Source organism: Passer montanus, unplaced genomic scaffold (genome assembly GCF_014805655.1).
Source record: "Passer montanus isolate IOZ18808 unplaced genomic scaffold, ASM1480565v1 scaffold17, whole genome shotgun sequence".
Taxonomy (NCBI): Eukaryota; Metazoa; Chordata; class Aves; order Passeriformes; family Passeridae; genus Passer; species Passer montanus.
This window is the reverse complement of record NW_024364270.1, coordinates 13,693,792-13,765,880: the sequence shown is the minus strand read 5'-3', so window position 1 is coordinate 13,765,880 and position 72,089 is coordinate 13,693,792. Positions and strand designations below refer to the sequence as shown.

General features: G+C 38.3%; 2 protein-coding genes across 4 annotated transcripts in view; both read right to left on the bottom strand.

Annotated features, from left to right (window-relative positions):
- The window catches only part of NR1H4 (nuclear receptor subfamily 1 group H member 4), a 36,371-nt gene extending 7,836 nt beyond the window's left edge, over positions 1 to 28,535 (bottom strand). The window contains exons 1-8 of one of the 3 annotated variants that reach the window (XM_039704201.1): positions 28,403 to 28,535; positions 23,322 to 23,461; positions 14,916 to 15,278; positions 9,382 to 9,534; positions 5,644 to 5,777; positions 5,025 to 5,123; positions 4,370 to 4,469; positions 2,954 to 3,100 (exon numbers count right to left, since the gene is read on the bottom strand). In XM_039704201.1, coding sequence (XP_039560135.1) covers positions 2,954 to 3,100; positions 4,370 to 4,469; positions 5,025 to 5,123; positions 5,644 to 5,777; positions 9,382 to 9,534; positions 14,916 to 15,278; positions 23,322 to 23,406 — 1,081 coding nt within the window. In that variant the 5' untranslated portion in view covers positions 23,407 to 23,461; positions 28,403 to 28,535. Of the gene's footprint in view, positions 1 to 2,953; positions 3,101 to 4,369; positions 4,470 to 5,024; positions 5,124 to 5,643; positions 5,778 to 9,381; positions 9,535 to 14,915; positions 15,279 to 23,321; positions 23,462 to 27,139; positions 27,175 to 28,402 lie in introns of those variants that run through there. The other 2 variants (XM_039704203.1, XM_039704202.1) reach the window with 2 other exon arrangements.
- Positions 28,536 to 46,354: 17,819 nt separating this feature from the next.
- On the bottom strand, positions 46,355 to 71,146 carry SLC17A8 (solute carrier family 17 member 8). The gene is made up of 12 exons (XM_039704065.1): positions 71,016 to 71,146; positions 64,077 to 64,329; positions 61,742 to 61,860; positions 58,290 to 58,404; positions 57,733 to 57,820; positions 55,819 to 55,905; positions 54,589 to 54,728; positions 52,945 to 53,094; positions 50,326 to 50,458; positions 48,957 to 49,067; positions 47,465 to 47,592; positions 46,355 to 46,820 (listed from the first exon to the last, which is right to left on the bottom strand). Exons 1-12 carry the CDS (start codon positions 71,114 to 71,116, stop codon positions 46,482 to 46,484), a joined length of 1,764 nt encoding a protein of 587 aa, XP_039559999.1. The 5' UTR covers positions 71,117 to 71,146; the 3' UTR covers positions 46,355 to 46,481.
- Between the last annotated feature and the right edge of the window lie 943 nt (positions 71,147 to 72,089).

Genomic DNA, 72,089 nt, shown 5'->3' with positions numbered 1-72,089 from the left:
ATACAGGCATCAAAGCTTGACAATAGAACTTCTGTGATATTTAGACATTAGTCTGTACCTAAAAATATACAGACAGAAATTCTGACTAACAGCAATAATTTATGGCTGCTGGCATGACAATGTTTAGGACCTCACTAGGAGCCATAAATAGTCCTGATGCTATTTTTTTCATTTGTTACCTATAAACTTGATTTTCAAACTTCCACTCAGCCAACACTGACTTTCTTTTGATGCTCTCTGTTGTCCTTGTATATTTCAGTTTGCTGCATTTAGCCTTTTTTGGTTTTGTGTTTATTTGTTTGTTTTCCAGCAAGGCACAGGGAAAAAGAGGGGTTTAATCTCTTCTGGCCTTGGACTCTTGTCTCTTGGACCAGTCTATAACATGATAATGGGCAGCTACAGCTTTTAGTAGCATTTGTCCTTACTGGTTAAGACTGGAATCGATTGTTTACATTTCTGCTCTGTCACATTTGGTACAGGCTACTACGAAACTTGGAGCCCTGGTGTTGAGTTCTATGACATTCAGAGGTGTGAACTGCATAGTATTTAATATCTGCAATATTGAATATTTGTATTATTGAATTTTTGTAATATTTTATTTTGCTATAATTTATATTACATATTATTGAAATAACACTGAAAGCTCTATGGGTAAACAATGATAACAGAAGAATTTGGATGCCTTTCTATCATTTTGTTTAAACTTTGACACATGAAAATAATGAGGATTTAAACCACAAAAATAAGCTTTTCTGTAGTAGATATTTTAAAACTATTTCAAAGTTTCATTTATTTAAAAGTTAAATCGGTCCAGTAGCAGTAATTAAACTAGAAATGCAAAGATTTACAAGCTGCTTTTTTTATTGTCACAGCCCCATTAAATGCAGCAAAGAAAAATCTTTTAAAGTAGGTTTTAATTTGCACTAAGCAGAGAAATAAAATATATTATTTATTTTATTCTGGCTATTAATAGAAGGAAAAAATGCAGTCAGCAGCAGTAAGCTGGATAATACATTATTCTTTTGTAATACATGGAGGGGGAAGTTCTAACATCAGAATTTCCTCTCATGTCTTTAACTTGATCCTGGCTTGAGGGAAGATGCTTTAGAAAGCTTCTTCCAAGAGCAAGATACATGTTTGTATTTATACACACACACAGAGGTTTAAGAAGTTATTGTGTTTCATTTCTTGGGAGCTATTCAACCCGGGTTTTTGGTCTAAGAATTTGCTTTTAATTTACCCTGGAGTTTTTCCCCACAGAAAAAAAAAAAAAGAATTGCAGGAAATATACCACATTTGTTACTTGTCTTGAAATTTCTACACAAATTTTTTTTTTAATTGTTCTACACAAAATGTGGTGGTTTTTTTAATCTGCAACATGACAGGTAAATAATACTAAGGCAGGATACAATGTAGTATTCCAGCCAGTTTTATTATCATAAAGTCAAGCACAAACTTGTAAAATATAATATTGTATCTCATCTGGATTCAATAGCTGCAGAAAATTAACAGAATATTTTAAAATTGTGACTGAGAAAAATTATTGGTATGACATAAGGGTTTATGCAATGTTCTGGATTAAAGTATTTCTTGCTTTTAGGTGTTTTTTTTAATGAACAATTGATACTCTGAACAAAGAAGCTTCATACTCATTGTACAGATTATAGAAGAGAAGCTTTCAGTAATCATGTTGCCATATGGATTCATTTATCCAAAACCTATTTTTATCAAAAATGTGGGTTATAATCCAGCAAAAAAATCTCTTAATGAAGACATTTGGATCTGTGACAACCCATTACAGTTTCCAGGAAATATATCTGGCCTTCTTGGCATACTTTGCCTGCAGAACCTGGACCAGAAGCTATTCATATCACTCTAGAAGTCACTGTTTCCAGTCCATGAAATAGTACCCTCTTATAATCAATGAAAATGAAAGAAATATGAAAAATTACTAATTATAAATGTGTGCTAAGCCAAAATAAATATATATGTTCAGGTAGTGAATTATTATCAAGTTTTCTGACTCCTTTCCAGTGAATTAAATATGTAGGTATTGGCTTAATTTTGCTTACATCAGTAGTACTTTCTGAACTGAGTTCAAGCCCATTCCCATGACTAATATTGAGTTACATGTTCTTCTGTCTCTTCTCCTTCTGATCCTTAAAAAGGAAAGTCAGAAGGCAGAATCTAAAGACTGACTCTCCTATTCAGGATTGTTGATCCCTTTGAATATTAATTGCTAGGTATCTGAAGGTTGGATAAAGCTTGCTGATCAATACGGAAAAAGGCAAAACATTCACTATTGCATTGGTAGAGCACAAAGAATGCATAATAATGTACAACACAACTTCTGCTCTAAGGAACAAACAACATCTACCCCCATTTGGCTTTTCATAATTATTACGATTTATATCTAGAACCAGTTGAACTTATCAGAGGCACTGAGCTTTCAATGGACCTTAAGAAGCAAAAACATACTGAGAACATTCTGTATTTATAATTCTTCTGTGCACTTTGTTCAGTGTGATTCAATTTTACCAGAACAACCCTAAGAATAGGTGCTTGCCTTCAGTCATCTTCAGTAACATCCTAAAATCTTTTTTTTTCTTCTTATACAGATTGTCTTTAAAAGCATAATTACCAATACTTTATGTGAACAATTTGAAATGGTAACAGTTCTTCATCATTCTTTCATGCTTATCCCGGGAGACATGCACTAGGTTTATTTGATGTAGCATTATTGATACTAGTTGCAATGTACTTGTAAAGAGTCCTTTACCTTATGAACTTTAGACTCAAGGCTCAGTTAGATTTATTCTAGTTAATTTAAAGACCATTCAGATAAATCTATCTCAATGCTACTAAAGAATCTTACCAGCTTCCCAAGGGCCAAACAGTGACACAGAAGTGGAATGGTGTGGTTTGGTTTTGCCTCATTGAACAAGACACCTACCACTGTTGCGAATTCTTTCTTCTAGAAGGACAGTGTGTCCTGTGGGAAGTTTCCTGCTGAAGATCTCAGCTGAGCGGAGGAACATGGCTTCTACTGCTGAGCCCTTCAGCAAAGCAATCTGGTCTTCATGATCAAGGGTTTGGAAGCCTGAGGACACATTAGAGACAAATCAGACAGCAAAAGAAACAGTTCCCACTTTTTCTGTCCTGAAATTCCTGCATGTAAGGTGCCACACATCTGCATAACCTCGATGTTGGTGTCCGTAGGCTTGCTAAGTACTGCAGACCTTCCAACCTGGATGATCAAGGGTTTGGAAGCCTGAGGACACATTAGAGACAAATCAGACAGCAAAAGAAACAGTTCCCACTTTTTCTGTCCTGAAATTCCTGCATGTAAGGTGCCACACATCTGCATAACCTCGATGTTGGTGTCCGTAGGCTTGCTAAGTACTGCAGACATTCCAACCTGGACTTCAGCACATGACACTGATTTGAACCTCCCCAAAGTTTATGAGGATTATACACGTATTTCAGTGTTCATGGTACTTTTTGAGGATAAGCAAAATGTGGTGTTGTGTAACCAATAGCGAGAATTTTGTCTAACCTGATGCTGCTCCATGGTATCTTCTGTCATGTTTCCACCTGAACTCTCTACACTCCTTTCCCACTGCCATGCTGCTTTCAGTTTTACCATGCTCCTTCCTTATTCAAAGATGCCTACCACATGCCCAGTGTTCAGTCTTGAGGTAACATGAACTTGAGAGTTTAAAAAATTCTAATAAACTCAGATTTTCAGCACTTGTCCGTAACACACCATGCAAGGACCATAGATATTGGTGCCAGCAATTAGAGAAAGTTCTTGTGTGGGACTCACAATTCAGTGGGTGTTGTAACCTAGAGGCATAGCTAGAAAGGCAGCAAAGAATAAACTCAGATTTTCAGCACTTGTCCGTAACACACCATGCAAGGACCATAGATATTGGTGCCACCAATTAGAGAAAAGTTCTTGTGTGGGACTCACACAAGTCAGTGGGTGTTATAACCTAGAGGCATTGCTAGAAAGGCAGCAAAAGGAATAAAGTAAAGTCTAGCAAGTGATAGTGGTAATTTAGAGGCAGACTATTTGGCACTGCAGCAATATATAAAAATAAAATCTCTACAGACACAATCCTTTCTCTGAGCATTTTCTGTGTCAATAGCTAAAGGGTGCCAAATCAGGGAGTAGCAGAGTTTGGATTGTTCAGTCTACTATTCTTCTGAGCACAAAGCACCTTTTTTTATACAATATCTAAACAGTGTGTAGAAAGATCAGGCATTTTTAAATAGTCTTTAAAATATACACAAAGCTTTCCAAAAGGCAACAGAAAGGCACCTAAGCTTTGCAATAACAAAATTTTCTCCAACACACTGGATATACCTGGTAGTTTTTTTGTGAATTCCACAAGAACCTGCACGTGACTGGTGGCCATTTCTGTTAAAATCAGAAAATTTCCTTCAGCACTGAATTCTTCGTTCAGCTGTTGAAAATCAAACCAAACAAAGTCTGTTAATTTTCCCTGGCAATTCCTATTTAGGAGCATAAAATACAAGAACTATTAAACTGGACCAGGCAAGAGTTCTGCCAAACACTGTAATTTGTCTCCAATTTGTCAAAACCAAGTATTCTGGAAGACAGCATAAGAAGTAGACAGTGTCTTTTACTCTAGAAAATATTTTCAAGATTCCAGGATGGTGTCTTTACAGGAAAGGAAGCTTGACAGCAAGTCAAACTCAAATCAGTGCCTACATTGACAAAGGAAAAAACAAAGCTCCAATCAGCAAAGGTTAGATTTGATCACAAGAGTCTTATTCTAGAGTTGAAAGATTTTTCTTAACATTTAAGTTTCATAAAGATTTGGTCTAATTTTTGACTGAATGGGAGAGATTCTGTCCCACTTTCAGCATGCCTAAAGTGTAAGCCCACAGTTTGCTCTACCAAGTACACCTACTTATGCTGACTATAAATATTTTTTGCCTTGTAATCCTCAGCTTCATTATCAGTGTTTCAAAAATTAATTTATCAGTATACTTACTAGTTTTTTTGACACCTCCTGGGGTATTTGTTGTTTGCTGTATGAATCCATAATATAATCAAGAAGTTTCTGCTGCTCTGGGGTAAGTTCTACCTTCTCCTATACTGGCAAAAAAAAAAAAAAAGCCCATCATGAAACGCAGTCATAGTAATGATGTAGCATCTCTTGCTTTAGGCAAAAGCTATACATCCATTTTTCACCATTTGGAGACCAGGGAGATAAGAGGTTTGCTTGTCACTGAGGCTTTTACAGAAGTGCACAGAAGACAGGTGTATAATGTTTTTAAACTGCGTAGGTTTGTGTGGTTAATTATCAGAAATAAGGAAATACTTAGCAAATAACTAGGTAAGTTCAAGTTTTAATATCACACGTCAATGTATGTGATATATGTACCATAGAAAAAAATACTGCATAGATCTTACAGATACATTACAGTGTTTTGACTAAAAATATAACTACAACCTGTACACTCAAGGTATTTCTATTTCCTTGACTTAGTGGAAGATAAAGTTTTAATCTGGTAGCTCCAGAGGGGTTTCAATACTCTTTATTCACTGTACTAGATGCATTTAACAAAAATCACATCACCAGCAATGAACTATTATAAGAATTCTCTTACCCTATATATTTTAGTTGTAGAAGTTACTTGTTTCACATCATGGCCTTCGTTGTCTTCACTGACTGTCTGATCTGGGGGCTGCTTCACATTTTTCCGTAGCCTTTTTGACTTGCACTGTATCTCTGTTAAGAGACCTGGGACACAAAATGCAACACAAAGCAATTGGATTTATATATGCCTGAGGCACTGAAGAGGTACATAGACATGCCCATGAATGCCCTTTACACCAAGAGCCCTCTTACCTGTGCAGATCATCTCCTGAACGTGTCATTATCTTTGGGTGTGAGTCTACTGAGACAAGCTAGGCACACACTGTGAGTAGTCCACCCCACATGGAGCTTATCTGCAGAGCAAAACAGCTCAACAGCTCGTTCTGCTAACCCAGAATCCACACACTGAGCATGTCAGGGGTCTTGCTTTGGACCAGGTCTAATCTGTTCTTACAGGCAAAAAGCCCATTAGTGATGGGAATGTACTGGATTGTGCCATTGGTTCAGTTTTATAGAAGAGAAAAGCCTTTCCTCTGCTCCAAGACCTGAACCAAAATGCAGTAAATAGTGGCAACTGGAAGACTGTCATTGAAATAATGCTGTTTTGCTCTGATCCAAAACAGTGATGGAGGTGCAGCTGTTCTTACATGAAGGGCATTGGATATTTTCAATAATCCATAAGCAATATTAGGTATGTTGTGCAGAATCTTTGGAAAGAAAGCCCACACAGAAGAGGGGATTCCCAGGCTTTAGCTTTTACTGCCTCACTACACAGGTAGACCAACAGCTGAAAACATAAACTCAGAAGTAACTCAGACTGGCAAAAGTACCTTTAAAATGTATTTAAGAAGTAACCCAGCGGGTCTTGATATTTTGTTTTTCATTGTATTAGAGGAGGGCATAAAGCCCTGATTTTCACTTGCAAAAAAAAGGATTTTTGAATTTGTGGTATGGGATTTTTTTTTTTTTTTTTTGTTCTAGACTACATTTCAGTACTTTGAACCAGGAAGTATCCTTGTTTGGATGTCCTAAAAACTACCAATTTTCTTGTTCTAACAAAAGAAAGGAACAATAGCTACCATACACAATCTGTGGAAGACAGTCAGAAATCACAAATGAAAAAGTAAACACCTAAGTATTCATCTAAAAATAAACCTATTTATTTTAAGCACAGGATCTTTCTTTCTTTCTTTCTTTCTTTCTTTCTTTCTTTCTTTCTTTCTTTCTTTCTTTCTTTCTTTCTTTCTTTTCTTTCTTTCACCTTTAAAAATGCAGAGCAGGAAAAGAGGCTCATTCAGTGAGTATATGATGTGGAGGAAGATACCATGAAACCAGTGTATCTCGTTGTGAACGTTTTTAATTTCCTGTTTAAGCCCTATATAAAATGACCTACCTGAACTGCTGAGAGAAGAGGAAATTTACATGATTAAAATAAGACCTGAAAAGAATACCTTGAAAGGAGGGGATAGGAATGATAGAGATAATAATTGGTATTGAGCCATGTAATTTGTGGTGCCACACAGCACCACAGATTTCTTTTTCTAAATTATTCAGTGCATCCTTTGGTGCTGTTAATGGGCTTGTGCTGTTTTCCACCAGTTTAAGATCTGGTCTATTGCTTTCTGAGGGAAAATTTGCTTTATATTTCCCTTAAGCATTAAGATTTTTCTCATGCTTCTTGCTACTAAGTATTACCTTGATATCTTGTTCTGGCTCCATTTAAGTAATCTGAAAAACTTGTGTGTGAGACAGGACATCACTTTTTAGCTCAGAGATAGCTAAATTTCAATGGGTATTAAATTCCAAGAAGAGTGGCAGAACCTGGGTCTTCCCTAGGTAGACATTTCACCCAAGAAACTTGTAGTTTAGATCCAAATGACAGCAAATGACTGAAATTGATGGGTAGTAATTTTGGTCTGTCTGTAGTTTGCACATAAAGGGCAGGAGAAAGATTGTTGAGTAGCTGTGCCATAAATATTTATAATACTTTAGCTCCTTGTTCAGAGGGAAAAAAGAATCCACAGAGCTTGCAATTACAATCCTACAAAATGAGTAAGTGAAACAAAGTTCAAGGTAACATTTTATTTCCTAGTCACATTTTTTTCAAATAAATGCCCTACACTACTAGAAGTTTCATGATTTACTGTCCTAGATTGCCTTGAACTAAAAGCAATTATACTACACACTCCTACTTTAAAGCCATTAAATTGTGCCTTGCCAAACATCCTCATTGCAGTGCATTAGAGCACACTTATGGTTAAATCATGAGCAACACAAGATACCCCGTGTTTCCATTGCAGAGAGAGAGTCAAATGGCAGCAGCACCCACTGGCTTTTATTTCCTGTATGCCAGCTTGTGAAAATGATAGCCCAGCATAAAAGTTTCATGTGGTCCCAGTCAGTATTATTTACACTGACCTGGTTTTTTTCAGTTGGGTTTTTGCTGCATTGAGTGACTCAAGCTATTTTGAATCCTCAAAATTTTGAAGCAATGGATCATGGGTGAGATCCACAGGGGAATTATTTTCCTCTGACAATGCAGGGTGCATTGAATTCTTCCATTAAAGTGGGGTCTGCTCATATATTTATGTATTGCACAAGAATATGTCCTATCTCAGGATCTTTGCAGCCTGTTCAATTTGCAGAATGAAAGATTAATTACATTATGCTGGCAACACCTTCGAAATATTGATGGAGCTTATTGTTTCTCATATAACCAACAGTTACTACAGCATCTTCTCATCAGATTGAAGGATAGAAATATATTAAAAATTCCAAGTAGATTAATTTCCTGTATGAACCTAAATTGATTTCACACATACGTGTATACTAAAGTGACTGGAGCCATCAAGAAGAATAAATTGTAGTCCTATTCATGGAAGGCAAAAGAGCAGATGTTTACAGAGTGTTTTCAGGAGCAGGCTTACAAAAATAGTGCAATAACTCAAAGAGGATCTTTAAACATGTTCAAAGTCATACTTCAGTATCCCCATTGTTCTGAGTTATTCAGTTTGAAGCTCAATAAAGTTTGTAAACTGTCAGTCTGAATAGAATATTTGTTTTACTATGCAACATTGTTAAAATCCCTTGGGTTCATTTCTGGAGACCTATGTGTATATGAGTCCTACCTATGTGCCCATATGCAAGGCAGGAAAATCTACAGCACCATGAGAAAAGCTAATGAGACTATAAAAAAGGGCCAGCCCTTACCCGGCTTTGCCTGATTACTGGGTGAGGTCTGGGAACATACATCTGGCAAATCCACAGAAACTTCCTGCTGGCGACACTCCTGCTCTTTTCCTGAAAATGGCATTGTGTATGTGCCAAAACTTGGACTTGGCCAGCAATAACTTGACTGGGGGAGCCCCAGAAAGAGCAGGAAAGAAAAGCTCCAGGACTTTCCTGCTCTGGCTTCCATAACACTGCAAACCCTGACTCCTGGGGAGTCTCCCACAGACCCACTTCCCCTGCTCCTCACTCAAGCAGACTAATAGCTGTCATCCAGTGCAGGACTGGCCTTCCTTCACCATTTGCTCAGCTCTTATGCCCTTGCAGCTGTGACCACCAGTTAAATCCCATTGCTTAAAAGTGCATTTGTCTTTCAGCAGGGTTTGCTGCACAGGCACAGCATCTTCTTTCATACACCTTCCACCTGGCAAATAACACCTTTTGTAACTTTATTGTCAAAACCAGACCACTCAAGCAAATCCAGTATTTAATGCACACTCTGACTGGATGATGCAAATACCTGTATACATACATTCAGCCAACATGCCCATCTGCTTGCATTTCCTTAGACGGCACTCCTGGCATTTTCTCCTCATGTACATGTCCATCTCGCAGTTGCCTCCATTTTTACACTTGTATACTGCATTTTTTGTGATGCTTCTTCTGAAGAATCCTGCAGAAAACAACAGTGACATAGGTGAAATAAAACACACGGAAACAAGTCATCAAGGTGAAGTTCACCTCCATCTCACTGGATTTTTCAAATTACATATGTTCTGCCTGATCATCATTTTTCTCAATGTCTGGATGACTAAAATCTTGATACTTGTACTGACAACAGTATCCAAGCCATATAATTTAAAAAATGAGCTCAAACACTGACAACGGTATCCAAGTCATATAATTTAAAAAGTGAGCCCAAACACTAGACATTAGTCCAAAGTAAAGTCCTGCAATTGTGAAGTTTGGGAAAATTCAGACCCAAATCTGAAACCTGCCAGTAGCAGGCTGAGCACCAGCACTAGAGCTGTAGGGTGATACCATACAAATAGCCAGTGAAAAAAAAAAAGTGAGTCTGTTAAGTCTCTTGAGGTGCAGAATGTGCAGAATGCACAGAATGTGCAGAAAGAGAGATGAGTAATTCTTCACCCTTCCCCCAGCTCCTGGGAGCAACAGAAGCTCCACACACTGGTCTGCTCACCCACCCCCAAGTTTAATAAGGAAGCTGCACTCTATCTGCCTATTGTACATGTGGCCTCCACCCCTGTTTACAAGATATTCCAGCCTTATTCACCAAGTATTGTCCACTTGATGAGTTAAGTAGTCACCTAATTTCACCTGCACAGGCAGTTCTACTGGTATTGTCACAGGATTCACTCAAAAATTGCACAGTAATAGCTGCAAACAGCAACTGATACAAAATATTGAGAGGACCCTTCCTAAGTCTGTCCAAATCTCCTATTTGGCTGCAGCCCATCTGTGAGAGCAGCACTGTGGGCAAAACAGGGGGTACTCAAGATAATAAATATGATTAAATAAGGGTCATCACAAAGCAACAGAATCTTTGCTGTCAATGTTTCCTAAATTTTTAGTATTAGTCACTGTGCCATTATAATCTTGTTACATTGTCCTTCACAAGGCAGAGACTATTTAGCATCAGCTACAGTGGGAATCAGTTTTCCTCCCCATGTGAGGGCAGGTTTCTGAAATAAACTCCTGGGAGCTTCTGCTGCCACATTACTGATTTATACTGTACTTCAAACTAGAGCTCTGTATACATTTATATTAACCAGAGCTATTCAAAAAGCTTTTGCTTTCTTATCACCACTGCCTGGCACAATAAAACTATTGTTTTCCAACCTGACACTCTAATGCATTAAAAGAGGGACCAGATAAGAGCCAGTCTCCCATAATCAAATCATAGAGCACATTCAGTTGTGAATCTGAAGAATTGTCTGTGTGTTTGAAGAATTGTGCATTGTCAGATGACAATTTCACGAATTTGCCCCATGGTTTTACAGTTGTCTAATCTCTTCCAAGCACCAGTGTGTAGCACCCAGTAAAACAATTCCACTACCTGGTCAAAAAAAATCTGGCATTTCTAAGAATAGTCAGTAATTCCTGCTTGAAATCTCTTCCATGCTGTCTGTTTTATTGGCTGCTCTTCAAACAAATACAGTTGACTGGCATCAGTCTCTTTTGAAATGCAGATTACTTAGAGCGTCCAGAAGCCCCAGGCATTATTTTTATTCATCACTCACTTGGTTTTAATACATTACCATTTACTGGTCAGGGAAGGAAAAAAAAGCCTGGATTTAAACTGTAAGTTCTCACTGCCACTTAAGGGCAAATGCATCTGCTTTATATATTATTTTATTTCTAAATTTAAAATTATATCATTTATTATACATTAATTTGTAGTAAACACTGAAAAGCTCTTCACAAATATTTATAACATTCTAAGCCTGATTGATGACTTTATCGCTCAACCTATTCACAAGGTGTGCAATTACTTTTTCATGATGGAAGAAAGAAAAAAATGGATAAATAATTTTTAAAAGATATACAAGAAAAAGAAAGGCAAAAAACATGGATGCAAAAGCTAGGAGCCAACAATATTCAAGCAGTCAAATACTTTCTCTTGAAAACAAAGTTTATGAAAAAGTAAAATTACCTGAAATGAAAAGCAAAATCATTTTTTCTTTTTGGCAAACACTAGTTTTAACCCTATTCTTGCTTCAGTTTTCTGTGAAGTGACTCTGGAATCATTGCATTTTTGAACAGACTTCTTCATAAATAATTTTGAAATTAGCTTTTGGTATAAATGAAATTTCTGTATATATTATTCACTATTAATTCAAAATGAACTTACACTGCTGGAAATTTGACTTTATATAGCAGGAGGTGTTTTACTGAAATTTAAAGGTAAGTCTGAAACAACATATGTTAAACTAACAAAGGGTTAGCAACCCCAAAAGTTGAAGGTTTTTCTGGCACAGTCTAATTTTCATTTGATCTCACCAAATTACAAAAAGCTCATGTTGGCTGGAAATGTTGAATTTGCTTTGTTCTCAGATAGTCATGAATATGATTAATTATGGTAGAGCTGCTCCAATGTTACTGATGCTGATTTTTTTTCTCATGGAAATTATGAAAGTTGAAGGAGGGCAGCTGTAAAAAGATTAGATGAAAGCTTTGGAAATATCTCTGTTTGGCATCCTGATGGGTTTTAAATTTAAGAGTTTTTGAAATTCACAGCTGCTAACAAAACACCTGCTCTGTTGTGTCGTACCATCAACACATCTTCTGGTGTTCCTTTGCCCCATGCCCCCATGGTGGGTGTTAGTGTGAGGAGAAGATTAAAGAGGGACCTTTTTTGCAAGAAGAATTCCAGTCTGGTGTGAGAAACCTCAAGCAGCACAGGAGTGGTTTGAATACTGCAAAAACTCCTACTGCAAGCCTGCATGGAGGGGATGTGTAGCTAGCTTTTCATAGAGGCATAGAACGGCTGGGGTTGAAAGGGATCTCGAAGATGGACACTTTTTGTTTCAACAGAACTGATTCTGTGGCTTAATTAAATAAGCACAACATTATGTCACATTCGATCTGTAAAACCTTGAAATGGCCCTTAAAACCCAGTGTAACTATCCAGGCTGAGGCTGTACCAGAATGTCTTTGATGTCAGTCTGCAAAGACCATTTCAGAAATGGTGTCCACAGTAGCAAGTTTAAACACATTGTATTGCTCCTTGTGCTGTAAATATTATGTGAAATACTAATGAAATAGTATTCATACATATTTGTTTATGAATTATAATGCATTAAGAAATATCTATATATCAATATATACTCCTGCCAATATCTTCAGATAAATATTCTCATGAGGACAATAGATAAGATCCTAATATTGTTCTGTCTGCCCAAGAAAGAAAACCAAAGAGAACAGAAAGTGTTGCTGAATGCATTACCATGAAAGAAATAATAATAAAAAAATTAACATATTCATCACAGAGGATTGAATCCCATAAAAATATGTGCAAAGCTTCTTCCTTTGAATAAGAACATCCACTGCATCAATGGAGCAGAGGTGCTGCAAGGTGAGCACTAGTCCTGCAGAAAGGGACCTGCATATTATTTTGGACACACATTGAGCATGAATTAGCAGTCTTGTTGCAAGAAGAAGGGATAATCTCATACTGAGTTTCAAGACAGAGACATGTGAGGGAGTTATTATACTGCACTGATAAGAGCACAACTGAAGAGCCGAGCCTAATTTTGGTCTCCCTGTTTTGAAGGTAATGTATACCCATGTGAAAAACTCCACAGATAACAAACATGATTAAGAGATCCAGAAAACATTGTATCTGCTTAGCTTTGTCAGACAGAATTACTGTCCTCAGCACATCTCTTTACTGAATCAGCTGGTACTTTAGTCACCTTTAAAATTTATTGTAGAAACAGAATCCATTATCTTTAAGTAATTCAACTTTTACTATGTTTGATAAAGGGTACTATTCTTTGTAATTGATGTTGCAGTCATGAAACAGAACAAAAACATAAACTAGATTATCCCAATAAAGCAGTAAAATTATGGTTACATAGAGTGATTCAAACTGAATCAGTAGGGAAGTGGATGCACTTTTCCTTTCATCATGGGCTTTAGTCTGAATATTTACCTGATGGCTTTAACCTCTCTTCTAGAAACATTCTATACGAATTTTAAAATTTGTAATTTCAAGTCTTTCAAAAGTTTCTCGCACATTAAATACTGCAGTTAATAAAGAGGAAGAACAGCTTACTAACAGAATTAAAATATCATTACTTGGAATCGCCACATCAAAATTGAGTTTAACCTGGTTTAAAATGACTGCATTAATATGAGTTAATTCACAGTTTTTGATTTGAAGGCTATTCACTCAGCAGAAAGAAATGAATCTCTTATTTATTGGAATTATTGAAATAAACTGTGTGAGCCTTGACTGTATTCATGTTTCAAGTGTTCGAGCCCTGTGGTCTGTTTTTTATTCACAAATTATTTTGTGATAAATAAATCAAAAGCCCCACATTAGGTCCAGGTCCACTCTCTATAACTGTGAATTCCACATTAAGATATTTTAGTAATTTGGTAGTAACCATGCTTTAGTCTTTATCCATAAAACAGAAGTGTTAATGAAATATTTATTCACAGAACAGGATGAAAAATGGGGCACTATTTTTCTGGCCATAATGCATCTCAGCCCTGTCACAGGTATATTATACCTCTTCAGGAATGATAGTGGACATAACCTCTTGTCCTTCTCTGCTAAAATATCTGACAATCATGTTTTCATGTAGAATATCAGCAATAAGTTTCTACATCACATTTATCCTGATAATAATATGTGAATAATGTTCTTCTAAAAAGCAAGATATTTGTCCTGCAGATACAACCTTCTTCCTGAAGAAGCTCCCTCCCTAGAGATAGGGGCCACCCTTAGAAGAAAATATAGAACTAGAAATCCTTTAATTTCACAAACCTGAAGACACCCATCATATCCTTAGGGAGCTGGGGGAAAGAGAGTCCCTGGGAACAGCCTGCAGGTGGGGGCTGGCAGCTTTTACTTCCCTTCAATGCACACTACATGTGGCACTTGGGCTGGTTTGAGCTATTTTCTAGGGCAGCCTAGCACTCATCTCCCAGGGGCCTCCATGGGCTTGTTCCTTCCACAGGAAGAGAATGGCATGAGCAGCTTCCACAGAGAGCAGAGCCAGGCTGCCAGTGTCCACAGAAAGCTGTCCTGCAGTTCACCAAAAGCTAATGGTGCCCAAGAGCTGTAGGTTGGCCTGTGGTGCTGCACAACCAACCATAGGGCAATGGGAGAAGACACTGCCAGTCTGCCTTGGGGGAAATACAGAATAGGGTACACAGGATCCAAATGCAAATCTCTAATATGATTAATGATTTGGATGAAATTAACAAGAAAGGGGAAAAAAAAAAAAACACAAAAAGCACACCACAACAACAACAACAAATCCTGAAAAGCTGCTGTTATTATCTGAACTGACTTCATCCTACCTTTGCATCCTTCACAGGTAAGGGCATTATAGTGATACCCAGAGGCTTTGTCACCGCAGACCACACAGAGCTCTTCTCCCTTCACTCTTCCTGTGGAGTGACCCAGTCTGGGCTTTTTGGCTGCAGGGATATCCATTATCTCTGTCTCCCTTGTGAAAAAGGTCTCTGAGGGTAACCTCCTGAGTTCATACATCCCAGGGGAGTACCATTCCTCATGCTGTGGAGGGTAGAAGCCTAGGTTGGAGTAATAAGGTGGCGATGAGATCTGAGGCTGAACTTGGGGAAATGGCACATTGTTGTACTGTGCATAAGGTGATACATCTGCCTCTTGCACTGGAGAACTCATTGGTTCTGAAAGGACACCTGGAAAATAATAATGCAAAACCAATTTCTATTACTGCCATGAAATCGTATTTATCAGAGAAGTTTCCACTTCCAGACATCTATCTCAAAAACCATCCACAAACACAAAGATTGCATTATCTAAACTCAGATTTGCTACACAAATACACTGCAAGAAGTTTTAAATATAATTTATTCATTCTCAGACACTCCTTTATAATTGGTGGAAATGTCCAGCACTGGCAGCTACATAAAAATATCTTGAAAAATATTGTGCAGGTAATTCTATAATTGTTCAGTTTATAAGAAAGAGCAATTACACCCCAGAGAAGTTAGCGACTCAAATTAGGTCTAAAAGCAGAATGGAGGAAATCCAAACAAATGGCGAAAACCCCATTGTATTGGTGAAAGATAAATCAAGATTCAAATATCTTGTTAATTTGTATTAATTCTAAATGAATACATCATGACAGACAAAAACTGCACTAGGGAAAAACTACAAGAATGAGGCTTAATTAGAAGACTGAAAACATGAAATAAGCCTTCAAGAAGAACCTGAAATAGGAAGGTGAGGTTACCAGGAAAGAGCAAGAAAGATATTCCTAATGTCAGTGATGAAATGCAACCTTCTCACCATCCAGCCTCCAGTGGCCAGCCAGCCTCTGCAGCCTGGTCCCCTGCCCCTGTGCCATTCAGTGCAGCTGGGAGGCTCTCACAGAAAACACCTCTGTAAGGCAGCATTAGTCACCTCCGAGCCAGCCACAGACATGGCAGTGGCACAAGGAGTGGCAACCTTTCCTGTCAGGATCAACGCGGTATCTGGAGGTTACCTTAACCTTGCTCATTAAATAGCATACTTTAAATTGCAGACAACTGAACCCTCATTTCTTTTCTGTACTCCAAGCACAAAAAAATCCAGCAGTCCCTGGATGGTGTAGGTAAAATCAAGTCCACATCAAACAACTGAAAAGCTGAATTTAAAAGTTATTTGCAAACTATTTCTTATTTTCTGTTGGAGAGAGCCACATCTTGTGGTTTTGCGAAAACTCTGTCTCAATTCCTTCAATAGTTCCAAGAAGAGAGTCTGAGAAAAAGAGTACATATTTCCAGGAAGATGATCAGTCCAGTTTTATTTGAATCAACAGCAGTATTTACAAGGAAATCATAGATTAATGCTCATTGGTGACCATCACTTAACAGTACTTCAGAAGAACTCCAAAAAAATTTTTGCTGACATAAAATTGGTCATGGACAAGTGTCCTTCTTTTGTGAGGAATCAAAAACAACGAAGAAATGCTAACAGTTTAAGAACAGAGAACATCTGCAATCACAAAAGGAATTAAAATCTATAGTGGGGGATTCTTCCCTCTCCTTTGTCTCACTTCAGTTAGTGCCAGAAATTGACCTTTTAATTACACTGACTTTTTCACTTTCAAGGTCTCACGCTCTTGCTCTGCAGCTTTCTGCCCTTCCTATTTTATCATGCTGCAGAAGCCGTGCAAGAGTTTTGGGTTTGTGTGGTTGCTCTATTATTGCCCACAGCACATCCTTGCCAATTACAAGTGTTGAGGTCCCAGTTCCAGAATAAGCAGAGAGATGTATATCTGGAAAAACGTGACCAAAAAACCAAATTACAATAATGGTGTCCTTTATTACCATCAATTAGTTTAATTATGGCTGCATTTCATTGCTCTGGAAGAGGCCAGGGCACCAAGGGCTGCAGAAGCAGAGAGCAGAAGACACTCCCCAAATCCAAGGTTATGCCATTTAAACAAGTTTATAGCCACACAGAGGGCATCTGGGGATGCTGTGAAGAGCCTGGAAGTGACATTACAGCTTCATGCATCAGATGCAAGGTGTCACCAATACCTGCCAGCCACAGCAGCGACAAAACAAGTGAAGGGTGAAGACAGCGAAGAGTTCATATCCAGTAAATGAAATTATTTTAGCTGTATTTGCCACTTGTTGAGACTGCTGCTCATGAAGACTGGTCAAGGTACTTGAGGTAAAAATATGGGGTTAATTGTGGGGTACACAATCATTCAGTCTCTGTTTAGAAAGGAATCTGTTCACTGTGGAAACCTAAGTTTTCATTTGCTCGTTGGTAATTAGTTGAGTTTTCTAAAAGAAAGTGGCACAATCCCAAAATGAAAAGGAAGAAACTTGATTTTTAGCTTTCTGCCATATACAGGAAACTCCACAAAAGCTGTATACCAGCCTCTTGAACTGCTTGGGTCTCTGAAAGAGCAAGAAGAGCAGGCAACATTCCTTCCACAGAAAAAAAATATCAGCACTTGTTAAAAAATTCAGAGCTACTAACGGACTGCGGTACATCCTGAGACAACACTGGGGGGTTATTTAAACAACTGTAGAGCCATTTGGGCCACAAGTATGTTTAGAAAAATCTTCCCAATCATTAACTCTACTCTGCTTCCAAAGGAAACAAAAAACCAAAAAACACCACCAACAACAAAAAAAACCCCAAAAAAACCCCACAAAAAAACCAAACAAAAAAACAAAAAAACACAAACAACAACCAAAAAAACCCCAAAAAAACCCCACAAAAAACCCAAACAAACAAACAAACAAACAAGAGTCTTAAGTTGAGGAAAAAAAGCCAAACAGTCCATATCACTTCCTTTTTCCTTCCATCAGACACAGCGTTAAACAATTTAGCTGAACTGAGTCCATGCTCAGACCAATGGAAGGGAAAAGGAAAACCAGACAGATTTGAGAGAGACTGAGAGAACATGTTCCTGTTCTATGTAAAACAGACTCACAGCTTAAACTCTGGGAAGTGCTCAAAGACCAGTACGATTTTTGAAGATAATTAGCTTGCAACTATGTAGGTTTTCCCACTTTAGCTTGAAGTTTCGAGGGTTTTTTGTTTGGTTTTGGTTTGGTTTGTTTTAAGTAGACCTGAGCATGATGTACGTGTAGATGTGTACGTGAGAGTCTGGACTGAATAATTTCTTATCACAAAGAAAAGTAATCTTATCTTACCAAGCGGAACATACATAAGCTTTTCTCCAGATATATCTATTAATAGAGGTCTGGGATGGACTGGTCTCATGCAACTAAAGCATGAGCAGCCCAGTAAAATCATTGCAGTTGCAGTAGTATAAGCAGTGAAAGTGAAATTGGAAATGAGCTCATTGGACTACACCGACATTTTGTTTGTGTGATCTTAAATATTTTGAACCATTTATCTCTTTTTCCTTTTGGAAGGATACCTGTCTGATTTTTAAGCACATACATATGTTAAGTTAATGACATCTACATATTTTTTCTATTTGCAAATCTTAGATTTTGTAAATAAATGTTTTTCAATTAAAACCTTTTACAAAAATATTGAAAGCTTGCTAAAAACAAAGTGAAACATTCACATACATGTGATCATTGTTTTACAAATATTTTTTTCTACTTGCAAATGAAATTTATTAGAGAGTTTTACTTTTTTTGCTTTAAATTTTAGACAGAATACTTTATAAGAAACTTCAAAATATGTTTGACTTGTAGAAATATTCCTTGCAGGAATAAATAAACTGTTTTCAATTTACAGAAGGATACTGAGAATTTGTGCAAGCTAAATGCAATTTTATGCAGAATATTACAGAACTTACAATATCACATTTTAATGTAAAAGTTATTGTTCCACTAATATAAATTTTAACAAAGAGAACTAAATTCTAAGCAGGTTTAAAATATGAACCCCTGGCTCTCCTTCGTTATTCATGAAGGAACATAATAAAATAACAATGTCCAGAATTTGGTAATTTGGAAACCATGGCATAGGCATTATCAAAATCCTGGTTTAATTCCAAACAAATGATTCGCTTGTCTTTTAAAGATTTCTTGGTGTAAAAATCCTACTAGCATCCCACAATTTCAAGGAAGAGTGCAAGAATAGATAACAAAAATATCCAGGGCAGAATATGGCAATATCCTACCTCAGGCTGTGTTCAGTCTGACCATTTCTTGATGAAAAATATTCTCCTTAAGGTGCCACAGTCCTTGTTTCTCTCTCTTTTTCCTTTTTTTACCTCCTACAGTCTACATGTACATGAAACTTCTTAATTCTGCTTTGTGTCCTGTTCACTTCTTTACTGTGAGAACTTTCTTTAAGATTCGAAAGGAGTGACACAGACCAGAGGTTGTATAGTTTACTAATTAACTTCATTACGAGCAACTTGTTTGTAGATGCCGGAAACAATGTCTGTTCCAATGTGGATTTACCTGGATAAAATTTGGCTACCAGTTTGAGGGGATGCCTCCAAGTAGCCTAGCCATTGTTTTTTGTACCTATTGTGGTTTAGTTACAACCAAATTTTGTATCAATGAATATTTGGTAAGGTCAGGTGGTTCTGTGCAAGTGATTAACCACTCCAGTATCACAGGAAGCAGGTTTTATAAGTGGAAAAATATTGCATTCTCAAAAAAAGACCAAAGTGCTCAGACCATACTGGACACATCTATATGACAAGACACAATGGTTTGGGCTGGAAAGGACCTTAAAGATCATCTAATTCCAAACCCTGAAATAGGAAGGGACATCTTCCTCATAAGCAGGTTGCTGTAAGCCACATCCAATCTGTCCTTCTCATTAATTTTTTTACTCACATTGCCACTCTGTTTGGTTTGGCTCTCTTAATAATTATTATGCATCCAATGTTTTCTGTTTTAATTTGTGCTGGTTTGTTTCTTTTTGATTTGGGGGTCAGTTATGAGCCTAATTATATGCTCTGCAGGGATGAAGCCAGATGTTGCATCAACTGCCAGGTGGTGCCAAAGACAAGAAGTTATTTAACATATCTTATGATCTTGAAGCTGTTTAATCAGTTTGGACACTTGACCCTAACAACTTTTTTATCACTATTATTTATTATAAAAATACACACAGAGAAAAGACAAAACAAAACAAAACCAAACAAACAAACCACCAAACAAAAACAAAACCAAAAAAACCCCACAAAATAAACCAAAATTCCCCAACAAAACAACAGCTAAAAAACCCCAGATAACCACAAATCAAACCAAAAAAAAAAAAAAAAAACAAAAAAAAAAAAAAAAAAAAAAAAAAAAAAAAAAAAAAAAAAAAAACAGAAAAAGAAAGATTTACGTAAAAGGAGTCAGTCTTTTAAGCTACTCTTAGGCACTGTTCTGTATCTACAACAATTTTCAATGATATTTATTGTTCTTTCTTTAAGAAGTTTAGATATATATTGGTCTTTCCCCCCCCCGCCTTTGTTAGATGTAATTTTTTTTTCTTATTGTTCCTCATCTTTTTCCATACAGCTTTTAAGTGCTCATTCCCCCCAGAACCTTCTTTCCCAGCTAGGGACATGTAGTGACATTTCTTGTCTTGTTATATTTTAGTGTCACATTACAAGAAAACATTTTCAGGCCATCAAAAATACTTGAAATACTTGAAAATACTTGAAATAGGTCTTCATTTAAACTAAGAATTAGAAATAATTCAGTTTCACACAGTATCTTGCATACTAGCAACTTCTATATGAGGTGCTTTCACAGAAAATAGAGCGAGCTACTTATCATAGAAATGAGAGTTGGAGTCACATACTGTATATATTTCAGGTGCCACACAAATATATAACATTTCTGAATCACCTGAGTAGAGAGTTAGAAATAGAAAAGCAGTTTTGCAGGAAGACAGGGTGGAAGGGAAGGACCCTGACTTTAACTAGGTTAAAGTTCCTTCCTCATTTGCATTTTGAGGCCCTTTCCCCAGGGACTCATAACTGCAGAAGTGAAAAACTATGGCTAAAACACACTGACTCCAAAAACATACAGAGATACTTTACTTTACTTTAGTTACTCTAAAAAGGCAGCATACAATTTTCATCTACTGAAAGGTAGACAGTCTTTTTTCTGAAACCTGTTACATCTAGAAGTCTTGAGGCTAAGGATGTAGAAGTGCCCTTGAATTACCATGAGGTTCAAAGCACAGGCAACTCAGAATTGACATTTCTTTTTGAAAGCCATGAACCTGGAGCTAATGTTTGGAGAAGCAATTAGATTTACTTTTGAAGGTCTAAGAACACTCTCCCCATAGACTGAATAAAGCAGAGTGAAAACAAAATGTATTTCCAAGGTTTTTCTTACAGAATGCGAGTGTGCATCTTTGAATAAAGGAGACTGGTTTGTATAAAGGGTAATTTCTGTAAGCCAGCAATTTTTAACTTGTGAACCGAAATGTATGAAAAGACCTAAAAGAAACATGCATTATAAGGACCATCTAAAAGAAAAGCTTTCTTCCTGTTTTCTGGAGTTCACAAGTCACTTCCTGCCAAAATGGAATGTCAAACATTGCAAATAATTTACAAATATAAAGAATTGAGAGGCAAAGCCATTTCCTACAAGTGTTTTGCAGAGATGGAATCATATTTTCACAATGAGTAACTTTCTCTGTGTACTCAGTTGCATATTATTTCTGATAGGCTTTTTTCCAGCTATAAAAGCAAAAAAGATACCATATTAGAGTGATACCCCAAACAAAACTCAGCCTAAGTGAAACATAGCAGGACTGTTAAGTTTTCTTCCTAATAGGACCTCTGATTCAACTCCTTAATATATTATTTCTTTCTGTTGCAGAAATGTCAGTTTGAATTAAATCTCCATTGTGCTAAGCTCTGAACACCTTTAATGAGAGACACAATGCTTCTTCTGAAAGCTTCACAATTTGTAAGTAAGATTACCCAGTGGAGGGAAAGTATCTTACATTAACATTCTTCCTTGTATTTTCAAGCAACCTTATCATTAGTCCTTTAATTAGTGAAATAATTAATGAAAAAGTAGATATCGGGGGGAAATTTCTTGACAAAAATCTGAAGTAGTTCGGGTATGCAGGAGTTTTGAAAGATAACTGAACATAAAATCTGGCACCTTAGATTTGAACATCATTCTCCTCTCTGTATATCATGGCCTGACATTGGAATTAAGAGGTAGCAAAGGAGCTGTTTAGCTGTTAGCATATATTTTTTTCAACAACTCCAAAACATTTCTCCAACCAAACCCCAAAACAAAGCAATGCACAATAATAGAGTGGATTCTGCTTACCATGAGTGATAATGCTTTAGTTTAATTGCATGGAGCCAGGATACTGCAAGTGCTCTGACTTGTAGACATGTCCTGACTTCTAGGAGCTCTGCAGCTGGAGTGGCTCTGGGTGCCAGAGTCCTTCCTTCCAGGCCCCAGACATTACTCTTGTTTCAGACAGATGAAACTGGAATGGGTTCTGCTTTTCCAGCTCTCAAAAAGGCAGAATTCTGGTCCTATTTAGACTGTAAACTTCTCAAGTGTTGCAGCATTTTGTGGAGGCCTGCCTTGTGTGTGGGGCCCTCAATGTATCATAACTTACTCAATGAAGGACCCACTCTCTTGTCAAATGAAAGGCTAAAAAACTTTATTATCTTTTTTTTTTTTCTTAGCAGTACATATATCAGAAATTAGCTTACCCATGCTTATAAAATATTGACTAAGAATTTTTTACTCATTAACAAGCTCATGCTTAGCTTTGAAAATTTCAGTGAAACTGCATCAAGGAGAGTCTTCCAGCCTACTTTATAATTTTCTTGTGCACTGAAGTTAATAGGATAAGGTTTTAATGGTCTTAATAAGACAGAGGTTTTAATTTAGGTGAAATTACTTTCATAAATTTGCATAATATGCAATGCAAATACATTGCACTATAATTCTGTTACAGATTAACTGGAAATATATCTGCTTAGCTTGATTTAAGTGACTCACATGAAGGTATCATCCAGCCTCCATACAAAGGTCTGTTTTTGCCAAATGATCTCCAGTATTAGAAGAGTGTCACAAAAACAACCTACAGGTTATGCTGTGAGCAGTGATGAGAGCAATAATTTGCAGGATTGTATTAGCACACAGATCTATTGTTTGTTATTCCTCTCATAGGTATTGAAGATTCAAGAAGGTTGGCACATTTCAGCCTAATATCCTTGACTTTAAATTTCAGTCCATTTTCTCCTAGGTTTCTGAGTATAGGACAGCTTGCTATTTCAACCTAATTTGGTGACTTACCAAACAAATGAGAACCTTCAGCAAGAGGAAATCCATCAGCAGTAGCTAGCTGATGATGTCCTATTAAATTCATTTCAGATCCCATTTATTCTTCAGTTCAGGAGTAATATGCTGATTAAACAGGAGGTTGAAAAGAGGCCCTGAAATATATGAAGCAAAAAGAATATTTAAAACAAGATAACTAACTTTTGTGTAACTAGTGTAAAGCAGAATGCAGGAAGTTGTTTCAATATTTGCTGTAACAAACATTGTCTTGAAATTACAAAACCTAATTCTGCCTTTAAATAAAATGCTACATCCAGCCTGTTTGTTTTTTCCTAGCTGTGGCATATTTTATTTGCCCTCTTTCTGGTCATTTTAAATTAATAGCGGTTCATGCCCAAGTTTATTCAAATATTCAGACTGAAGCACTGGTCTGACCTCCTAAGGGCATGCTGCCCAGCCCTCCTGCCATGCAATACCAATTGTCTGCATTATTTTTCACAACCCTTCCATCATTTCATTGCTTTCACTTACTGAAAAAATGTAAGTTTATGGTTAGATGAGAAGAACACAGATGGGAAACTTGAATTTAATTTCTAGGGATCAGCTCTTTACCTTGTCTTCAGTAACTACTGAATAGAGAGATGATAGATGGTGACCAACACAGAAAGCCAAGCCTTGCTCTGATAAGCAGGCTTGCCCACCCACTCTTGCTGGTCTCAAGAAGCCACACAACACTCCCTGGGGAGGTGGGGACAGGTGTGCAAGGGGCTGCTCAGTCTGGGCCAACTCCAGCTTGCATCTGAGGCAGGACCAACAGGAGAATGTAGAACTCCAACAAGTAGATGTCTCAAGGGCTTATACAGACACCAAGAAGATTCTGCAGAAACTCATCAGCAATCTATTTTCCTTTGTTTTACAGTCTTAATTCTTTATTTGGCTTTATTACCGTGAGACTGTCCCTGGAACTGCATTTCCACTCACTGAAGGCATTTGAGAGTTCTAGCCCAGTCTGCTTCCCAGTGAAGGCCCAGCATGTTTCTTGAGGAGAAATGAAATCATCTGACAAAAACGTGAATGCTGCGGGACAGCCCAGTGCTGAGCAGGCTGGGAAGTAGCTTGTGAGAGTGACAAGCACACTCTGTAATTATATTCAGATTTGTCTGTAAGGATTCATTAAGTTCTTTTTTAACATAAACAGAGGCCCTCTAATTAGACAGATGCATTTTAAATGTCTGCCCACAGATAATTTAAACAGTTTACTTAGAAATGTCAAAAGCTACTTGTATCACAGACCAGATAGGGTTCTTGTGGCAAATCACATATAAACACAGAGTCTCAAATCTAGCACAGAAACATAGTTTTGCAACAGCAGAAACACTCCATGTATCTTGGATGGGGTTTGGCAACCAGCCCAGCCACCCCACTAGGTCCACGTTTACTTCCAACCATTTTATTACCTCTCTGCCTCATTTTCCAGAGAAGTTATCTGCTGAAATCAGGATGTGGGGCTACTCACATGGCTCTAAGGTCTTAAAATTCTTGACAGACAGATTTTTCATTAAATACCCATAAGAAACCCTTGGGATGGGATTCCTCTTACAGCCCATTAGAAGTGTTCTGTGATGGGAGAAGGCAGTGACACAGTCAGGACCATTATAATGGCCAGCAAGAAAAACATCAAAACAAGGTATTTTCAGAGGGCTAATGAATATTTTCTGGATTTTCTTGTTGAAGACCAGAGAAAAGAGACCATCAGTGCCCTCTCCTCATGTCCCAGCCCATGGAAGTGAAGCCCTTAGAGTTCCTTGCAGGATGAGCTCTCCTTACAGCCAGACATGACAACTGCTCCACCACTGCCACTACTACTTCTCATGTCTCCTCATCAGCCCCTTTTTGTGGGCCTAACACTACAACACCCAACATCAGCACTGGGATTGTGAATTTCTGTATGTTAATACAGAGCCTAGAATTTATCTTCTTAGGGAATGTTGGAAGCTGTATCAAAATACATTAAATACAGTCCCAAGAGGACATCTAAAAATGCATTTACTGCCAGTATATCCTCAGACATTCAATGCATAGATTCTTAGCTTGTAAGTTCTACATTCTACATCCTGCTAGTTTGTGCTGCAAATAAAGAAAAAAAAGCTGCCAAGCTATGTTTCTAAAGGCTTATAAATTGTCTTTTTTCTCTTTGATATGTCTATAAACTTATTTTTTTTTAGGATATTTCATTTTTTTTAACATACCATTGTATTATGCCCCTCTTTAACCTCAAGATGGACTCCTTAAAATCTGTTACTCTTTGCATACACACACAAAAAGACCCAATCTTCATGTTATTAATACTGCCTTGTTCATAGTAAGACTACTGAGGACACATTTGTAATAATCTGCACTATTGTAGGGCATTACAGGTTTTGTAACTCTATGCTTCCTGCCACACATGTCTTTGTCTGGATGGATTCAAGTCAAGCCAAATGTTCATGGTGATTTTTCAACTCCCACCATTTTAATATTTCATTTTCTTTAATATATCCAGCTGATGCTGACCATTTACATTAAATTTATCCATATAAGTAATTTCATATGTATTTAAAAGGAGTAGGTGCTGATTTCCAGCTCTAAGAGCTACACTAGGTGCACAGTACAGAGCATTGAAGCTACACTTACTCCTTATATTGTTCAGTTCTGGGAAATAATGTAGGTCACTATATTGGACTGCTACTCCATCCTGAGGTGTAACAACAAAAACAAAGAGTATCTGGCATGTAAAAGCTGAAATAAAGGCAATAGAAGCACAGGAAAACAATAGTGCTCTCTAAAATCAGAGCCGTTCAAGAGAAAAGAAAAGGCATGTGATAAATTAGAAAGCATCTTTTTTCCAAATAATTTTTAGTTAACTTTTTAAATAAAGCAATTTATTCCACCACCTTTGGAGATTATTTCATAGGCCAAAATATACAGCAAAAGAAAACACAGATCAGTACATATAAAGTAAAATATGTGCCCAGCTGCTTGAGATTATTGTCTTCAACTTCATGTTAAGAGCTCGGAATTGCATAAAACTTCATTACATGTAACCTTTAACATACTTCAGAACAATCAGTGTGTGTTTACATGTTCTATGTTTAACTAAGAAAATTTACATGTATATTATTTTATATGGGGCTTGTTTTTCCACTGCATGGTTGTATATACATATTTATTCAGATGTCTTATAGGATGCATGTTCATTGCAGTATACAAATATATATGTATAGACAACTTTAGATTTCAGATTTATTGTAGGCTCTTATCTGTGCACTACCCTGACCTTGCTATGGTCAATAGGAAAGCTTTCCCTGGCTTCTGTGTCAGCAAAGCCAAGTCTCTTACTGAAATAATTATTAAATCAACTGACTTCACTGAAAACGAAAGCATCATGGCCCCACACTTTCAAGTAAATATCAAAAATATATTTGATCATCAGAAAAGCTCCATGACAGCTCTAATTGTGGTTTACCTTCAGAAGAATGGTTGAATCTATTTCAATTACTCAGCAAAGGAAGATATATCAAAGCACATGGAAAATCTTTCACAAATATTAGTGAAGTACATATCCTTCCATCTGTCCCATAATATTTTCCTATTCTTCACACATCTGACTGCCTATTGCTCAAAGAGAAATTTCAGTAACATCATTAATCTATAGCCCAATCCAAACACTGTTAACATCAATGGGAAGATAGATTCCCATCTCATTCACGGGCTTTTGATGTGGCCTCATAGTCTTTCTGTAGAATATTTAATGCAGTGCCTCAGTTATTTGAGAAGCTATTTTATTTGCTTACCTGTTTGTTTTAAAGTGTATCAAAGGGACCTGAAAGCATTAGGAAGATTCATGCTCTCTATTTCCAGCCTGCTGCTCTCAGGTCATTTTGGCAAGCACAGCACTACAGGCAACTACACAGCAACTGATGTGAAATGTGAGCAACCATACAAGCAAGTTTGAGAAGCAGAGGCAGGACAAGTGTTACTGTGCTTATTTGAAATTTTCTGTTACATTTCTTAATATGGAGTTTAAAATCAGAGCAGGGAAGAGACACAGGACACAGAAAAAAAATTAGAATATTCCTACTTCTTAATTTTGAAGTAAAGGCAGTTATCTGAGTCCCAAGTAGAAATAAAAACTCTGTGAGAAGTATCAATGACATTTCTGTAAGCAGGTAAGTGACTTCAAAGAGTGGGGCCAACTTCTGACTCTGCCTGGGATTACCTCCTAGACACCATCTGTGTGTTTCTTGCTTTATCCAGCATCTTTTTCATGTCTGACCTGAAAAACCTGCAAGCCCTCCACTTTTAACTTGTTTTTGGACTGCCATTTAGACTAGTGACATTCCAATATAATTTCAAATCTCTAGGTTCTCTGTAACACAAGTAATAGCAATAAAAAAACCAGAAGCGAAACGTGTTCCGCCACAGTTATAGTTTTCTGAAGATAAGTGAGTAGCAGAAACACTCAGAGTAGAATTACATTTTCTTAAAAACTAGCAATGGATTCAAACAGTAATCACTTGAAATTTGAAACCTTTTACTTTTCCTAGTTATGTGAAATATGTTCTAAAATCTTCAACTTTGGAAGATGCACTTGAAATATGTACACAGAACTGTCAAAGCAAAAAAAATGTATGAAACAAATATAATTTCTCCTCTCTGGATTTTTCTCTATTCTCCCATTAATCACATTGAAAATATTTCCTGTTTCTAAAATAAGAAAAAAAAAAAATTCAAAGCTAATGCACACAATTAACTAGATACTGCTGTTGCAAGTCTCGATATCAAACTTCCACCTTCTGTTCCAGTGACACACAGGAGCCAGCTTCTAAAGACAAATTTCAACATGACTGTATTTTTCACCTTATCATTTTTCCCAAAGGGAATTCTTACTGTGGAGACAGTTTTGAGGATGAAGTTACTTCCTAAATTATTCTTCACTTTAAATCTTTTTTTCTGATCAAAAAATCCATTAACATCCACTAAAAAATTCAGGTGATAGAATTACTTTTATGCTACACAACAGCAACAAGCTATCAGTTTAAGGAATTATTACTTACTGTTCTTTTCTGGAAGACTGCAGATGGCAGGATGTAAGACAGTTCTGCACTCAGTTCAGTATCCTAATGATTCTCACATAGGAACATTTTTGTTTTGTTTTTCTTTCATGTTTAGCAGAAGCCTGTAGTGATAACACAATGAATCAAAGCTTGGGTTTATTGGCTCAGTGCCCTAATGGACAAGGATTACTCATTAACAATTCTTTCTTTGCGAAACTCTCCAAACATGGGCTGTATTAAAATGTTGTGAATTCCAGCTTGACCATCAGCAGAGAGATTTGAGATGTTCCTTAATACTCTGATCGAGTGCAGAGGGGAAGTTAACTCAGACAGTGGGGTGATAGCACCTTGTTGCTAATTATGACACTTTCCTTGCACACGTACATTTTTATGACATCTTCAGCCTCCTCGCCTTTCCCATCCAAAGAGCCCAGATATTATTCCAAGACTTGAGCTTGATTTTTATGTCTTTCTGTTATTTTTTCGTGCTTTTTAGGGAGACTGAGCATTACACTGAGTACTGAAGCAGAATAGGCTATAAATTACACCATCACAGGGATGTGAGGATATTAAAGTTTAATTCCTGTATCTGCAACAATCTCTAAAATATTGCATCATTTTGATTTGGACTCATCACATAAAGCTTTAGACAAGAAACTGAGGCTCCTAATTTTAAATCTGTCAGACTCATGCACTAGGTGTGCACAGGGGGAAGAAATTGGTACCTGTAGATGGAAAACCACATCCTTGAGTGGGTTGCACTATATCTGAAAATGCTGATGCGTTGTCATTGACAGAAAGGGGACCTTGAACCACCACAGCCCAATTTACCCTGCAGAGGGAATCAAAGTGAAGACAAATGGATTGAGGCTGTTTTATTTCAACATCCCACCTACACAGGAAGCATAATAATTCCCTGGTTTGCATTGCTAAACATACCCAGTGGGCATGAGTTGATCTGACAGTGGTACTGAGACAAATTTCAGTCAGAGGAGACTACTGACAGCATCACTCATGGTAAGTGAGTTCATGATTGCCACACAGTATATGATGTCCATCCTTCCCTGCATATTTCCACTGTCTGAGTAAGATTGAATACACAGAGACACAGGCTGCGCCTCCTACTTGAGCGAAGAGAGGCATTGGGCAGCAAACACGGTCCTTTCTCTGAGAAAGGTGAGAGCTGCTGGCCCCCAAAATTGCCAAGAATAAAATTCCTTCACTTTCCCTCCTTTTAAGAGAAAAAAAATAATACTTTAAAAAGGTATATTAATCTGTCTTATGTGTTCTGTCTCGCAAATTCACCTGGTAGCCACCCAAGCACTCCTGGTCTGACAGGTTTCTGAAGAGACCCAATGGGACAATGATGCTATAAGGCTGTCACTAGACACTAACTCCTAAGACACCACTGTTTCCAGGGATTTATGCCTACAGCTCATTTCAGCAGGCACTGGACACATGATAATGTGTAATGATAAATGCATTTAAGACTGAGGCTCTCTCAGTCCTCCTTTCTGACTCTCTGAACACCATCCCACTTCTGTAAACAATGAGATTTCTCTTTGAAAAATTCATATTTAGCAAAATCCACAAAGTACTTTCAAGTAAGAGAATTCTTCCAAAACAGCCCTACCTACAGGAGACAGGTGGTCTCTTCAACCAAGCATGTCAACAGCCCATCTGACACTTTCCACTCTATGTCCACTTCAGTGGTGCCTAGAAAGCACATGCCATTTTAATATGCCAAAAAAATCAATTTATTAGGTCATCCTGAGGCCAGTGATGGGTTTTGTCTCACTTCAGGAGAAAAAGCAGAAGTGGAGGCAAGAAATCCAACAAATGTCATATTAGGTGCCATGGAGCTTTCAGTCTCTTGGTAGGTTCCAAAGATCTGAAATTTCTTTCTCATCATTCAGCTTCCCCTGGCATTGGTCTGATATAGTTGGTGGCACAGAGCAATTGCTTTTTAGAAGTCCCTAGAGACTAATTTTCAATAAATGTTTTTTCCCAAAAAGCATTTTCCGCTGTGTGGATGTTGTTTGTCAGAGAACTGAGAGTTTAGCACAAAGGAAATGGAATTTAATGCCCCTATGCACCAACACATTTGTTGCATTAGAACATTTTTCCTCTCCTTACAATAATAAAGAGGCAAGTGCGAAAGTGGTGCTTTGTCCACTAATCAATATATTCAAGATATTATTGGAAAAAGCAAAGAAATCATCCTCATGATCAAAAGAAATGTTGCCTGTAGCAATGACATGTGGCATTACTGGTTAAAGCCAGGTGTTCCTATTTATTGTGGTTCATGTACAAATGAGAATTGAAGAGAAAGGAATTGGAGCAAATTAAATATATCTTCTGTGGTGTTTCAAGAGATTACATACACGGCATCAAGGGAGAGAATAGAAGGAGGAAATATTCAAACACAGATACTTATAAATGGAATATCTTCTATAAAATAGCATTGCATTCTAAAATTTTTTTAAATTTCAGAATATTATCTGACATCCTGAATCTTTTCCAGACAATAGAAACATTACTTCTGTAATTGACAAAGAGTATGTGTTCTACACTACATCCATGTCATTAGCAGTCCAAATACATGTTCAACAACAAAACCAGGGATATAGATAACACTCAGAACTAGAAATCTGTCTGCTTAGAAAATACCACTTCATAAACTTCCAGCTCCATGAAAGAAAGGGTGTGTTTGCCAAAGCTCATTTGCTTCTCCTCTTGCTACTCTGTCTTTTCTCCACTGAAACAAATGCCACTCCACACTTTTACTGATAAGGTACCTCATGGAAAGGTGAGAAAAATCCTGGCAACAAAGTAGTTTGCCATCAAAGTGTGGGTGGGAAAAATGTAGTACAGAAAGAGAGGGGGAAAGAAGAAAAATGTTGGCTGGGTGTTCACCTTCAACATTTCCTTCTCTCCACATCCAAATGAATGCATCATCACACATTAAAAAAATACAAAAATAATATACCTACAAATAACCAGTACCTGCTGCTTTTGCTCAGAATTTTCTTCCAGAAGCTGAAAAGGTTACTGACTACTCACAGCCAGTTTTCTGGAGCTCCAGCAACATTGTATACATGACAACTGTAGAGCTGTTCAGGTTGAAGAAGACCTCTAAGGTCATTGAGTCCGGCCATTAACCCAGCACCATCAGGTCCACCAGTAAACCATGTCCGTAAGTGCCACATCTGCACAACTTCTGAATACCTCCAGGGTTGGTGACTCAACCACTTCCCTGGGCAGACAGTAACAGTGCTTGACAACCCTGTTGATGAAGAAAGTTTTCTTAATATTCAATCTTAATCACCCCTGGCACAACTGGAGGCAGATTCTTTCCTGCATTAGACATTCATTACCACAGGGAAGGTAAGGATGAATAGCTAAAGCCAGATAGATCTCTGCAAATGGATTAATTTCTCTATTCCCCAAGTTGCAAAGGGAGAAACTTCTTGTCTTGCCAGTGGGAAAACATACCTTCTTGTCCTAGGGATTCCTGGAAACACCTTGGGGCAGGTGGGAATTGCAACAAGGAATAGGTCTGGTCTGGCTGAAAGATAAATCAGCTTTTCCAACTGGCACCTGGAGCTGTCAATACCCTGAAAACAGCTGGGCATTTCTGACAAAAGATCCGTTTTGCAGCAGTCACAATGAGTGACTTACCTTGGATCTGTGTTTTTTTCACAGGCCAAGGGACAGGTGTCTTGACCAAGATCTACTTGTGCTCAAGGACTTCTTTTTCCCTATTCTTACATCTCCCGGGACGAAGGGTACTGCAGACACCTGAGAGATCATGCAAACTAAATTGTGCCTCAACACAAACCGTGAGTTCCAGCTCAGAAAGTGTTCACAACATGACCATAAACAGTTGCCACTAAGCTGCAGTCTCTTCTACAGCTCTTCTTTCATCCCTGTAGCACGCCTTATTTATCATTGCTACCCAGAGGATAAGCATCCTCTACACCACTTTGGGCCGTGGTCTGTCTCCTCAAACCAGCCATTTTTTACTCTCAGGCACACTCACCTTTTCATTTCTGGAAAGATGTCCAAGATTATCACATGCTTACAATTAATTTTATCATCTGAAGATAATTAAGCAATCTTAATAGCTATGGTTGTTTCTGTACAGGTTTAAAAATTGGTAAGGAATGGCTGCAAAGTTTCAATAAGTTAACTCTCATGTCAATCTTTTTTTTACCTCCTGCATTTCAAAAGTGGAGGAATTACTGCTTTTAAGATTAGTTTAGTTTGTTGATTAAGTCTTTCATTAATCAGAGCCTCTTCATTATAAATTGCTCTCTGATTATTCAGTTTCTAAGCAGGGCAAAATTTATTCAATAATCTTATATTTGCCTTGATGAAATCTGTTTTTGCCACTCGCATATTTTAAGTGGAATGTCATGAAGGGTAAAATGACCACAGAACAATCTTTCCTAAGAGGGGGAATTCCTCCCTGGAATTCCTGACAGGCAGTTAATTGTTAGCCAACGTGCTCTAGTGAGACCATATATGTAAGATAGCATCTTGCAGCTGCCTGGGTGCAAGAGGAGGACTGACTATATGTGGAATCAGCTACAGCATCAAAAAGTTAAATTTCAGTAGAGAAAACGTGGTCTGCTTCCCTCCAGCTGACTTAACTGAAATTTTGGATGTGTTTTTTCTATTAATGAGTTCTGGTATTCCGCATTACATTATCTCTCATTATTTTAAATTTTAATTAAGACACTGATATTACATGTTCTTCCCCACTCTTACCCCCTTCTAAATGTTACAAGTTTACAAGTTTCTAAAGAAATCACAGCTTTAAATTAAATATGTTGGTACAGTAGCTGATAAGAAGTTCTCCTAGAGGCCTTGGACTAAATATATACTTTATTCTTACCATTTTTTTTCTCTTGACATTTTGATGTTTTACAGTGTATAGTGATTGAGTTCAATAAGGGTTAGCCTTCATTTATGTAAATATTTGGAGAGATAAAATTGTTGATCTATTCCAGTAAATGAAAGCACTGTCCTTTCATTAAGAAGTAGTTCTCTTAAACTAAATGTCAAAGGTGACAGCGAAGAATTATTAATAAATAAATATTAGAATATTTTTAGATGGGTTTTTGAATTGTTAAAATAATCACACTAAGTAAATTCATTCTGCAAACTTTTAAACCTCTACTTTTTTCTCATACTTTGTCTAGTGTCAAGGAAAAGACAGATGTTTAAAAGGACTAGTTCGGTAGCTAGCTAAAAACCATTTCTTTCAGGAGGGGAGAGGAAGTGTAGACTAGGCATCACATGAATAGACAGTGTAAAGCATTGGAGGTCTGCTGATGCTATCTGGCAAGGCAGAGTCACTGTTAACCTCTTAAACCCTCAGGTGTATAATTTATTGCTCTAGAGGAGGCTCTACCATGCCCTGAAGCATTGCAGGAAGATGACTGCTCTCACTCATTGCACAAGAGAGCTGCAGAGCCAGCATCAGATGCACAAGAGGTACCCAGGGCAAAGCCTGGGGGAATCTCCCTATCCTGTCTCAAGAAGTCCATGATCAACCAGGGAAAAATGGGAATATTGCACAATCTGCAGCTGATGGAGTTGCCATCACATCTGCCTTGACATCTAAGAGGAAACAGAACATCAGATTCCACTATAAGTAATGCTGCAGTGCTCAGTTTGGGAGAAGCTGCCTTCTTCCTTTGGCAAGGCAGGCACTTGTACATCAGGAAGGAGCAGGAGAAGAGCTGTTCCATGAGGGGATAAAACTAGATGTAAGACAGCTCCACACTACCTGAGTGTCCAGGTTGTTGATAGCAACAGGCCCAGGGGAGGCAACATGGTAAATCAGGATGAGGGATCATCCAGGGACCAGCCAAGAGCAGCAGGAAGAGGCAGGGCCAGGTGCAGGCCTGGGAACACGCTGCTTGCAGCCCCAGCCCAAGGTCCTTCCAGGAGGCAGAGCTGGACTGCAGGACTGCAGATATTGCAGGCTACAGCTTAGCACCTGCAGACCACCTGGGGAAAAATCCACTCATTAGCCACTCATGAGGAGACAATACCAAACACACTTCCAGAAACTTAACACAAACCAGGACTAGAAGGCCTGAACTTAAACAGCATCCTCACCCCACAGGCAAGGTATGTGGGAGGCTCCAGATGAGGCTGATTAGGTTTAGTTTTAAAGCCGAACAGTACCTCAGGACCCTAATGTAGATCATCTCTCAAAGCTCTTGTTGACTCTTCCTTGTTCCCTAAGAGAATTTAGACAAACAATGAACTTAGGATCACTTATGGAAGGCAAGAGGACTAGCAGCAGGACTAGACCTTTAACATCCAATTAGCACAGAAAATTCTGAGGTATGTCACAAGTTTAGCTGAAGAGTATTCATGACTCCACTCAGCTAAGAAGAGATGAAATGGACCGGAAATTAGATAATGTTGGGTCCTGGATATAGCTGAGATATTTCCAAATTAGAAAAGTAGCTTCACGTACCAGGGCCCAGGTCAATCTGATCATGCTCTTAGTTTCCACCTACCAAAGATCTGGTACTAAGGAAAGAAAGGGATTTGAAGATCAAGGAAAAGTGTGGTCATTGAAGGAAAAGTTAAAAGGATATTGAACAATAGATTTTGGAAGAATTAGTTTATTTTCCATTCTTTCCTAATCTTCAGTTGACATCATTGCATTCTGAAAACAAATTACTTCCCTTTTTAGAAGAAATAAACTAAATGTGGTATAAAGCTTATTAAATTTATATAAAGCATATCAGGAAATTGAGAGGTTACTTATCTCATAGCAGTATTCGCTTGGGCTCAATCTGAACAAATGCTTCATTTATGAATATCTAATCTGAATACCATTTTTGTCCAAAGTTGGGTCTCATCCCAAAATATGGGATCATTTACATTGGCAGATCCCTCATTTATGTCAAATCTCACTTGGCTGATTTATTCCATCTTGCCACCTCATCCCAAAACACAAAACATATAACAAAACCAGGTTATCTAGAGTAGATTTCATGCATGGAAAGTTTGTCTAGTTCTGTTTTTTGTCTTTTGTGACACCCTCCTGCAAAACCTTGATAAGGGAGGGAATCTTACAATGAATTTTAGGCATTAACTCTTTCTCTAAGTAGGTGTGTAATATACGAAAATTTATGAGGAAGAGGGAAAAAGAAAATCAATTCAAAGCATGGCAGCTCACCTACTCAGCAACTTAATCAGCAACTTAAGCCATTGTTCCTCCCTATGCACTGGCTGTTTACATGTATATGGAGCCAAATTACAGATTTCTATCCTTTCCCTTGAGGTTTCCCCAAAATTGCCTCAAGTTAGCGGGGGACTGTGCCTATAGCTCTCTGAATTTAGAAGCCTTCCACCAAAACTTGTATTTCCCTTGGTCAATGGAGTTGCCTACCCAGAGGATGTGCTGTGCTTATAAGGAGATGGCCCTTTCTCAGCTGATAATCCATGCTGGGATAAAACCTCGAGAGCCTGTGGGATTCATTCCTATATATCACAGCCAATTGCAGCCACATTTGTATTTCTTGGAAACAGAAACTGGTTACCAAAGTGGAAATTGGGAATGGAAGATGTTATCATTACAGAAATACCAGCTAGGAAGTTCTTCAGAGAAGTGACTGGATTGAGCATCCAGTCCTGGTGTTAACTCTTTGTCCAGCAGGAACTAGCAAAGAAATGGGCTCCAGGATTCAGGAGGATTTCTACCAACCCACTTGATGTACAGAACTGCTTAACAAAAACATCCCCAGTGCAAATGAACCAGCCACCACAGAGAATGGAGAGTACAGTTCCAGTTTCTGATCTATTAAGTTTGACTGAAAAATTAAAACAAAATAGCACCAATAATTGGAGCTGCTGTTCTGGTTACCATAAGGATGACAGATAAGTCTCAGCTGCAGCAAAATTACACATAAATTTTTTGGGAGGTGAAGCATGCATATGTCCATGTGTAAGTGTTGTTATTTCTACTCAAAGTAAAGAGAATCTCTACATATAATTAAACTGACATCACCAATAACTGAGGGGCAAAAGTCACACCCTATTCTTTTCCCAATTGTCTTTCCCCATAATAGCTACTGCTGATAAACTCGGCAGCAGAAGTTGATGGAAACATCATTGGTACCAAATACTGGAATAACAGTGTGATTATTAGATGCAACTAATCTTGTTCTAATATTAATAAACTGATTACTTCCAGAATGTAATGTATACCTCCAGAAAGTTCTCATGTAACACAACAACAAAAGGGATTCCTTCCTGTAAGCATGAAAATTACCCAGATACAGGCAGATGATTCTGTTTCAGATTGTGTCTCACTAATGTGCAGCTGCTAAACATGCATATATACACATGCCAAATAAAAGATTAATAGAGGAGGGAAAAAATACACGTAGCAACATTAGTCTTTCAAAACAGAAAACATTTTTCTCCTGGATATGTGATATCAATCTGGAAATGTTTATAAACCCTGAAATTGCATTCTTTTTTTCTCCACATCCAGTTCATTCCAGAGAGAGCAAAGGAAGAATATACCTAGCTCTTACCACTTTCAATTTAGTTCAAGGATGGTAAGTCAAAGTTAGAAATTGTGCGGGAACTGCTATTTTCCCAATGACAGAACTGCTGTTCAAATAGCAGCTCTGAATAGCAGATGAACTGTAACCTTAAACTGTGCAAGACCTTTATGTCACTGCTATTGCATGATACTGTCTATATTCCAAGATATTTGTTCCGAAGAAATATCAAGTCTTAAATTTTTTTGGAAAATTGACAAAGCATAACTTTTCTGTATTGTAAAGCTGATTGTAAATGGAATATGCCAAAAATATGCCTCTCCTCAAATATAAGAAATTATACAAAAACAAATTGCCTGAGAAAGAAGATAATAAATAACAGAGATTTTAAATAAGCAGAACAGAAAAAATTTAGTACTTCAAATTTCTTTCAACTCAGAGAACTGGGTTTTTTTCTTCATACTTTCTAAATATCTTTTTAAACTAGCAGAGTTGATGTCCATCTTATCCGTTTAATCATTGACTTGTTGCTTAACTCGTCTTGTTACCTAGGCCTTTTAAAGTCAACAGATAATAATATGAAATAAACAAAACCTTTGTCACTTATTCCTACACCAAGCTTTATGTAAATCCCCTAAATATGAGTTGCAATAGAAACCTTTGAACACCATGCCAGTAAAATGGACTGTATTGCAAAGAAGCTGATAAAATCTTGTTTGGAATACCATCAATTTATTCCAGGAATTAACTATAATTAACCAGATATTTTAGGCTTCTTGAATGTAATAAATCTCTGTTCTGTTAATATACTGTACCTTGCTTCTTCAGGTGGAAAATCTTGATCCATAATTACTTGGATACAGTTTTTTTGAGATTACCATTTAAAGTGGGCAGAGACACATGATTTGTCTAATCAGAATGTCAGCCAGCAGGTGCTAAAATGAAATGAGACCTTGACTGCATTTACAACTGACCTTGGATTTTTTCAAGGCAATAAGTGAGGTATGGAAAAGCACTCTTTTCCTGTACCTATGCTTGTACTCTCCACTTAATTTCACAATTCAACAGGTTTTTAGCAATCTACTTCCCAGTTCAGAATTTTAGAAATTAATTAAAAATTTGGTGTGTCTCAATTATTTGCCCTTAGATGGTGGACCATAACTCTGCATACTTCAGCATGTTGAGGACTTGTTTGGAAGAATATCATGGGATATGGACCTGGAGAGAAGAGTGGTCTGGAAGAGCTGGATATCATTCAAAAATCACTTCCTCCAAGTTAAAGTCCATCTTTAAAGCATGAATCAAGCAAAGTCATCAGATGGACCACATTGATGAACAAGGAATTTCTAACTAAAATCAAACATAGAAAAGAAGCATAGAAAATGCAGAAGCAGTGTTACGTGATCCAGGAGGAATACAGAGCATGCAATGCATGCAGAGATGGTGTTAGCAAAATGAAAGGCCACACCATTGCATATGGCAAGAAATGTGCAGGGCAGCAAGAAAGACTTTTACAGGTGTGTAAGCAGAAGAAGGAAAATTAGGGAAAATTTTGGTTTGCTGCTGAATGGGACAGGGGACTACCTGACAAACACAGTGAAAACCAAGGTAGTCAGTGCTGCTTTTGCCTCAGTCTTCACTGATAAGAGCAGCCTCCAGGAATTCCAGGTACCTGAAACCTGTATAAAATTCCAAGAAAGTCTTGCCCTCCATGGAGTAGAATCAGTTTAAGGAGCATCTACACAGACTGGATATGCGTAGGTCTGTGGGTTCTGATGGAATGTACCAAGAGTGTTGAGGGAGCTTCCAGTGCCACTGTAAGGCCACTTTCAATTGCCTTTGGAGGGCTGTAACTACTGGGAGAGATTCCTGATGACTGGGAAAAAAATCAAACATCACTCTGGTCCTTAAGAATGAGGGAAGGAACCTGATAACCTTTATGACAAGAAGACAGGCTCAGTGAACAAGGGTAGAGCTTGAACTTAACAAGGCTTTCAGCACTGTTTTCATTGACAAAATCATAAAGCACATAATAGATGAGTACACAGTGAGTTCGATTTGAAACTGGCTAAACTGTCTCAAAGGCTTGGGACGAGCAGCAGGATCCCAGGACTGAAGACTAAGACAAGTCATTAAAGATTAATACTAGTCATTAAAGACTTGTACGATGGGACAGGGCACACCCTCAACAACTTTGCAGATGGTGCAAAACTGGCAGGAGACGTTGGTGTGATAGCTCCTCATGCTGCTACTCAAAGGGGCCTTGACATGTTGTAGAAATGGCCTGACAGGTCCTACAAACTTCAACAAAGAGAATTTCAAGTACTGCACATGGGGAGGAATAGCCCTGTGGAGTAGCCAAATTGATCTGGGCATCTTTCACTAAGACCATAGCTACAGAAACCTATCTCTCCAAAGAAAATACAGCATTACTAAATAAATTAAATTTTTAAGCCACAATTTGGAGAGAACATCAGGTGTGGTAACTCAGACTCTACACAGGTTTGGTGGACTTCATTTGCTCATTTTTAGATATTTCATAGTTTCTTGGGGGAAGCATTAACAAAAATATTACTGGAGGAAATGCTTTGCCTCCTAGTAGGCTTTGTACCAGTTAATTCCTGATGAGGAAATCTGCATGTGTGGTGTGTTGGCTGGAAGCCTTGCTGACCTTCAGCTCTTGCAGTAATTCAATGGCTCAAGAAAATAGCTTGTGATATTTTTTTCAATCTGTGTCTGTGTCCTCTGAAACCAATTCCAGCCATTGACACAAACAGAGAGCAAACTGTTAGCAAACTTCTACATGTTTTTTGAAGAGGCACATTTCTTTTGAGGTAAGTCTTACCCAATAACTGGCATGAGTCAGCACCATATCTTCTCTGAAAGACATAAAATTGCCCAAGAATCATAGAATCATAGAATAGTTTAGATTGGAATGGACCTTTAAAATGTAATCTAGTCCACCTCCGCTGCTATGAGCAGGAACATATCCAGCTAGACCAGGTTTCTCAGAGCCCCATCCACCATGACCTTGAATGTTCCCCAGGCTGGGGCACCTGCCACCACTCTGGGGGAAAAGGAGGGGACAAGAGTGGTGCATGGACCAAAAGTACAGCTCAAGGGCAGTGAAGGAGTGTGAGACTGGGAGCAGTGATGCATAATGAGCTCCAGACTTGGGATAGGTCTTGGGAGAGAGAAGGAATTAGCTGAGTCTACTCCTTGTCTCAGGTAAATATGCCAGCTGACAAAGGTCATTTTAAGCTGCTCACAATTTCCCATTAAATTGGAATAGAGGTGGTTCCTTGGGAATAGTAAGATTGTGGATTAGGAACACAGGACATTCTTAGAAACACCCAATGTTTCTCTTGGTCTGACAGTTCCTGTACCCAGGCAGCCAACAAGGATAGGAGACAGAGATCCTGACTGCAATTCCCATCCCAGCTTTGTCAGCAATGTTGTCCTTCAGCCCCCTACAAGCGTGACAGCTTGCTGTGTGCTCTGGCAGAGCAGAGGGAGCAGGACAGGCCAGTGTGGCCTTGACCTTTGGCCAGCCAGGGTAACATTTCAGCTGCCCACCAAGGACCAACAGCTCCAGCCTCTGCTGCCAGGAACCTTGGCACAGAATTTTCTTCTTCCTAGCAAAATTAAAATATAAAATAAAACATAAAATATAAAATAAAATAAAATATAAAATAAAATAAGATAAGGAACATGCTAAAAAACAAACCCTTGGTAATTTTGGCTTTGGGCTGCCCTGGTGTCTAGTGTACCATTCCATCAGTTAGCAAGGGTCAAGCGAAGCCACTCATGAAAACAAGAAAATACAAGGTAAAGATAGGATCTGGTGTGACTGCAATATTTTTCTTCACTCCATCCAAGCATTGTAATGGGTAAACTTGCAGCCAGTATGGGCACTGGGAAATGGCATGTGAACAGTGCAGGACAGAGGTAATTCCATTACATTCCCTTGCTGAGGGAAAGCCTACCTGCTGGGGTTACTCCCAGTTGCTCGTGTCTGCCCCACACAGCAGCATTATTCCACAGAAGTAACATTGCATCCATTCATACTGATTGTACTTCACTTGTTTGTCCTTAATGTTAATCTCTTTCACATCTAAATTCAAGTTTCATATTAGTGCTATAATTTCCCCTGGTCCAACATAAATCAGCAAGTACCCATAAGGCACTTCCAGCCTCCTGCAGATTTGTACCAGTAGAAACTACACAACTGATCATTGCCAAAGAAAAAAATGGGGTCTCTCAGGACCTGCAGACATTTTTCTTTTGATTGCACACCAGAGAAGGAGCAGGGAACAAGCCGATAGGATCAAAGTCCCCTCTCTAGAAGAAGAGAAAGTCCCATTTTTCTTATCTTAAGCACCATATCAGCAAGTTTCTCCCATAAATTCCCCTTCTGTTCATTACAGGTATTCCCAGCCAGGAGAAAGCACCTGGCATGTTGCTTCTGGTGATGACTGCCAGCTTCAGAAAGCAGAGGTATCTTTATTGGGGGTTCTCAAATACTTCCTGTTTTATAAACGTTGTTGCTTCCTGGTTGGTGCTTCAAAGATTTGTCAGATGCCTCTGGGCAACCAAAACTCTGAGCCAATGGAGAGGTATTTTTCATGAGTTCCAGTGTTCCTGACACATATTTAACAAAATAGCCATGACCTGCTCAGAGGAGTTCTGAATTTGCCATACAGACAGAGCTAAGTCTAAAACACGGAGTGAAATAGTTGTCAAAAATTTGTACAGAAAGTGCCTGAGCACTGACTTTATTGACCAGATAAATATGGTTATACATAAACAAATTTAGTCTGTTAGCTAAGGCAGATAACCAATACAGTAATTAAATTGAGGGGCAGTACACAACAACATGGGATGGAGACAACAAAATAAATGGATCAAGCAGTTATTGTGATCAAAACTTAAAATACCCAACTATTCTGTGGAAAAAGTGTGTTGGCTCTTAATATGCTATAGATAGTTCAGCATGAAGAAGTACAATCTTACCACATTTCTTACATAAATTTCCTTCTTTACTTCTGTAATTTTGCATGTAGAAGAGCTGTAAAAAGGATAACTAGTATAAACACAAAACCAAAAAAGTTTAGATAAAAAAGGAACAATTTTCTCTGTCACAGCTAAACACTGTTATCAAATGGAAGTTAAGAAATAACTGTATGTAAGTAGTTGAAAGCATTTTTCTAGGAAGCCTGTCTTCTGCATGGACATATGCAATAGTATTAGTAGTGCTACCTATCCAGCAGAATTATCTAATTCAACATAGCATTTGGAAGACATAAAAATGAGGAATTTTTAATCTCGCCATTTATTCCTGATTTCATGAGATTTAAGTTTTGACATGGGACCTGAGTGAATTCCCTGGACCCTAGGATGATGCAGAACATTAGATCATGGCACACATCCTGTAGGCTTTTAACACAAAAATCTAGAGAACTACAAGTTTTATTTCCAAGACTTGAAATTTGATTTCTTATCCTCAACCTACTGTCTGCATGGCCTTGGGGCAGCAATTTGCTTTCTGTTTTTTCTCTAGTCCCCTTTCTACTCTTTAAATCACAAGTAATACTCCTCTCTCTTAAAATACAAATAATTAAATAGAAGTCTAAAATTAAGATCTTCAATGGAAAATAAAGAGAAAAATAAGATAACAAATCTGGTGTTTTACAAAAGTTTCCTTACAATAATGACTAAATTTACAGATCTCTGTAACTGTCAAAAGAAGTCAGTTGGAAACATACATGTGAAGCCTGAACACATTTTGCATGACCTTCAGTTAATTGTTACTTTCCTGCTTTCAGTTAATTATGTTACACATGAGACTCCTCCTGGGGCTTTGTCAACATCTGGATGCCCTTGTTATATATTTCACCCCAAAGTCTGTACATTCTTTTGGACTATGTGATTATTTCCCTGGAGAAATTCCTACTCAGATGAGCTTTTCATCATTTCTGTCATTAATTTGTCCTTTCTCACTAAAATGAGCATTTTGTTTAACTCTGACAAAAATATAAGAGGAGTATTAATTATCATTAAATGTCTAATGGTAGTGCCTAAAAAATATAAGCTGTCAAAGAAATAAAAGCTACTGCTTTCTTTGTTGAGAAAGATCAGTAGATAACAACACTGAACAACATACTCCTGGGGCTTACTGTACTGTTTTTTTTTTCTCCTCAGACTTGAATTCATTCCTGTGGACGATTCTACCATTTCAACTTATGGAAAGTTGAATGTTCCTCTGGCCTTCTTGAAATCTTTATTCCAGTGTAAAGTACATTTTGCTTCCTTCTGCAATCAGAAAGCCATTTCCAAATCAAACTCTGACTTGTATGAGCATTGTCATACTTGAAAATATGCAAAAGTTACTTTGAACATGGGGACAGAAAAATTTTCAAGCAGTGTAATAAATGAAGTGTAATCAAGCTACTATTTCTCCATAGAAAATATAATTTGAACTATTCACACCTGCTACCATCTGAGACATGACATTTTAGAAGTCTGAGTGGGATATACCAGTTTCCCTGATTGTTTAAATGTTCAAAATTCTGACATATTTTAAGTCATTTTGTAGGAAAAACATCCTCAGTGACCATATCTCCTTAGACTCCACAAGAAAATTCTACTGAAGCATGTTGCAGATAGAAATATCCACAAAACTGGAGCTACAAAGTCAGTTTGTTCTCAATAGGTTGTCTTTATTCTTTGTCATACAGGATTGTGGAAGCCACTGTCTAAATCAAAGAGTTGATTAAGTACAGAGATTTCCAGGAAAAAAGCCTAGTTTCCAACCAGTGCTGATGTTTACACTTCATGCAATGCACCTGAAATATTTAAACAAATGAAAAGGAAAGGGAGAAAGCCCAAACACCTCATTGTGAGTGCCTGAAAAAGCACGGTGGCATGTATGTAACTTCAGCTGGTAAGAGCTGATGTATTGGGTTCATAGACAGTTAAATTCAGACCAAAAAGAAAGGGGATTTTTGAATACAAAATTTTGTCCAGATGTTTTCAAGCCATTTCTTTCAATGTATTAAATAATGCTCAAATATCCACTGAAGTCAAACTTCCACTGAACTAAATCCATGCAGTTTGTGGATACAAAATGATCCTGCTAAACTGAGCTGTGGCTTGTCACTTGTGACAGCTGTGGTGCATCTGCAACAGAAAAAAATAGCAGCTACACTCACCAGAAAGGCAGCCAAGCTCTCATGGGCCAGCTGGCCATTTCCCAAACTGTTGGGATGTTTGTAGTTCTTTGTCATAACAACAGCATTCAACTCCCTTTGTATTCCTCTTAACGACAGAAAAGTTACCCTTCATCATTACTGGAAAAATGATGCTGCTTCTAAGCAAATGTTACTGTTTCTAGAGTAATACATTGTTTGGTCATCTCTTTTCTCCCCCAGATTATACTTACACAGATTCTTGTATTGAATCCTTTCATAATATGGTTTTCCCTATCAGACTTCCTGTAGCAATTATAGGAATGTTACATTACTGGAGAGGGAGGAAGAAGCTCTTTGCTTTGCACATATGCAAAGTGGTGGACCTCTTTCTTTAGTAAATTGTGGAGAATGTTGCAAAATAGTTTGACAGTAGCTGGTCCAGCTATTGTGATAGACTAATGAGAATATTTGACCCAAGTTACTGCCAATTAAATCCCCGAAAGCTGACTATCACCTGAAAGAAATATTTTCTTCTACCTGTTCTAAACATCAGTAGTGAAATAAGTAACTCTAGTCTAAAATGAGTTTTTGAATTTTAAAAAAATATTATTTTCTCACCTAGCAGCACAAAGTGACAAGTTTTTTTGGTCTGGCTTATTAATAAATTGATTTTTTTTAAAGCAGGATTGAGCTGTACCATAAAACTACCCCTTTCATTAAATTATCTGCTCATATCAAAAGTCTTCACTGTAGTCAAATTAGGCATTCAATTCACTTTCCTTCTTACCCATATACAGTTGCAGATTGGATTTTGCTGAGTAGAAGAGACACAAGAGACACAAACAGCGAATTAGCTAACTTCCCAATATACCTGTTTGTAGGGAAGATAAATCATCCATGGATTCAAATGAATGTACAAGTGTAATTGCACTCATGCTGTTCAATTGCACTTCAATAAAATAGTAAAATGCATCTGAGAAATGTTCAAATGTTGGGTACATCACAGTGGCTGCAGGCAGTACATGAGAACAATAATACTGAAACATCACAAAGCACAGCGTAGGCTAGACAAGATAGCTGTCACTTGAATTTAATGAGGCAGTAGTCATAATGAGAGACAAATTAAATCACATCTTACTGAAATTATAAATTATCCATTCTGAAAAGAGTATTAATGCCACAATGAGTCTCTGAGTTGCAGCTAACTGAGATGATGCAGCATGCTCCACTGTGTGATTCTAAAAATGGTAGAAAAAGGCTAAAGCCACTTTATACTGTCAAATGTATACCAATGGCAGAGGATAATTACTTTTATACATAGGTACCCTTTTAACTCTCAAATGGTACAATGTTTCATTCATAGCAAGAACAAGACTGAGGCATTGAAAAGTTATAGATCCAGAACTAAATACTCCTGTAAGTAATCTCAGTCACCTAAACAAGGAATGTTGGTGTTGAGAGCAGGAACTGCATCAGTATAACTCTAGAAAAATATATTCAAATTACTTCACAATAATGAATTGAGTGAGAATCCTAATCAAAACAGCTAAGATTTCCTTTCATAAGGATTATTAATATTGCATCACTAACGATGATTTTGTATTCAAAATTATTTCATGCCAGCACAAAATCTTTGGAGGGGTTGATATTGTACAAGTATCCATTTTATGGTCTTATCCATACTGTGTGGGGTGTGCATATAAAGATATCTGCCAATCAGTTTGTAGGAACTTGAAGCAATCCTGTGCCACCTCTGCCACATGTCCCTCTTCCCCTTGTTGAGTGACTATTAGTAATTAATTAAAGCCTACTGTCATAAATCTGCTTTTCCCTCTGCTCTGATCTTTCAGCATGAGCTTGTGGTTTGACATGGATTAAGCAGTTCAAATGACACTCTACAGGAATCCTAAAAAGGCAAAGCAGGGCTGCTCACTACAGGCAGTGACACCACTGAAGACCCAGGGATTACACAGATCACCATGGATCCACCGTCTGGTATCACTTGTCCTTTCTCTGTTCAGATGAGATGATGGAACTCCTTGCTCCTACAGTAAGTTCTACAGCTTGCATCAAGCAGGAGCCCTGCCAGGGCTGGTCATCTAACTGGCACAGAATCTCTCCCAAGCTCATATAATGGCTGGGAGAGGATTTAGGATCCCTTATCCCACTCCTATTGTTGTTAGCCTTCTTAGACACCACTGGAAGGGAACTACCACCCCTCAAATCTAGCCACGTGGCCAGATGTTATGTAATTGAATAAGACAGTAAATGTGAATACCAGATGATTTGGGCAGCTAGGCAGGAGTCATGGGAGTAGCTGCTATACAAATCTTACAGTTTCAAGTGTTAAGACAAATCTTGAAAATTTCCATTTTCATAATGGTAAGAAGTCTGTTCCTCCATGTCTTGAGTTACTTGCTTTTGCTTCCTCGATTCCCTTCTCTGTACTTCGCTATTTTGACTGGTAGCACCATACGTCTTCTTTGGACTTACAAAAGTTTCATTGTTCATCTCTGTTTCTTCTGCCAGTTCATCCTGATCAATTATTCCACATTTCTCTTCACTGAGGTTTTCGGGGTCAGCCCATTCCTGCTTCTCTCCAGAGGCAAAGATAGCGTAGAATATCACACCACTGTAATGCACCAGGGCTGCAATCAGAAAGACGTTCTGCCATTCTTCACGGGTCTGAAAGAATCGTGCAGGTCTCATTAAGTTTCTAGTAATAAGAAATATCACTCTCTGAATTACGCCATGAATTAACACATATTGAGGAATGACTGTGATCACTGTTTGATTCATGATGCTGAAGATAGAGCAACTTATGAGAACCATTGCAAAGATTTTTTTAAAAAAAAAAAATATATATATAACTACAGAAAATATAATAAAACTTAGGTTTCTTTGTTGGTTTTTTCTCACAGTAAAGTTTCTCTCTTGCATATGAAATATTTGTAGAGTTGGAAATGCAGGGATTTCTCTAACAACTACACAAATATTATTGTAGATCAATGCTTGCTTAGAAACTCTCCCATGGGGATATGGAGGCATTGTTGAGGAATTTTCCAAGTTCTGTAAGCATTGCATAGTTGTATAGAGTTACTACAGAGACTCAAACTCAGGTGGTATTAAATAATATCTGCCTACACAGATAATTAGCTATAATAGCTGAGAATTAGGCCAAAGTGGTAATTAAAAAGTGCATGTTTAAGACAAAAAAAAAAACTAGCTGCAGAGACCAATGATGGAATGGCATCCTCAGGAACCTTTGAAATGCCTTAAATTTGTTGCATTACCTAACCCTTTTCCTAGAAAACATGGAGAAATGTTACCTTATGTTTTGTCATTGCGCCAACGATGAGTGGGCACACCATTCCCGACAGCGTCCCCACACCATTGGAGATGCCCATCAGAATGCTGGCATAACGAGGGGCTATGTCCAAGTGATTCACATTGAAGCCTACAAAAAGGAGACAAACAGCTGTACAGCATTGCACTACCAGGCAACAGGGCTTTCTACAGACATTCTGGCTGAAGAAGACTGAATAGGTTAGCAACCTCCCTACTGCACCTCCGAAGATTATATTTTATAGAAAATAAAGTTTAGTTTGGCTCTGTTTAAAGTGTCTTTATTTTCCATTTTCTCATACTGGAACAGTGAACATGGCAAATATTTTTAATTAAGGAATCAATGCCTCAAATTAGTGAAATGTCTTCTTTTTATTTATGTAGTATTGTTTTTAATTAATTTCTTTTGGTATTTTAACCATGTGAGTGGCTTAACAGCAGTTTGACAAGATGATAAAAAAGTAGAATATAAACAAGCAGGAAAACCAATCATCCTTACTGTAGCATGTCTTCTGAGCACATATTTTATTAAGAAATAAAAACAAATACTAAATATCAGCTCAGATATTTATCATTCCTTAGGTAATGCAAATTAGTCATATTAACTATGGTTGATCACAAGAGGTGATGATTAATTTGAAGTGCATGGTAATAAATAAGGTAAGCAATAGACTACTGGGAAAATCCTGCAATAAAAGTTGATTGATAGAAATGGCCAGCTATGCAAGGACCTTGTGACTGAGCAGCAAAAACACTTCACCATTTGCAGAATCCTGACATAACTGAAGACCAGCAGTTACTTAGCTGGTCAATTTTGTTCAATAGATCCATGTTCTTGGCTGTCTTCTTGGAAGATCTTCAATCTTCTTAAGAAAATCTTTAATCTTCATAGCAAAATAAGTTGGTTTTTTTTTCAATGATGCTGGTACTGATGGTGCCATAAAGCATCTTGAGACTACAAAACGTGCATGAGACTCATGAAAGTGTTAGAAACAACTTCTGCAGAAGGGCTGGATGTAGGATTCAACAGAGGGAGGGCTGACATAGAAAGCAGAAATCGCGTGCTAGGGTTGGGGACAGGATTGCACGTGTAGCAATAGCCTTTGTGCAACTATTCACTGCAGAGTAATGCTCTCTCTCCCTCTCTGTCTCTCTCTATTTCCTTTTAGGCATACAGTTAAACAGGATGAAAAGGTGACTGACAGTGTAAAAGTATATTAGAATATAACAGCATAAAGCTGACGTAAATTGGGATCAATAAAGAGCAGGTTCTTTCAAAGCTCCAGGTATTGTGTGCAACATGTTTCATAGATACCAAAGTAAATTAGTTCTGGAATGAGAAGAAATAACAAACACCCTATAAGTTGCCACATTAAGAGCAAACAAAATAATAGAGATTATGACAGTAAGAACAGTGAGGATAATAACATCAGTTTTACCATTAACAGTAAAAGCAAGAATAAGATTAATTCTTACCTGAAATTGCAAAGCCACTGAAGCCTACTGCTAACACCAGAAAGGAAATAGCCACACCTTTTGTGTGAGAATAACCAACCACCAAAAGCAAGGTTGCTTCCATCCCAAAGCCTTCCAATGAAACACATGAGAATGAATTACATTTAAATATCTAATTGCCATGAAAATACTAATAAGCACTATCCTGAATAGCAGCTTGAAATGAGGGAAAATTATTTTGTATCTTTTAGCTATTCTTGAACGCACTTGGGAGCTCTGTGTATTTGCAGAAATATTTGTACATTTATTCTTTAAGAACATATTCTTTTTTTCTCCTCATTCACTGCTGTACACATGACCCAGACAGTTGGTGAAGTTACTTCACTGTATTCTCTGAGAAATACAGGAAGACAATTAAGAAAGTGAGTATGTACAAAGGGCAAAAAAATTCACAAACCGACAAACATTTGAGTGAAAGAAGAAAAACACTTGTCTTTAATTTCTCATGGTTGTAGATGTACAAGATGTTCTTGGTAAATGGAACAAAAGAATGTTTCACATACAACTGTGCTACCAACACAACAGGACATCCTTGAGCATCACAGTGAACTTCCAGTCTCCACCATTAATATTTTCTAATATGTAACATTACAATCCTTCTGTTTTGTTTTGTTTTAATGACACTATTAATATGCCCTGAAAATACAATGTAACCATCCTTTCTGAAGATGCATAGCCAAGTTATGTGGTATCACTGCCTGCAGACATCTCTGTTTCTAGAAGCCCGTGCCATCTATAAATAATGCAAGCCAGCAACTGGCAGTGGGCAACTAACAACTCTACAGGTTGCCTGGCTTGAAATCTTTTCGCTAATTCAATATCAACCCTACATGTCACTGATTTTTCAGTTCAGTGACTAAATTGGAAACAAATTATTTTGTGCTGAGTTAATACCATGCTGTTCATCCTTCACTTTTTACCCCCACTCTAAACCTTTCAGCCTTAACATGTCAGTGGGCTCTGCTGGGAGTAGCAAATGGGAACATGGCCAGTTACTTCAAGAATCTGTCCACTGGGAAAGGGTCTCTCCAGCACTGTGGTATAGGGTTAACTTTGTATGAGTTTACAGGATGAGGCTTATTTGATCATGCTATGCCCATTCAATTATTAACCAGACTTCTTGTCTCCTCCCTTTTTTAAAGCATGCTCATATGAGTAACGATTTATGTCATGAGGCATCAGCTCTCCACTTAATGCTTCAGATTAACCAGCTATAAATGCAATCTTGAGTAAATTGCCTCTTGTTACAATTAAACATGGATGAAACTAGGATATTTGCATCGACTGCAGCACACAAATCAAATGTCATATTTTCAGAATCTGGTAGTACCTCCACAGTTCATGACCTTCCTTACAGTGGTAGTGGTTAAGATCTTCCTGCTCCGTAAGAAGTCAGCTAGCTGCCCTCCAATGGGCACAATAATTGTCATGACCATGTGAGGAACTGCTGACAAAAGGCCAACCTGCAATTAGACAAGAGTGCTTAACTGTCATTTCTCCTTCAAGATTTAGGTGCAAGAGAACATGAAGCATAATGTTTTTTCAACTCTTTTCCCCTGAATCAGTTTATCTGATTACAGCAGATGCTCAAAACTGGGTGAGGGAGGAAAGATCTCCTTGTGGCCCAGGAGGAAAAACCAGAGCACAAGTGAGAATCTCACCTTTGAAATTCCATGCAATATCCCGTTCATATTAAATTCTGTCATAGACATCACAAAGTCCTGTCATACGTGTCCTGATACTGGAGTGCATTATCTTGGTTTTCAACTGTGTTTTTTATATTTTTGTTATTCATGTACTCAAGGACCTCCTTCCTGAACAACAAATCAATCCCTGTTGCCTGCCTCTGTGTAAGGGAAGGAAGCACCTGCACATCACATAGGGACTGAAGACCATACAGCATAAAACCCGACTTCATGAAATAATTTTACAAATTAAATAATTGTATATGTAAAAACATTGATTTATTTCTATTCTTGTGGGATTACAGCCTACAAACTGACATTCACCTTCTTTTCATTTTCCCAGAATCCCAGAATTGTTGAGATTGGAAGGAGCTCCTTCTGCTGAAGCTGGATTGCCTAGAGAATGTTGCCCAGAAATGTTGGCCAGACGGCTCCTGAGTATCTCCAAGGATTTCACAACCACTCTGAGGAACCTGTTCCAGTACACAGTCATCCTCATAGCAAAAAAGTGTTTCCTCATGTTCAGAAGGAACGTCCCATGTTTCAGTTCACGCCCAGAGCACTTACTGAAAAGAGCCTGTTTTCATCTTTACACTCTCCTTTCAGATATTTGTACTTATGGATGAGAACCCTGCTGAGCCTTCTCTTTTCCAGGCTAAACAGTCCCAGCTCTCTCAGCCTTTGCTCATAGGAGAAATATTTCCACTCCTTCATGGCACTTCATTGGACTCGCTCCACTATATATCCTTGTCTTTCTTGTACTGTGGAGTCCAGCACTGGACACAGTACTTCAGGTGTGCCCTCACCAATGCTGTGTAGAGGGGAAAGATCACCTCCTTTTACCTGGTGGCCTTTTCATGATCCAGCCCAGGATGCCATTAGTCTTTACTGCAAGCATACACTGCTGGCTCATGTCCAGCCTGGTGTTCAGCAGGACCCCCAGATCCTTTCCAGCTTTGCTGCTTTCCAGCTGGGCAGATCCCCACAGGTACTGGTGCACTTGCTTATTCTTCCCCAGGTGCGGGACTTTACACTTTCCCTTACTGGGCTCCATGAGGCTCCTGTCAGCCTACTTTACCAGCCTGCCAGGGCTCCTCTGTACAGCAGCACAACCCTGCAGTGTAGCAGCTACTGCTCCTGGTTTTGTGTCATTGCAAACCTGCTGAGCGTACACTCTGCTGCATCATCCAGGTCTTTAATGAAGATGCCAAATAGGATCAGACTCAGTACAACCCCTGAGACAGAGTTTAGTGATCAGCATGTCATCTTCTGGAAGCTTTTCTTTGAAGCAGTAAATTAGTGAGAAGTTTGAATTTACTTTCTTCAGTGTGCAACCTTCTTACATTGACAGTTGGTTTTACACTGGTTTTAAATTAGTGCAGTTCACAGAGACGCAACTCTAGCATTAATGAAAATCAGCTCTGATTAAATAGATGGGTTTTTTTCTCAATAGCCATCTTTTTCATTTCCATGCTGTACTTGGCCATTTAGAATGTCATTGCTACCATGCCACAACCATTGCTTCCCTTGCAGAACCTGGGCACACAGTGCTCCCAGAACAGATAAATAATGATCTTTGTTATCAGCCTTCAACTTGCTTAAAAATAATTATCACATAGCAAGTATGGTTGCTAAATAAAAGAGTTTTAAAAACTTTTCTAAATTAATTATTCTGTATTCCTCATTCATGCCCTGAAGAGGAAGTATAACAATTCTGATTTTAATGAAGTGATGGTGGCACGGAATATAAACCTATAAAGAACTTGATCTTCATTGTTAATGACAAGTCACAAAAATCAAGAAGAGGATAAAAATTACCTGATTAAATGCTGAATGGTCAACAGTAAACAAAATGTACATTTCTATTTACTTACTTTGGTAAGTAAGTAAAGTGGTTTTTCATGATATGCGGGAGCTTTTAATCAACTGTTTCTCAAAATAACTTCTCCATTCTCTCCTTTTTCTAATAATTTCATGCTCACATACTGTTATTTCTATCAGGTCAGTAGAAGTATGTAATCCCAAATACTGGCAATAATCTACTGTAATGATTCCAGGTCTCTCTGGCTCTCCTTAAACAACTAAACTATAGCACTAAGTGCCATGCCCAGTTATTTCTTGCACATCTCCAGATATAATATTCACCTCCTCTCTGGGCAGACCATTCTAATATTTAACCACCCTTTCAGTGAAGGAATTCTTCCTGATGTTCAACCTAAACCTCCCATACTTCGTAAGGTCACTGCTTATTTTCAGATATTTACCTTGCTTATTGCAAATCCAAAGACTTCTTCAAAGTAAGCAGGCTGACTTATAAGGAGCAAATAGAAGGTCCAGCTTCTGCAGAAGTTTGCCACAATGATTGCATAAACTGGCATTGAAGTGAAAAATCTCTTCCATGGAGTACTAAATTTCTAGGGGGGAAAAAAAACCCACAAAATTGGGTAGATAGAGGCAAAATAAAGAACCAATATCTTTTATTATCAAGCCTATTAGATACATTGCATACAATTTACATCGCAGATCACTTAAAATGCAAGTGAAAGATATCTCTTGAATTACTGGTAAAAACGAGAAATTTTCTTAGAAGTTAGGATTTTTAAGGTGGATACTGCACTGCTATTACCCTGCTTACTGAAATTACATGAGGTCTTCTGGAATCCTGCTAGTGGGATAACAGGATCAGTAAAGAATCAAAGAAAACTAGAGAAAACCTTGTGCCATTCCCCACTTTTTGGCTTGATGCAGTTTGAGATATTCTATTGAAAGGAGTGGGGGAAAAGGGTTGTCCAAGCTAAGACACATGCAGTAGCACAGCAACAAGAAGCTACCTGCTTCAACCTAATTAGTTTAATTCAGAAAAAAAGACCTGTGGTACAGAATTTAATTTTTGTAACTTGCTTTTTTGGCATTTTCAATTAGTATTATGGTCCAATACTCCATACAGCAGGAAACACTTCAGAAACATATTGATTTTTAATGGAATTCCAATCAGAAGCTGAAATCTGTAGCGATGGCAATGCACATTTATATTCTCCTTTTTTTTGGAAAAAATATTGTGTTCTTCAGGCCACTGTATGCCTGCAGTTGTGCGTGCACCCATGAAGTTGGTCCCAGTTTCCTTTGCAGAAAAGCTATAGTTCTGCAAGGAAAATCCATGACCTAGAACAACTGTGTGTATGTGTCTCCAGCCAAGACTTGATCAGCCAAATTTCAGATGCTTGCCCAAAAAGACAGTCTGGTATTTTACACTCCTAGCAATGCTGTTACCCAAAACACGTAGAAGAAAATCCTGGAGTTACTTTGTTCCAGAATGTTCAAAACTGAAAGCTAAGAATGAACAGTTTATCAAGAAACACCTTTGTTTTTCACTAATGGCAAAAGAAGTTGCCTAAGGTAACAGAGGGAAATTAGATGGGAAAATAGGTTTTAACTCAAAGTTTCCAGGATCTTCTCAGAGAGAGGATGAAAAGTCTTAAAGGACATAAGCTGCTGTGAGAGTGAGTACAGCAGAAACCCAGTCCTTAAGCTATTCGATTTACAATCATGCCTAATAGGAGTTGAAAAGGCAGATGGATAATTTAGTATCTGCAGTCAGATTCTTATTGAGCTAAATCCATGAATAATTTTTAGAACGATCATGACAGTTACTCAAGAGCAGGAGACCAGAATGTGTGGTTCCCCCTCTCAACCCATCCTTTCCCTCCCTAGATCAGAGAAGCTACATAAGCCAAGAGCTTTAACAGCATTACAAGTTTTCCTGTACTCATCCAGTCCAGCTGTAAGAGGCTGATTCTGTAATTTTCTTGAAAGGAAAAGCCTCTATTTCTGTTAACAGTATCCATCCAGTCATGCTGATCTTCTGCAAAGTGACAAATGACAACAAGGAAAGTCTTTTTTTCACTTACACTTGCATTAGCTAGGCTGGCTCCTTCTCCTATACTTGTTTCTATATATATTCTTTCTTCACTGCTTATTGTTGGATGCACAGCAGGGCTCTCATAGGCATGAAGCAGCCAAAACACGTACCAAACAATCCCAAACATTCCTGAAGAGGCAGGAAAAGCAACTTGGTTTTCAAAGCCAATAAAGCCACACTTCAGTATCTGCAAGCCTTGAAGTTTGTTTCAAGTGCCAGCTAAACAAAACCTGCAAAGAAATTATGCCCAGGGAAGTAACAAAATATGGCTACTAACTCTGTATATTGTATGCCTGCTTGCAAAGAATTTGAGCATTTTGTCACTTTTATTACGTTATGCACAGGGCAAAGAAAAGGCAGGAAGAAAACTCTCTGTAGAACCTAGGGGAAAAAAAAAAGGCAGATGAGCCATAAATTGGTAGTAATCTGCATGAAGGGATCTCATTGTAAGATGGCAATGGCAAATCTTGTGCTGTGTCCTGTTTTTCCAGGGAAGACAGAGAAAATCTACTTTACCTGGGCTGCTGATGTGCAAGGCTGATTGCAGCCACCTCTGCCACACTGTGAGGGGAAGAATGAGGCACCACAGATCCACACAAAGCCACAAGGCCATACCCATGGGACTACTTTGTAAAGGTGGCACTGTTTTAATAAAGATAGGCAGCATGGGGAAGATTTCTCAGGGCAGAAGTTCCCAGGTCCATTTGGCTCCCTGTCAGCAGCATTTGCTCTAACTTTTGCTGCTAGTGTGCACTCTGGGGCAGGTCCCACACAAGTGTTTGTGCTGCAGAGGAGCCTTTGCAGCCCCATCCAATCCTGTCACTGGGTGACCATGGGCTGCAATTTCAATTGCAAGTCATTACAATTTTACAACCTTTTGTAACAGATGATTACAAAACAAAAGGCTGTTAGTGTGCACTTTGGGGCAGGTCCCACACAAGTGTTTGTGCTGCAGAGGAACCTTTGCAACCCCATCCAATCGTGTCACTGGGTGACCATGGGCTGCAGCCTGGTCATTACAATTTTACAACCTTTTGTAATAGATGATTACGAAACAAAAACTCTCAGAATCTGCAATAAGTATGGAAGAAATTGGAGCACCCATTTGCAACATCTTCATTCATCAAAACAACTTTGATACATCCTTGTTAGACAGGTTTTAGTAAATGACTGGCAGTACTGATCTAGTGGCAGATGTCCTTCATGTTAGGCAACTCACCATAAATATAAAAGACTGATGACCATCCTATGTACTGTACCAGCACACCTGCCAGGGGCATGGCCACCACCGCACCTGCGTAGGACCCTGAGAGAAAACAGATCAGTAAAACATGTCAGCTGTGGTAGGTGTGCCCAGCTTTCACAGCAGATGATCCAGACAGTGCTCATGAGAGCAGAACTGGAGGGATGTGTTTGACTGACTTTTTATGAACTTGGAGAATGGGATGGAAGCTGCAAAATTTTGCCTGGGGTGACAGGAAGCACTGACTCCTCATGAGTCACCAGTCTCATTTTGCAGAGTTGTGCCCCGTAGGGAAATAGGATTTGAAAATCCAAGAGTGATGACAGGTAACTACAGAGGCATGTGTGCTCTTGAATGGGAAATCCCACCTGGCACTGTGGTGTGTGAGGTGAGTTTTGGAGATAATGGACAAGTTTCAGAAGCTTCATGGAGGAATTCTGATGGCTGCACATATGTTGGGAGGCTCTTGTCATGGCCCTAGACCCATGACCACACAAGCACTGGTAGTAGAGAGGGTGTTCAAACCAATCCTGGGTCTGTGTAACCATGCTTAATTCATATCGACAACATAAACACACACCTAGAATAAACAGGCAGATGTTGACAGGGCAATAAAAGAGGATAAAAATGTGGTCTGTGCCAAGGATTCTAATTGGGAAATACATAATACTGGTGAAATACATTTCTAAGTGTCTCGTGGAAAGAGATGAGTATTTAAGTGCAATCTAGATAATAGGTTTTACTGCAAGACAGTGTCAATGGCTTTACATGTTGCTCTGAATTATTCTAGGAAATGAAATATTTGTGGTTTTGAGAGTAGTACATGTTTTGTTAATAAACATTTGTTAATGCTCTACTCATTAGGAAACACTTCTCTGCAATGGTTCACAGTAATCCTTCTCCTTCAACTTCATGTAACTCATTTTTCCTACAGCTTTCCTACAGAAAAGCCCTAGGCCAGAACGTAGATAGAAAATTCAGGAACCTGCTTAACCTGGATTTTCCTATTTTTTCCATTGTTTCTTTGCACCTTTCAAGTGCAAAGATCAGTGATCTGTAGCCACTAAAATGGATGTCAAGCTGAAGGATGGATCTTTCTCTAGAGATCCCATGCCAGGAATTTCAAGGAGGGACCACTGAGAGTGGAGAGATTTTTCTTTGGGTCTTTTCTTCTGCAGGAAGTGAAAACACATGAGTAATTAAAACCTGGAGCCATCTGTAGTAAAAATAAAATTCCCATAATATACAAACATGGGGCTTTTTCCATTTGCTTCACTCTTCCTTTTATTTTTTCGCTTGTTTTTTAGTGCTGTATTTTCCCCAGCCATACAACCCTACTGCTGATGGACAGAATTTTTTTCCTGTGACTTTTACATTTTATTGAGCATTTTCTCCTACAGACATTCATCTTCAGCTGTCAGCATTGGAAAGGGACACAGAGAAAAGAGCAAAGTACATGTCTGATCATAACTCAAAACAGAATGCAGCAGGACAGCTGCTGGCAAGAAGTCACATCACCTCAGCTGCAGTATATTGAGCAACCAGCCTAAAGTAACGAAGATCATTTCAGATAATTTTTCAATGTGTGCTTGTTTAGGAGCATCCATTGAGTATGTATAATAAATGGAATCCCTAAGGATGATGCAAATAAAAAAATACAATATCATTTCTCTCATGTGAACCTCTTTATTTATTATGAGATCCATTTTGAGTGTTGGCTTTAAATGATAAAATTATGGCATATTAAACAAAAAAGGACTCACAAGTTCCTAAGCTTAGGGTACGTCATGAATGTACCAAAGGGCAAAGGGTCTATGCAGCTCCTTCCAACAATGACATTAATAAAATAAGTTTCATAAGGATATAAACCATAGAAGCCCATCAACTCACCACAGAAGGAAGTGGTAGCCAGCCTGCTCCTCTCCAGCGGCGGGGCCCACTTGCTCCACATCCCGTGGCAGGCTGGGTACGTGACCCCCTGGCAGACATTTCACACATCACATGATTTGCTTTCACTGCATTCCACCTGAAGCAGTTGCTGATACTATCCCTACTGCCTAGCTGTTTGACACCATGGAATGATACAGGAAGGGTAAGGTAAGTCTGGAAGAACTCCATTGTTTGAGCATGAAAATGTCACACCAATCTGAATTACCTATTACCTGAATAGTAATATGTTCTGAGGTAAAAACACTGTCTAGTATATGCAGCTGATGGCACAAGAAAACTAAAATAACTCAAATTGCAGCACCAGAAATATATGTTTTTCTTTACTTTAAGTAAACTTAGAAATATAAATCATAATTAAAAATTATCATCTCAAAATGAGCAGAACTCAACTCAAACTGTATGTTGATGAGACACCCTGATTGAAAGAGATCTTACAATTTCCTGAACCAAATCTCAAAATCAAACTCTGAAAGGACCAAAATGGTGTGTGCTCCTACCTCCACCAAACCTTGAAGAATCCTTACAAACATCACACAGCCATAATGCACTCTTGCTGCAGAAGGTATGATCATGTTCAGTGTAGATGTTAGAAAGATAGCTGCACCAAATACCCTATGGAGAAAAGCAGCATGAAAGGGAATACAATTATTATCTATTCTTCAGAACTGTTTTCATGTTCCATTTATAAATATTTATAAACATATTTTAAAATATATTGTTACTATTATTTTTTTTTATTTTCATAAGTATTTAAATTGTTTGCATTTCAGTCTCTGAAAATATGTTCACAGGAAATATATGTAACTTCATTTTTGTGCATGATCTTATTCACAGTAGGATCATTTGTTGTGTTATAGCATGAAAATTTTACAGTCAGATAATAACACTGTTTTATCTAAATTCTCCACACTTATTGACAAAAGCAACAACCCATACCTAAAGAGCTCATTATCTGAGTGACAAGAAAGCACTAAACAGATGAGCACAAAAGCAAAGAAGCTGAGCAGGCTTCTATATAAATCGGTTCCTTTGTCACTTCTTTAAGTGACAAAGGAACTGATTTATATAGAGAACAGTCTGAAAATATGAACTGGAATACAAAGCCCACAGTCATATCTTGACATTTAGGAGACCGCTTTAAAAGCCAAGTAAACATTTAACTGAGAAATAAGTATTATCTCTCTGTTGTGACCCCTGAAGAAAAGACTTCTGCCTTTTGCTTTCTTACAACTAATAGAAATATCAGTCTGTTATCATAACACTATTGACTCAGGAAACTACAGCAAACCATGTGAATTAATAACCATGTGAAAGAAGAAACCGTAATGAAGAGAACATGTTGAATTACCCAAACAGCTATCTCTAAAGACTGAGTTTCCAATCTCTGCTACTTTTCTTAATGCCAAGTCTTAATATGCCTAGGTTGTAAATGCATCATTTATACTGAGTTAGAACCAGTCAATCTTCTGCTACTATTTAAAGGGTTGAGCATTGTTTCCACAGAGACAGCATATTTTCATCAATTCACTGCCATTTATCCCAAAAAGTTAATCTCTGCTTTGACAAGAAATATTCCAGGTTTTTTCAATTCATTCACATATTCTTCTGTCCTTGCTACCAGGATTCCTGGACAGGTGCCACTTTTGGATCAAAACAGACTTCTTCAGCTACAGACTGCTCTGCCCAGCAGGCTGCTCTTACTGAAAACTGATATCAGAGGTGCCTAGTGTTTCATGCACCCACCAAGCCATTCTGAAATCACATTTAGATACGTGTTTTAGGATGAGCACCAAGTTAAAGGAATGGTGTCAGTAAATGGCTGAGGAACTTTTTGGTGGAATGCAGATCTACATCCCTTTGGGTGAATGTATTGAGTAAATTACATAGTGTTAGAGGGGTTTGGTGCAAACCCATAAAGCACTCAATATTTTCCCCCATTATGAGATCCATTTGAATCCCTCACTTTTACGGATAATTATGTGCATTAGAGAAATGCCTGGGGTGGGTCATCCATACGTGTTCAAGGTTGCACAGTTTAAACAAGTGGCAAAAGAGTCTTTGTAAGGTCAGTATTAACCTAGAATCTAATTTCCAGAGTGCATCTGGGACAAAAGAAAGTTTTTCCTCTTTCTAGGGCTGGTAGGTTCATTGGCCACAGTACCCCTGTTTTCCTGCCCTGTGTCTTAGCAAATAACCCCTCTGAAACTGAAACTTGGCATCACTGGTGAACCTACCTAAGCTGAAATTGGTTGGGTAAACAAGGAAGAAAGGAAAAACATGGACTTAGTAAATCCTATTACTGCAAATAGAAATTCTCTTTGAGCTCAGCTCTTGAGCTATTTTTGTTCCTCAGCAAATTCTACTCCTAAACCCAGTTATGACAAGCAAATTCATAATGTGATGTTGTAGTATAGCATTAGATTGAGTTGGAAACTCTCACAGGAATAAATGCAGAGTTTTCTGTGCTTGTGAACAGCCTGTACTTAAGGAAACACTCTGCTGACAGAACACATCAAGTTATGGTGTAAACATTGTTATTTTACTGTTTGCAAGTAAATTAAGAAAACAAAAGCTAAACTAATGCTGAATTATTCAGCCAACAGTGTGCACATCTGTGTTTTGGAGCCCTCCTGCTGCAAAAGCTGGTGGCAAGACTAGAAAGGCTGGAGAAGTGATTAAGCTTAGCTAATTTGTTTGGCTTACTTGGCAGATGGAAAAATATTCTGCCTAGGCACTCTTACGTGGTAGAGAAATGAATAATTGAGGATGAGAACAGTGTTGGAGAAGCCGTGCAAACCAAACTCTGAGTTACTTTTGGTTATGGACAGAAGAGAGTGGGACTGAACAGTCTGGACGATTCTGTGGGATGACTCTGCTCCGGAGAAATTTTCACAAGGGCATATGAGAGAGAAGAAGACCCAGGCAGTCTTGTAACCCCTACAGCTCTTTGCAGAGTGCAGAAAGCAAAATTGATTTGGGACAAAGTACAACATAAAACTGGTCTTAAAGACCCTTTCCAATTCTGACACTATTTGTAGATAAGTCACGTCTTGTTTGCAGAGAACAAAGTTAGTACCAGTCATCTTTTTTTTTTATTTTAATCTGTAGATCCCGAGTACCCTTAATATGCACATCTCATGAGCTCATTCACAACCAGCTGTCTTCAGACAACCTCCCTCTCTCTTGTGATAATATTCAAAGTTCTGAAGGCCTTTTGAAGTAAAGTCCAAAATCAAAGTTAACATTGACAAAATTAGCTAGTTTGTCTTATTCACATTTTCAAAAGCAGTTGAATTTAAAAAAATATATAAAAATTGGCTGACAAACACGTTGATCACAAAAAAAAATCTGTACAGATTTTCAGACTTCACCAAGCAGAAATGAGGAGGCTCTATTAGAAGTTCTATGCAATCTTAATTACAGTCAGTACTGTATACAGCCTTGGCAAGGATATTTGTGTACATAAGGATAGATTTGTGACTTCAGATCATAAATAGTTCTGTAATTCCTTTATTCCCAGCTTCAGTCCACAGGCACTGTGAACTGTTAAAGGAGGAAGATGAAACACTGCTGGAAAACTATTGTTTGGTGTTGAGGTAAAAAGCACTAAGGCAACTTCTTAAAGACAAATGCTTCAACCATTGTTGGAAGCATTAGATGTGATTTTTCTTGAACTCTCCAGAAAGCATTATTGTTTAGAGAAGAAATGTGTAAATAGTTAAGATGAACAAGTTAAATTGAAAACATCACCAATAGACCCATAATGGAAGTCTTGTCCTCTGAAATAATTTTTGCTAATTATTATTAATAATTCTTGAAAAAGACTGAATTTTCAGCTTCAGATGTGCATTTCTGAAACACAAATTTGCTATTTTAGTAATTCCCATTTACACAATGTAAAACAGTTGTCAATTCTAAAGCCTAATTTGTTTGCTTGTTGTTTTCTTACCTGTTAGCAGCCAATTTGTTTGAGATGAACCCTCCTGGAATTTGTGTCACAATGTAACCCCAGAAAAAAGAGCCATGAATGAGTCCTACAGTCTCTGGATCCCAGTTGAATTGGGCTGTCTGTAAAGGAAATGGGACACATGCTGCAAGATAAAGCATACTCATTGCAAGGTAACTATTGCTTGGAAGTCACACAGAAGTCATCCCATGCTCCAAATCAAGCCTCTTTACACTGGCTGCTCAGGACTGCTGAGCTTGAAAGCCCCCAGTCAAGGCAAAAGGATGCTCAATTCTCCTGTGAGATTACTGCTTTTGCTCTTAGGAGTGGGAAAGGTTTCAGCCATAAAGTAGCTAATGCTGGACCTTCAACTTTGCCACTTGCCATTTGGGCTCCTTAAACTTGAAGCCTTTGTTTTCAAGACTGCTCAGAGTTATAAGAGGGACATGATACCTTTCAATGGACATGTCCATTTTGCCAAGATTATCTAGGTTGCTTAAGTCCTTTGAGTTGATTTGCTTCCTGGTTGGATTTGTTCATGGCTCTCCCTCTCAGGACCCAACTCTGATCACCCACTTTCAGCATTAAATGGCATAGAGCAGAAAAGAGTTGGGGGTGAGGAGAACATCTGAAGACAAAGCAATCTGAAAATAAAACCAGGTAACACTAGCCAGTGACTAGTTTACCTTTGGTTAGAAGTGTGCCAGAGTAGCCAGCTGTCGTTAAAATATCAGAGAGAACTGGCAACTGTAGTGATAAGCATTAACATCTCTTCTTTCTTTATTACTTTCTTCACGTTAAAAGAAAAACAGCTTTTGCCACTGCATTGATTTTTTGCTCACAAAGAAGCAAACTGAAAAACAGATCATTGTTTGACCTACAGCCAGATGGCATTAATTAGCCAGACATGTTTACAGAAGGCTAAAGGGTTTCCCTCCCCATCAATATGCATTTTAATGTGTCCCACTTTCCTGTGCTGAAGCACTTCTGTTTAAACACCTAACTTTCTACTGGCAATTTCCAGTTGAGTTTCTAGGTAGAGTTAATTTCTGAAGGCAGAAACCATGAGATATGGAACAAGGCTCCTCCTGATTCAGCAGATGCTCATGTCCAAACACTATGAGTTTAGATTTGTGGAAGAAATTTATTCCCAATTTTTTAAAATTACCTCTTCTGAGCTTCCCAACCTATGCAGGCACAAACTTTGAACCTGGAAGTCCCAGCAGGACCATGGGGAGCAGGGATTAGACTGAATAAATACAAGTTCAGCAGGAAGTCGAAGCATGGCTCCTATGATAATGTCATGGAGACAGGCATACTTTTAACACTGGAAATTTATGCACTGGAAATTATAGAAATTTGCTGGACTCTTCTTTACCAAAAGTTAAAAGAGTGCATTTTCTGCACTCTTTACCAAAAGTTAGAAGATAAAACATTTGCTGGACTCTTCTTTACCAAAAGTTAAAAGAGTGCATTTTCTGCACTCTTCTTTACCAAAAGTTAGAAGATAAAACCCAGGTGTAGGAAAAAAGCTGATGAATATTTGTATTCAAGAGTCAAGTATTCTATCAGTATTTCATTAAAGAGTCAAGATTCCTATGAATTTGTTAGGCTAAAAACATTCAAAAGATATCCAAAAATAAGTCAACAAGTAGAGCAAATGTAGGGATTTAAGTTCATAAAATCCATAAAGGGACCCTTGACATTAAGCCAAATACTGAGGGAAGATGGGGAACATTATGGTATGGATTGAACCTGCTGGTATGCACTAATAATTCTGTGTAAGACGTGTGGTGGACCACATGCCATCCACTGCAAATTTGAAAACATCTTGGTACCTAGCTCTTAATAGCTCCAGACAACAACCTATGTTGTCAAAAACCTGATGCCTTATTGCCAGTGACTGCTTTAAGATCTTGAAAATTATCCACTGATATGAATGTAACCCTACATAAAATAACTGATAATTCCTTCTGCAGCAGCATCAGAGCACATTTCTCTGAGAGAGAACAAAGAGCAAAAGCTTCTGCCACCACAGCAAAATCTGTCTACAACTGACAGATTAGCGACCTGGGAGACATGCAAACTAATTCAGTTCTCATTTCAGGTACTTATATCCTCTCAATGACACTGCAAATCCTCAGATCTTGAAGGTTTTTAATGTGACTTCATCACATTAATAGGAATTAAATGCCTGTACATCTATGTGCAGCAAGACTGATGTGTCTCCCTCATTCTGTTTTTTTAATCTGTGTGTACACAGGACTTTGCTGTGTGGCATTTGGGTGATTTTGCAACGGGATCTGCTCAGAGAAGTTGAATGAAGATGTTTTCTCACCCGCAGCTCTGGCTTCCCATCGACATAGACGGTGTTGTTGTTGACCATCTCCACGATGGCCACGCCCAGGTTGCACCTGATGCCGAAGGAGATGCAGAAGCCCAGGCCGCTCATGATGGCGATGATGTAGCGCTTGGGCAGGCCGCAGCAGTAGCACTGGCACAGCGCGGGCCGGCGGCTGCTCGCCACCACGGGCCGCCCCTCCGCCGTCAGCTCCAGGGGCTCCTCCTCCACGTGGGTGCCATCGATCTTCCTAAACAGACGAGGGAAGAAAAAATGAAGGTGCCCCGTTGTCTCAGTAAAATTTGCTGAAATGTGGGTGGACAGCTCCATGCTCCGGTCACCTGCCAGCTCCGGTTGTGAGGTGCTTGTCTCCAGGCAGTTGTGAGGTGAGTTAAGGCTGGACGGGCTGTGAAAGGTTAGCAGAGACCACACTTTTTCCTGAATGACTTGTGAAGGTTGCACATCTGAACCATCTAGCCAGACAGACAGCTGCAACAATGTTCACAGGGTACTCATGAGCATAACTATGAGATCTGACTGGAGGTCTGTTGTGATAAATTCCATTGATTCTTAGGAAAATTTACATATGATTAAATTAACCATAATTTCTCACTATATCTACTAAACAGAGCTGCCAGTAGGTTTCAATAAAAAGAGCAATTACAACACAAAGCATTGTTTCACTCAGCCCCGAACTTCCTGGGATTTGTTTTCTCCTGTGAGACAAAAATCAGGGCTGTACAGCAGAGGAGAAACCTCTCTTGCATCAGATCCCCTCTTAAAGACACAAAAGAGACAGGCCCAGACATTCTTTGCCCATCAGCTACCAACTAACACAGTAGTGCAGCTCCTCAGACATGTCCAGCCTTTCCTTTTCCTACAGGCAATCTAACTGAGATACTCATATTAAACAAAATGGCACTTCCACGCAATCTGGAATTGCAAGATAGTGCAATTAAAATTTAATTTGGTCTCTCAATCTGATTAGTACTATTAATATCGTGCTGCAGGACCAGGCAAAGTCTGTGGTAGGAAAGGTGAGGTAAGAAAGAACTAGACACACCCACCAGACCAGAGCTAAATAATTCCTTTTCTAACATTACCTTTCCAGGTCTGTTTTAAAATGCAGATTATGGTTTTTCTGACATACTGAAATACGTAAGGACATGGCTAGCTGTGAATACATTACTAACTCACTGAACACTAACCATGAGCTTAAGGTTAAGCCTTTACTAAGAGAAGTCTTGATCAGCAGCCTTTCAGTTTTGGCATCACCCTGAAACACTGAGCTCAGGATCCAGCTCTTTATGTGCCTGCCATGGAGTACTGTGAAAATATGAACAGTTAATTGACCTAAAGGAAGCCCAGCTTGCCATGTAAAATTATGAGATTATTTCATTCACTCCTTACTGATAAGGAATAACTTATTTCCTTCTTCCACACATCTGGCTGAGTGTATTTGAAATCTAATGTATATATTTGATATGTATTTGAAACATCAGTTTTCAGTATGAAAATCAACATAAACAAATGCTGACAGAGCATACATGGATGAGCTACATCTGACTGGGGTGGGTTTTTTGGGACAGTGTTTGTTAAATCACCACTTTTCCCAGTTGCTTTAAATCTAGTGTACTACCCATAATCTAACAGATAGTGCTCTGCACTGGTTTGCAGATAAACATGGTAAGTATGACTTCTTGTGCACTTGAATATAACTTTCCAATATAAAGTTTCACTTAAAAATTTCATCATTTTTAGGCTCTAGAGCTAACTGAAGCATCATTTACAATATTATTCCCTTTTACATCACAATATAAACCCATTATTTCAGCCATATTCTTAGCAAAAACAAAATAACATGCTACAGTCCATCAGCTCACGTTTTCAAGAAACACTATTATTTTATTATTTTATTTAATTCTTTCTCAAACCAGTGCTCACTGCAAAGTAAGGTCCTCAGCTCATTGTCAGGCTGGAGCAAAGGCTTTCCATTCAAGCAAGGTAACACAGAAAATGTAACCTTACTGTGGTGTTATTGGGGGTGATTGAGATCTTATGATTCACCTGCAGGGAAACAGCATTTGTTAGTGAAATGGGAGTACAGAGACTAACTCAGTCAGGAACTTGAAAAAAAGACACCATATATTCCATGCTCTATCTGTTAATAAAGGTAAGTGTAAACAGAATGAGATACCAAAAATAAAGACCTCAGGAAGTGAGAAAACAATTGAATGATTATTTTTAGAACTGATGTCATCTCCAAAGTGTTATTAACAAGCCAAAAGAAAAAAATTGTCTTCCTCTAACAGAATATAAGATATTGATGGAATTAAATCAATTAACAATTTTCCAAATATTACCAGGCTCTATTTATAAGAAAGACATTAGACTTTAGGGGGTGCATTACTTCGGGCAGCTGGTAAAGATTAGACACTTCATGCAAAGCCAAAACATCTGGACATTTTCAGCTGGCTGTCAATTCAGATAGGCATGAAAACATCCTTCTGCCCCAAATTCAGCGCTAAAAGTGGTGACCTAGGATTAGAACTATGGACCAATATTGTCTCTGCAGAGAAATTAATTATTCTGCTATTGTATTTGACTAACTAAAAGAAGCAAGTTGAAGACTAATCCATCGCCCCAAATCCACACAGTTTATTTCCTACTCCCAGAGATTCATTTCAAAGCCTCTATACCAGGTTTGTCTTGGAGAAAACTATTTTCAGTAGCAGTCCAAACACATAAGTATTAGAGCAGTGTAGACATTCACACAGCCAGTGTCTTCACTGTTTTTCTGGTTTTATTTTATTGAACAGGTACATAATGGAAATATAGCAACTCCATGAAATGAAGAGAAATTTATCTTCCAATTGATTCATGTATTTTTGTAGTGTCAGTGAAAATTTTTACTAGTTGTAGACCAATGACTTAGAAGAAAACTGCCTCTAATTACCAGAAAACTCGCCTCTAATTATCAGCCCCATGCAGGAGATGCAAGTGTGTATTTTCCTGCACAGGAAATGTGCATTTCTAGGTCTGATTTTCCTTTTTTTCAGCAAATGTACAACACTTGGCAAGTAAGAAGAGCTAAGTTATTTGAATCTTCATCCATATTCTGTGCCCAAATGTCATAACAACTTTATGCAAGATTTCTCTTTTTTTATTGAATGCCTACTCTGGCAAATACAGAATTTTGAAAGCATGAAAGACATTTTAAAAATCCCTATCAGTAATAAGTAAAATCCCTATAGCACATATACATTTATGTTTTAGCAGAGGAATTAGTTCTTTCTAGGTGTACTAGAATTTAGTTTTGTTTTATTAAAAACTCATTGATTCTACAGTAACAGGCAAATGTTAATAGCTGTTGTGTTAAAACACATTGTAGAATGGATTTCACCAGATGTGACAATCTTTCACAGGCAGCTTGAGCACAGTCATACACAATGTTCAAAGCTCACACCTACAAATGCAGTAACTACAACAGCTGTTGTGTTAAAACACATTGTAGAATGGATTTCGCCAGATGTGACAATCTTTCACAGGCAGCTGGAGCACAATCATACACAATGTTCAAACTCACACCTACAAATACAGTAACTACAATGATCCCTGTGTAACTTAGGAACCTATACATTAATTACTAAAAAATATCATTAATCCAAAAGCAGATACAATCTCCTAAGATTTTATTAATTCTTTGGGGATTTGTCCAGGTGATAATTTTCCATAATAAATCCTGTATTTGATGCATTGGTACCAAATCCCTGCACAAATATCCAAACTCTCGTTACTCAGGGCATAGAACCTCTCTTGCTGGTTTCTGCATGGTATTTCCATGAAACCCACAACAAGGCAGGCTCAGACACTGAGGGACTGCATGTGCCAGGTGCTGCACTCCTGGGCTGCAGGGCAGCCTGTCCTCAGCAGGGATGTTTGCCCCCGCGGTGCTGCGCTGCAGCGCTGCACGAGTGCGCCGTGCCCTGGCACTAACAGTGCTACAAAGGCACGGCTGGTGCATCAGCTGGGTCTGCACACCCCACACAGTGTTCTCAGCACTGCACAGTCTGGGAGGCACCAAGCTGCCCCTGCTTTTGCACAAAGGGAAATCTGAGAGGAATAACTGCATGATCCAGCACAGTCAGAAGAGCCCTGTCCAATGCAAGCGTCCATCACCCAGCTTCAAGATGCAGTTTTCAGCAATTTAGGCTAATTCACCAAGGGACAGCTACAGCAGAACTACACCCATCAGGGCTACACTTCATACAGCAACCATGTGGCATGGCCCATATGTCTTTTTGCTTTAAAAGTGACAATACTGGGCTGTAAACCCACTTAAAACACCTCCCACTCTATCAAGAAGACAGTTGCCATTAGCTGGTCCAGGACTCCTGAAATCCTTAGAGTAGGGAGAACCTAAGATCTTACTTCAGTCTTTGGCTTTTTCCTTGACTGCAATAAGTTCTCAGAAGGATCAAAGTGTTTGTGTCTGTCAAGAAGATATTAATGAAATCTTTCTTTTCTGAGAAACATAATGGTGACAGAGCCACAACTCTGAGATTCATTCACCCAAGCCTTGAATTCTCTAATATTTTTACTGCCCAACTGTGTAAAATTAATCAAGAAAAAAACACTTCTGCATTAAAAAAATATACAAGGAATTGACAACATTTTCTGAAACACTTTCTAAGATCTCACAAATTAAACAGCTGCCAACAGCCTAAAGAAAGGATGGCTCTTGGGTCTCTCAGTTCACTCTCCCCTGCCTCCCTTCCAGGATCCAGACACTAAATTCACCTGCTGTGAGCAGACTCTTATTTTGCAGCACCCACCAAATAAGCACACCTGTGAGGAGGCAGTAAGCTGCTTTATGCTGCTTGTGCTTTAGCACTTGAGCTGGACTGTGGATAATTGCTATGGAACAGCTGCTCTTGCCAGGCATCTGCTTCTGGGTCTGCTTTCTTGTTTGCAAGACAGAGGATGTGGCAGGAAGGCATAGACCAGTCGTATTTACCAAAGTTAAAACATGGTTTTCTACCCACTGTGTCAGTTTTGACATGAACACACTAGTTAGTGAAGTCACACTTGGAGGTCTAATCAAATATGTGCATTATAATAATTCATCAAATTATGATGAATGCTAGAAGAGAAACCAAATTCTTTACTGATTTTCACCACATTAAAGACAATTGGATTGGATGAAGAGCAAAGTCAAGGTTGCAACTGGTATATAGTTATATGTGCCACCATACAAAAACACAAGTGTATGCTCTCATTTGTAGACTAAGCTGTAGAGAATGAAGTTCATATTAAAAACATGCGTGTTTCATTCATTTATGGAAGCTTTCAAAGATTTGCATATTTCCTACAGGACTGCTCAAGTTGCAACAATTCTTACTTAGATCTGACAGCAGACATAATAAAAAGATTTTATAGTTTGGATTATTTCCTCTGCTGATTGGTACATCTAAGGAAGGCACTGAGATACCTAAGTTTAAAGCAGAATATAATTAAGTTCAGCAAATTTTCTTGCACCTCAAGTGATATTTGGGTTAATTTGATTCAGGAGCAGAGTTGCTGAAGTTGGCTGCCTGTACTATCAACTGTGTAGGAACTAGAATGACAGCTTTAATATATGGCTACAAGAGGAGAGCAATCTGGATAATCTAAAGTGAGCCCAGTGTACTGCCACATCACGTATTCACTAGATACAAACCTTACAGGTATTTGGTCAAACTGACCAGCAGAGCCCACAGCAAAAAGAATTTATCATTGAATAAATTACTTGAATCAATGTTCTAAAAGATAAACAGATTTCCTGGAATTACTGTACAGTATCGTAAAAGTAAAAAAAAAAAAAATCAAAACATCACACTTAATCTGTAACACTGTAAATTAAAAAAAATTAAGGAGAAACTGTGTAGAACACAGATACTCTGTTCATATGATAAAGAAATAGAATAACTGCAGCATGGTATGTGTACATTCTTACACATTTTCTTGTGATCAAAGTCTTGGTTAGATGTATGAAGAACTATTTCTTGACTCAAAATAGCATTCCCAATAGAAGGCAAAGAAGTGGATATGAAAGCAAATACAATTCAGTCACTAGAAACACCTTCAGTTAAAATGTTGGCCTGATCCACACAAAGATTTAAAACACAGCATCAAGCATGGAAGAAATGCCACTAACTCCTCTGGCTCTCATCTATTGATTACACAAATAAGTGTTGTCAGTAGCCATTACAAACACAAATAATCTTCTCTTTAAATGAAAAATATCTTTCCCTTTAAGAAACTGATAATTTCTTACATCAGATTTTCTTTTCTCTAAAAACAAGAATCCTCCATTTCTTGGTTCATAAAACCATCAGGTTAAGATTAAAATCTTAAATCTTTTTTCTGCTTTTGATAGCAAACAGCTGCTTCGTATTCTCTCTCTCATTTGCAGTGTCAGTAAACTCACACATCTCTATTCAATACATTTTCTCTTACTGATTTGGAACAAGTTTTAAAAAACCCCAAACCTGTAATTTAAGTCTCATTTCTAGAGTGGCATCATTGGAGTGTTAATTCCCATTAAATTATTGTTTTTTCTCATGCAAGCTAAACCACAGAATTAGTCACATTTAATTATTTAAAGGTTTTTAATTAAACAGTTCTTCAAGTTTCTTTTAATATTAGAACATTATTTCATAATTTATTTTCACCTTTTTTGTTTAATATAAATATTCTATGACCTACAGTCATATGCTGTTGTAACTGCTCCTTTTACATCTTCTGTCTTACAGCAAGCTGTCTCATTCTCTGTACTCAGATATTAATTTTGCAACTCTATAGTCCGTTTTATGTTTATACATTTTTTTTCATACTGCATTTCTCTTAATAAATTGAATCAATTGATCTGTCTGGGAATGTTCTGTTGGGTTTTACCTTCTCAGATTCCCCAGCGAGTCACTAATGGTGTTCTTCACCTCTTCCTTTCCTGGGTTAAAAAATCTTTCTTTCAGTGAACCAAGCCCTTTGAAAGGCATTTTGTCTTTCTTCTTCAGTAAATCCCTTATGTTAACGAGCATTCACTTCTGCTGTAATATTTCCCAATGCCAGAGCCAGGAGCCTCCACCAGTCCCCTCGGTGACCTCTGCAACAACAACCAGTTGCTCAAGAAAGGAGCGAGTAAAAAATTAATAATAATAATAATAATATAAAAAAGTCAGATCTTTCAAAGCCAGAAGGGAAAAGCTGTGGAGCAAAGCCCCCCAGAAGTGCTCAGGGGCTCGGCCCTGGGAGCAGCTCTGGGTTGGTACCTGTGTGGGGCAGCAGCTCTGGGGCTGCAGGGGAGCTGCAGGTGCGGCTCAGGCCAGCGCCCCTGGGCTGGAGGGGCTGCCTGCTCCACAGGCAAACCTCAGCCTGGCTCGCTGGGGCTCATCCTCAGTGCATCCCTCCCTCCCTTCCTCCCTCCCTCTCTTCTTCCCTCCCTCCCTCCCTCCCTCCCCTGCCTCTTTCACACCGAGATCCTGTGCAAGGTGGTGCTATAGTAACAGACACAATACCTGTCCTCAAGCCACTCCAGTTCGCTAATAAGACCTCATCTATGGCAAGGGCCAGAAGTTTATTAAATATTTACGAGTCCTTTCTGCAGGGAGGGAATTACTGCAAGCCACAGCTCCACTCACTGTGTACCCCCCGCCCAGGGGAGGCCCCCTGCCCCAACACACTCGCTGGTTTGAACCCAAAGCTGCCTTCCCATGCCTGGTAATTTATTATTGATGTTGCTGGCCCCTTGGGCAGACAGGCATGGAGGGGCATTGGTGTGATGCGGTTTCAATAAGCAATGGAAGACCAGTCAATGCAATCTATTGCATTTTTGAAACACAAAGTGTCTCAAAGAGGTGAACCAGTCCAACTCAGTGTGACTTCGTGACAACAGCACTCTTCCTAGAGTGGCAGAAAGTACTTAATGAAAACTCTTGTGGAAATGCAGGCTGCCACTCCACTCATCATGCC

What these genes read in the sequence shown, in the direction of transcription:
- SLC17A8 (XM_039704065.1), bottom strand. Translation starts at nt 71,116, where the DNA reads ATGCCTTTCAAAGGGCTTGGTTCACTGAAAGAAAGATTTTTTAACCCA. An exon ending in GGCTACCACTTCCTTCTGTG is followed by an intron (nt 55,906 to 57,732) that starts GTGAGTTGATGG and finishes GTTTTCTCTCAG; the next exon opens with GGTCCTACGCAGGTGCGGTG. An exon ending in GCGCAATGACAAAACATAAG is followed by an intron (nt 46,821 to 47,464) that starts GTAACATTTCTC and finishes CGATTCTTTCAG; the next exon opens with ACCCGTGAAGAATGGCAGAA.